The sequence below is a fragment of the Microtus oregoni genome, unplaced genomic scaffold (assembly GCF_018167655.1).
Source record: "Microtus oregoni isolate MIOR12 unplaced genomic scaffold, Mior012 000008F_ref0000371, whole genome shotgun sequence".
Lineage (NCBI taxonomy): Eukaryota > Metazoa > Chordata > Mammalia > Rodentia > Cricetidae > Microtus > Microtus oregoni.
The window spans coordinates 25717072-25789160 of NW_024543067.1; the positions used below are offsets into that span (position 1 = coordinate 25717072).

Genomic DNA, 72089 nt, shown 5'->3' on the forward strand with positions numbered 1-72089 from the left:
AAGAAACTTTGTCCAGAAATCAAAAACAACTTAAAAGTCATTTGGGAGACTCAAGAGAAGGCTTGGCAGTTAAGAACACTTATGGTTCTTCCAGAGGCCTCTAGTTTAGTTCCCAGCTCCCACATCAGTGGCTCACAACTGCCTGTAACCCCACCCCAGGATATCTGGCATCCTCTTCTGGCTCTACAGACATCTGCACACACCTGGCATACACATACACATAAGTAAAAATAAATCTTTAAAAGTCATTTGAGGTCTGGGAGGCAGCTCAGAGGGTAAAGACACTTGGCACCAAGCTGAGTTCAATACCCCAGGATGCAGGCGGGTGTCCTGGGGCACACTGACCGAGGCCAGAAGCCCCACCCACTCTGTGGTGCTGTGCTGTGCTGTAGCTGCAGCCCTGGACTGCTACAGAAACAGAGACCACTAACAAAGCCGCAGCCTGTATTCTTCTCTCTGCTTCCTGGTTGTGAGTGTCCGTGAACGACTGCTTCAAGTTACTGACCTTGACTTCACCTTCACGGTGGATTTTACTTTTGAACGTGGGCCGTAATAAACCCTCTCTCCCTTAAGTGACTCTTGTCAGGGTATCTTATAGCAAAATGGAAAAGAAACTAAGATTATATGTAATAAACACATTCTGCGGTATATAATGTGTGATCTGAGAGCTGGTATTAGTAATTAAGATTGGAATAAACAAAAAGCCTATATTTGCCCTTACAACTGTCTTAGCCACGATTCTGTTCCTGTGAAGGGACACCATGAGCAAGGCAACTCTTAAAAAAGGAAGCATTTAATCGGAGGCCGGCTTACAGCTTCAGCGGCTTAGTCCGTCATCTTCACGGTGGAGAGCACAGCAGCAAGAAAACATGATTGGATGGGTATCTGAGATCTTTACATCCTGGTTCACAGGCAGAGGACAGGGCAGTAAGGTGAGGGAGGGGGGAGGGAGAGGGGGTACTGGGTCTAGAAAGGGCTTTTGAAACCTCAGTGAGTGACACACCTCCTCCTCCAAGGTCACAACTACTCCAATAAGGCCACAGCTCCTAATTCTTCTCTGACAGCTCATCAACTGGGGATTGAGCGTGCAGGTATATGGGACCTCTGGGGCCGGTCCTATTCAAACCACCACACAGCTCTCAACAGAAGGCAGGACTACTTGGCAATTTGCATAATTACACAATAAACACACAAACACACAAGGGGCTGGAAAGAGGGCCAGTGGTTAAGAGCACTGGCTGCTCTTCAGGAGGACCTGGGTTCAATTCCCAGCACCCACACGGCAGCTCATACCTGCCTGTAACTCCAGTTCCAGGAGACCTGACACCTCACACAGACAAACATGCAGGCAAAATACCAATGCACATTAAAAAAAAAAAATGAATAAATTATTTATTTAAAAAAAGAAAAAACACAAGCATGTCTACTTTTCTGACTTGTTTGTGACACTGTTAAGGGAAAAGTTTGGGTTCCAGGAATCTCAACAGGCTAGATTCTGCCACTCATACAGTGAAGAGTGGAGAGAACCTGTGATCAGTGCGGCCGCACTGGGAAGAACAGAGAAACAGTGGCCCCAAGTCTGTCCTCAGCATACTGACATGAGCTGTGGGTTTAAACAGAGGGAGAAAGGTTTGAATATTAAGCTCCCTACTGAAGATATGGTTCCATCCGTCATCAGCTCATCCATCTGCTAAGGAATGCAATAAACTGCCAATTTGTTAACCACTGTTACTATCCAAGGGGATATTCGGACCCCTTACAAGACTGTGACCTCTGATCTTGTGATTATTGTCCTCACCTGAGAAAGGATCTGTTCTTTGCTCTCCCTGGAATCCAGGGGTCTGCAGATTCAGGACAATGGCTTTGTGTTTGTGCTTTCAGCCTTGAACAGGAAAGGTTAGAAGTACTTGAGTGGTTCATATACCCGTGCAGAGTTAGCAGGCCTATGAACAAGGTCAAAAAGACAGGTCCAGAGTCAAAGCGGAGGTGCCAGACATTCATCCTGCTTAATACCTTTGTGGGCCTGAGAGCCAGCGCTTTTCAGCAAAAGTGGCCTCTAAAGCCTGGTTCACTTTACAACCCTCCAAACCCAGCCTGCTTTTTCTCACTGCTCCTTATTTTTCTCTTCTCTCAGTTCAAGCAATATCCACATTGCATTGCTTGTTGATGGTGGACTGGGGAACAGCTGCATCTCTCTCCCTTGATGCATGAAGATGTGAATAAGGATTGCATCTCAGCAGGTGTTGCTGTTGCAGTAGCTCTGGAGATAGCACTTCAGGAGGGATATCAGGGACCTGCTGATTCCCATTCAGGGAACACTATTTCCTGACCAAATAAGTGGAAGCTAGGCTGGGCGGTGGTGGCGCATGCCTTTAATCTCAGCACTCGGGAGGCAGAGGCTCTAAAAGCTACAGAGAAACCCTGTCTCAAAAAACAAAACAAAACAAAACAAAAAAGTGGAAGCTACCACTGGCCTTGGATGGAGACATCACGCATGATCTGCTCCAAGGTGAGAATATTACATATTTTTTGCTTCATTAAGAGTAGATCTAATCACATGGGCAGTAGAAAAAGACAGATCTCCTGAGTAAATTGGGAGCCTGGGGACCATGGGAGAGGGTAGAAGGGGAGACAACAGGAAGAGCTGAGAGTAGAGAAAAATACATCAATAAAACAATTTTTAAAAATGAATAAATGCAAAACAGAAAAAAAAAGAGTTAATCTATCTAAGCTCGGCCAATCCCTTGGCCAGAAGAATATTCCTCAGGAAGAGTGATTCAAATAAAACCATGCTAAGGGGACGGGGAGGAATAATTACCCCCCTTAATGAGATAGTGTTCATAGCCTTCCTATGTAACACTGGCACACAATACCACGGCTCCTGTCACACAGCGCCGGGGCTTTCGTCACACAGGCCATGGCTTCCATCACGCAGTGCTAAGGTCTGTCTACTTTTGAGGGTTACTCAGAAAAGTGTGACTTTTCCCTGTTTCTGCCTCCTTTTGTTTCAGATCCTGACAAAGTCTTGGCATACTTTCCAGAGACTCTTGGCTTTCTCACTTTGCTCTGAAGCCTCCTTCCCCTCTGCCATTCAGATACTTTTCCTCCACCATGAAACTGCCTTTCTTATTTTTTATGGATTTTAATTACGTGTGTGTACACACGGATGCTGGTGCCTGTGGAGGCTAGAAGCATCTAGAGTTGGTGTCACAGGCAAGTGTAGGCTGCTCTATGGGGGAACTAGCAAAACTGGGCCCTCTCTGCAAGAACAGTACATGCTCTTAACCAGAGCCCTCTCCAGCTCCTGCCTGCTTGCCTGCTTTCTTAAGGGTGAGGCTCTCCCTCTTGGTCCCCATCACCCCTGAAAACTGCTGAGCTTCACAGCTTGCCCACCCTGTAGTTTTTCTCTCAGACTCTAAGAAAATTATTCTTAAAGCTTTCTCCTGAGTCCAGTTCTAAGTTAATTTATTGATAAGTCTAGGCACGCAACCTCGATGTCCCCCCAGGACAATACTGCGCATCTCTGTAGGCACTCTTAATGGGGGCTTTATAACAGATCCAGAGATGCCAGAAAAACTGTAAGAAAGGATTCCGGAAGTGTGTCCACATGCACGCACTGGGGCTTTATAACAGATCCAGAAATATCAAAAGGACTGTAAGGATTTCAAAAGTGTGGCTATTTTAGGATATGGGGTCTGAAGTTAACATTGGGATGCCAAGCACAAAGAGGCCTACTTAATTTCTCTTCCTCAGACACCATATCCAAAATTGAATTTACTTTTAATACATACCCTAAACACATTTCTGCCATTTTCTCTACTTCTGTTCTAGTTCAAACCCCCACACATCCTCCTGTGAAGATTCGTTTTCACCATCCTATTGATTGGACTTGGAAGCAAGTGCAACCACTTCTCTTGGCGTGTGTCTGAGGGTGTTTCCAGAGAGGGAAGGCCCACTCTGAATATGGGTTTCACCGTTCCACGAGCTTGGGTACCAGACTGAATTGCTGTATGCCCACATTCCTCTGCCTCTGCTTTCTGACGTGATGCCGTGTGACCACAGCTGGCCATGACTTCCCAGCTGTGGTGATGGCATGCTCAAACTCTGAGCCATGAATCTTTCCTTCATGAAGTTGCTTCAAGGGTTGCATGGGTCTGAGGCCAGCTTGAGCCACACAGAGAGTACCAAACCACCTAGCTATTGAGCCAGACCCTGTAGTTTTTGTTTTGTTTTAAGAAGAATAGAATGAAATAAAACTAAATAATAACAAGTCATAGCTTCACTTACCAATTCTTGAATCACTTGCCATACATTTTTTTGTTTGCTGTCTGATACAAGGTTTCTCTGTGTACCTTGGCTGTCCTGAAACTTGCTCTGTGGACCAGGCCGGCCTTGAATTTATAGAGCTCTGCCTGCCTCAGTCTCCTGTGTGTGCCAGCACTGCCCGGTAGCATTGGGGAACAATGCTGACTAGGCACCAACCACTGGGCCACTCTCCCAGCCCCCATATCATTTTTCTAAATCTTTAAGTTCCTCATGTGAAAATTCCCAAGACCTATGAGCCTTGCTGTCCTTACTCAGACAAGCCCCAGACACGCAGGCTGCTGCTCCGTGCCTCTCCACACAGCCCTCCTGTGGCAGAAGTCCCTAACCATTTCTTCTGAAGTGCCCAATACTTCTCCTACACATCGTGGCTGTTATTTTTAGCATGTGTGGGGGTTATTTGCAGCTGCTCAAACTTCTGTTGATGGAACAAACAGTGAGCCCTGCTCAGTGCTTGTGGCCCAGACAAGAACATGAGATACCGAGCAGGAATGAAGCCTCTGGCAGCTTCATTTCCTCTTTTACAGACTTCACAGTAGCTATTTCATCTCTTTCTGTCATCTGAAACATTTGTTTCTGAAACCCTGCCTGTGAAAAGCATTCCTGTAATGAAGATTGGAGCAGGAAAAAAGAATACGGGACATGAGAAAGAAAACAGGCCCTGACCTAGGAAACAAAGTAAAGCTTCTTAGGGACAGAGAACTCCAGCACAGCTAACAAATGCCCAAGACCTTCTCCATCCTCTATCCCACTGCAGTCCCTAAGACCCTCTCACCAGAAATTCCTGTGCCAGGCCCCTGACCTCACAACTGACTCCCTGCTGAAAGTGCCAATCAGGCTACAAAACTCAGCATGTAGACAGCACCAACAGCCAAAAATAAACAAAGGCCTAAGCCAGCGAAGTCCGCAGCTCTGGGAAAGTCTCTAAATGTACTAAGCTTGCTTTTTGGCTTCTGTAGTTCTACTTTGGCTAACTGTTCTTGTTAACTGATATGTCAACCCAGGACATGGTTTTTTGTGCTTAAAAGCTCACCCTGAGAAGGCTCGGGGCTACAGTGGAATCCCAAACACCAAAGTAAAAAGAGTTCCTGTTGAATTAAACCTGTTTCCAAGTTCTCTGGTAGATATCCCACGACACTGCACTCATGGAGAAAGGACACCTTCTGAACATTTATGCAACACTAGTGGACGCTGGCTTCACCTTGTCAGATTGAAATTCCACCTCAGGCATCTCTGGAGCCACCTCATTTAGTTCACTTATCAAAAGAGATGTAAAAGGGGCCTGGCAATACAACTCAGAGAGCAAAGACTCTCGCTGCTAACCTGATCATCTCCAGGACCCCCATGGTAGGGGGGAAGAAATGACTCCCCTAAGTTCTCTATCTCTGATCTCCACACGTGAGTTGTGGCATGCTCATTCTATGTGTCCACATAGAAATACATATACCACATATACACATAAGTAAACAAAGAATAATAAAATGTTTTAAAAGAGGCAAAATGGGGGAAAGGGTGTTGTAGTAGGCCACTTGTTCCTTTTCTGGCCACCCAACCCCGAAATAATCACACAGAAACTATATTATTTAAATCACTGCTTGGTCTATCAGCTCTAGCTTCTTATTTGCTAACTCTTACATCTTAATTTAACCCATCTCCATTTATCTGTGTATCACCAAGAGGTCCTGGCCCACCAGCAAAGCTTCAGCACATCTGTCTCCAGCAGCAGCTCCATGGCGTCTCCCTGACTCCAGCTCCTTTCTCCTAACATTCTGTTTAGTTTTCCCCACCTACCTCTATTCTCCTATAGCTCTGCTAGAGGCCCAAAGCAGTTTCTTTATTAACCAATAATATTCACAGCATACAAAGGGGACTCCCGCATCTGGCTTGGGAGCCACTAAAATGGACAACGCTGAGACAATTCAGTCTGATTCTCCCTGAGGAGCCAGCACCCACGCTTGTGCACATCTTGCTCTTTTTCTAAGTTCCCTTCCTTCTCCGAGCTTCCATGGAATCCCCGGCTTTCTTCGTCTCACTGACTAGATCTGAAATTCTTTTTATATCGAAGCTGCAAATCCTAGTTTGGCCTGGGATGAGGTAACAGGCCTCCAGGGAAAGTGCAGGCAGCACGAAGCCACCTCTCTGCCTGCCCCTCGCTGACACAATGACACAATGGTTGACTCCACACATGGAGCTGAAGAAACAAGAATCCCTAAGGACAAACTAGATAGCAGATAGAGAACTGAGCTGGACCCTTTTACCTCCTGCACAGAGGAGAAAGGTGGTGGCTAGGGACTTAACAGCAGAAAGTCCCTGGGGCTTTTCCCACAACCACCCAAATCTTGGAAGTCTCTTCCTCTGCTAAGACAACTTCATTTTGACTGGAACACACACTGAAAACACCCCCACAGTGACCTTCCAGGCAGTGAATTCTAGGCATTCAGACAGATTCCCAACATTTTTTTTTCTGTTCTAGTGCCAGAGACCAAATCCAGCGTCTAAATACTGTGGTTAGTGTCCTTGTTAACGTGGCAACCTAAAGACACTAGAGACTGACCTGTGGGCATTCCTGTGGGAGATGATAAATCATGGTGAGAAGTCCCATTTATTTTAAATAGTTACTTTATGCATGTGGGTACTTTGTCTGCATGTATGTCTCTGCACCACCTGCAGGCCTGATGTTCCCTGAGGCATCAGATCCCCTGGGACCAGAGTTACAGACAGTTGTGTATCCGCATACAAGTGATAGAAAGTGAACCCAAGTCCTCTGCCCAGTGCCCTTAACTACCAAACAATCTCTCCAGCCCCAGGAAGGCCCATCTTAATTCTGGGTGGGACAGTTCCCTGGGCTTGGATCCTGGACTGTATAATCATGTAACACGGAGACAGTAACCCAACTGCAAACACTCACTACAGTTGCCTGTACCTGCCAATGTCGGATCCAGGGTCCCAGCCATCTTCAGGGTCACACAGCAAGTGCGCATAACTGCTGAGCCCTACAGAGCCCTTCCATTTTCCTTCATCCCTTTGCTTTCTTGCTTCTTCTATGAAGTGGTGGGTTAGTGGAGCTAAGATCCCCTAAAACACCCCACAGTCCTCCCTTCTTAAGAAGTCATTCCTTAGCTGGGTGGTGGTGGCACACACCTTTAATCCCAGCACTCAGGAGGCAGAGGCAGGTGGATCTCTGTGAGTTTGAGGCCAGCCTGGTCTACAGAGTGAGTTCCAGGACAGCCAGGGCTACAAAGAAAGGAAGGAAGGAAAGAAGAAGGGACGGAAGGAAGGAAGGAAGGAAGGAAAAAAATCATCCCTGTAGAACTTCAATCTACTCAGACCTTTTTTTTTTAACTTATCCATTTTTATGTTTTTGAAATAGAGTCTTGTTAAGTATCCCTGGCTGACCTGGGACTTAACTATATGATCAAACTGGCTTCAGAATTGCAGCCATATTCTTGCATCTGCCTTCTTTGCCCTGGAATTGCAATCAGCACCACTATGTGCAAATCCCAGAATCCTTTGCTGATCTCCGTATTAGAAGTGAGAAGTGCAACTGTGTAGGCTTTTATTATTTGCTTATTTTTTGTTTTGCCTTTGTTTTTATCTTGTTTTATTTCCCCTTTTATTCCTGTTCCTCTAGAAGCTTATACAATGTTGAACACAAAAGATACGCAATTCGTTTTGATTAATTAACTATATCCACATTGGCTGCAATTTTGACTCTGAGGAAGACTAAACTGAAGATGAGGGGAGAGGGGTAAGGAAAGCAGGGATTCTGAGTGCAGAGGGAAGAAATGGGGAACTGGGCCTTCATTGTAAGACTCAGAGTTTATCGTGGCTGTCAGTCTGCTAAAATGACAGGCATGTGGCAGAGACATGGAAATAGGCACAGGTCAATTTAGAGTCTTTGCTAAATCTTTCCACAGCTTTGCATAATCTGTAGTCATCACACTCTCAAAGCCAGATTGACTCTGATTCTTTCATCATGCAAATATTAATTTATCAAAAGGTCATATTGGCTCATAGCTATGTGTAACATAATTTCTAATTGGTCTTAATAATTAAAACCCAGAGTCAGATATTAGAGGGTGAAAGCTGAAAGATCAGAGAAGCAGAACATTCAATCACTAGTTCTTACCTCTATGAAGTCTTCAGACCGAATGGGGTACCCTGTCTCTACAAGTCCTCAAACTGAATGCCCTGAGCTCCTGTCTCCTCCTGCCCTATATTTTTCCCTCTGCCCAGCTATATCTTTTCCTTTCTCCACCTCCCAAGTATTGGGATTAAAGGTGTGAGTCACCACTGCCTGACTCTGTTTCTCTTTGAGACTGGATCAATCTTGTGGAGCCCAGGGTAGCCTTGAACTCACAGAGATCCATCTGCCTTTGCCTCCCCGAGTGCTGGGATTAAAGTGTATGCCACCACTGCCTGGCCTCTATGGCTAACTAGTGGCTTGCTCCAAACTCTGATCCTCAGGCAAGCTTTTATTTGTGATAGCACAATAAAATATCACCACAGCTATGATGCAGATCAGATGGGCCCTTCTGTAGCATCTACTCCATTATCTATCTCTCACGTAGGTGGGTTAGCCCCAAACTACATAGCCAAGGGTAGCTTTTAACATCTACACTTCCTGAGTGCTGTGATCACAGATATGCAGACCCCCAAACCCAGCATCTTTTTAAATAAAACTAACCATGGTGAATTTTTAGGCAAGTATGATGGCTAGTCTTCATTGCCAACTGGACTTAGGCCCCCTTAGGAGGTAGACCTCTAGGCATGTCTTGTGTAGGTGTTTCCTGAGAGGTTTCAAGGAGGGCAGACCCATCCTGAAGGGTAGCACCATCCTTTGGGCTGAGATCCTGGACTGAATCAAAGTTAAAAGGGACGAGAACATGGGCCCTACCAAACTTCGTCTTTCTACTTCCTGACTGAGGACATGCAACCTCCCTTCACAGTAGACCGTGCCCCTCAAACTGTGAACCAAAGTACAGCCTACTTTAAGTTGCTTTCATTCGGTGCTGAGACAGGCAACTAAGACAAGCCTTGCTGAGAAAACATGAAATTTTTGTGTCTTTTGTACAATCGTGGCAAGAGCAGCCTCTGCAGTTCCTATGTGGAAAACACTTCATGTCTGGTCTTTTAAGGATATTTTAGTATTTATTGTGAATTTAAAGTTTTTTATTTATGGCTAGGGGCATGCATATGTAGGTCAGAGGGCAACTTTGTAGACCTGGTTCTTTCCTTCCACGTTTTTATGGAGGATGTTTTTAATCATGATCATCTTGTAGACTTGTACAAAAATTCATCAGAATTAGGAATTTCAGAAAACAAAGATTGACAGTACTAATCTAATATATAATTTGAGTATTAAAATAGCCTCTCTGTGTGTGTGTGTGTGTGTGTGTGTGTGTTATTTCAAGACAGGTTTCTCTATGTAGCCCTGACTATCCTGGAACTCACTCTGTAGACCAAGCTGGCCTCAAACTTGCAGAGATCTGCTTGCCTCTGTCTCCCCAATGCTGAGATTTAAGGCATATGCCACAACTGCTTGGACTCTCTTATACTTAAGTAGAACAAATGACACCCAGTAGCATGCTTAGTGAAAACAATGAAATATTTCACTAGTTAAAACAAATGGAGAAAGTAAATCATATGGAATCATTATTTTTGAGACTCTCCTGTAGCTATAGCCTAAATGTTCACATTTATTCATGATTAATATACTCGACTTTTATGGTAAATAACAATGTAGGTGTGATAGAAATGAATTTACTAGGTTCCCCTTCCGCTTTGTGTGTATATCTAGTTGTACGTGTTTGTGTGCATATGAAAGTGTGTGCACATATATGTTGAGGCCAGATGTTGAGTATCTTCCTCTATCGGTCTCTACTATCTAGTTACTTAGTTATTTTGAGACAGTGTCCTACTGAACCAGAGGTATACCAATTGTCTAGTCTGCAAGCGGGGGAGGGGGAACCACTCGTCTCTGCCCCTGCTAACACTAGGGTTAGAGGCATCTGTAATTATTCCCAGTTTTTACATGAGTGTTCAGCATTTGAATTCAGGTCCTCATGTTTGAATAGACCCTTCAGTGGCTGGACCATCTCCCTAACACCAACTCACTTTTAACCTCCTCATTGGGGTCCATCAGTATCTCTCTTGCCACTAGACTATAAATACCATAAGGTTATAAATCATCATCTGCTAGTCATTCAATACATAGTTTGTAAGCCATCTCATGAAGCCAAAGACTCACAGCATATGTAGTCAGCTGGGAGAAGGAAGAGCTTGTTCAGTGTTGGTGCTCGGGTAGCTCTTGAGATCCTAGAAGGGATGAGAAGAAGGATGGGGCACTGTGTGCTGCCCAGATGGTTGAAGATGGGATGTAAAGGGAATCTAGAGAGAGCAGAGAAAGCTGCATAGAGGAAAAGGTCAGCAGGCATCTTGTGCAAAAGAAATGCCAACCTCTGTTGAAAAGAAGCCATCAAGTCACCGAGGAATAATGATGAGAATAGCATTGCAATGGGAATGCACGTGTCATAGCAAAGTGGGCATATTCAGTGAAGTTGCAACAGGAGGTTTTATCTTTCTGTCTGGTTGGTTGATTGCTTGCTTTATTGAGTTAGAGTTTGATGTAGTACAGGCTGGCCTCAAACTTTCTCTAAAGCTAGAGATGACTCTGGATTCCCAATCCTCCTTCAGCCTCCCAAGTGATGGGACCACAGTACTGTGCCTCCTCCATTCCTGGCTGGTTTGACCGAGACAGGGTCTCACTATACATCCAGTTCAACGTCCCCTGGAACTCACTACGTAGCTCAGATTGGCCTTGAATTCACAGCAATCCTCTCCTGCTTCTGTCTTCTAAACGCTGGGATTCCAGGCATGTGCTACTGCACCAGCTAGGGGACTGCTTAAAGAGGTAAGGATAGATGGCATCATTACTCATGAAACATTCCTCCTCTGCCACGATAGTAAGAGTGGCATCAATCTGGGTGGAAAATCAGACAGACTTGCTTGCCGAAAGCACCTTTTGAATAAGATTCTTAGTGGCTTCTGTGTAAGCTTGTGATCCTGGTAATCTTTTGTGATGGTTTCTATCAAGCAATTCCTTAGTATACATCCTTTTCTTTGTAACTTCTCAGACTTATTTTTTGGTTACCACAACTCTATTTTGATTCTGACAATCTTCACATTTCTATTATAGGAATGTCGGGGGGCAGCCTAGACAAAAATACCTTCTTCCAGAGTGGAGGAGTGGGAATTTAGAAATATAGTAAAGAATACAAAGATGCAAATGAAAATAATAAAACGTAAAAACATGTAGAATAGTATTGAGAGGGAATTTTTCAATGAGTACTGAAAATCTGCGTGTGTTTAATTTCCAACTGGTTAATATACCCCAACATACATACAAACTGAAAGTCACGGGCTATATTCATTCAAGCCCTAGACTCACCTCAGACCAAATACTCTGTTGGCAAACCAATCAAGCCTAATCACAACAAGCCAAATTAAAAACTATCCAGGCTTAATGCTGTCTTGACACTCCTCCGGGGAAGGGTCAAGGCTTAGCGGGCACAGGGATAGGGCCTCCAAAGATGGAGTCCAGAGACAGGGACTTGGAACTTACACTACTGATTTGATGTCTGTTCAGCATCCTTGGTATCATAGACTGTTTTACTGTTTCTTCATAGTAGTGGGAATGGGGGTAGTGGGTGAGTGAGGGTGCATGGAAATTTCCCTCAGGCCACTTTCATGAGGCCCTAATTTCATTGTTTTTTTTTATTAATTCATTTATTTTTTAATGATCTTTTCTCATTTTATATACCTATCCCAGTTCCTATTCCCTCCCCTCCTCCCTCTCCCCCTACCTCCCCATTGTAGGACCCTCACCCCCTTATTCTCAAAGGGGCAAGAAGAAATTTTCTAGCAAAATATTTTCCCAGGGAGATATGGCCTTCCCCTCTCCCACCCGGGAGATTCCGAGCACAAGGTCACTTAGCTCAGCTCAGACAGCCACCTGGTACAGGCTGATAAAGATGGCCTAACTCAAGAACAGTGGTCTTGCTCTAAGAACAAGGAAAAAGCTGACTTAGCAAAATAGGAGGGAGCAAAGGTCCTTGCACCCATGCCAAAGCAGCTTCAAAGAGTCTCTTTGTTGTTATGCCTTTAAAAGCTTACCCCACAGAGGAGATACAACTCCTCTCTACCTCACTACAACGGGGATGGAGATGAGTTCCAAAAATGTTTGTATTATGCTGATTAAACCTTGCTTATTACAGTCTGGGCCTCTCTGGTGGTCGTAATCTGGGCGCAACGCCCAGCCCCCCCCCCCCCATCCACTCCTCAGAAAGAGTAAGGCTCCCACGGGGAGTCAATAAAGTCTGACACATCAATCTGAGGTGGGACCGAGGCCCTCCCCTCTCTTTTTAGACTGAGCAAGGTATCCTTCCAAAAAGAATGAGTTCCAAAAACCAGTTCATGCACTAGGAATAAATCCTGGTTGCGCTGCAAGTGGCCACAAAGACTGCCCCAACCACACATCTGCCACCCACATTCAGAGGGCCTAGTTTGGTCCTATGCTGGTTCCCTCACTGTCAGTCCAGTGTCAGTGAGCTCCCACTAGCTCAGCTCGGTTGTTTCTATGGATTTCCCCATTACGATCTTGAACCCTTTGCTCATATTATCGCTCCTTACTCTCTTGAACTGGACTCCAGAAGCTCAGCCCAGTGCTTAGCTGTGGATCTCTGCATCTACTTCCATCAGTTGCTGGATGAAGGTTCTATGATGAAAATTAAGGTACTCATCAATCTGATTACAGGGGAAGACCAGGTCAGGCACCTTCTCCACCAGTGCTTAGGGCCTTAGCTGGGGTCATCCTTGAGGATTCCTGGGAATTTCCCTGGGGCCAGGTTTTACACACAAGCCCCATAATGGCTCCCACAATCAAGCTGTCTCTTTCCTTGCTCTCTCTCTCTGTCCTTCCCTCATCTCAACCATCCTGTTCTCTCATGTTCTCCTCCTCCTTCCCTCCCCTTCTCTTCTCTCTCTCTCCCCTTCCACTCTCCCTTCTCCCCCTCCACAAACTCTGCTCTCCTGACCTCCCCAATACACCACCTCTGTATGTCACCACTCTGGACACTGAATTTCACCTTTTTGTGGTGGGTGTGGGGACGTTCCTTCCTAGTCTGGAAGCACTTGTTATTCCCAAGGTCAGATTCTTCAATAACAGAACCTCCAAATCCTAAACATACAACTGTATTGTTTGTTCGAGACAGGGTTTCTCTGTTACAGCTCTGGCTGTCCTGGAACTCACTTAGTAGACCAGGCTATTTTTTTTTTTAAGCCTGTGGTAGACGCAGGTATTTTCTGGTTGGCTGATTGCAACCTCGGGTATAAGTCTTGCAAATGAAGAGGAGATCAAGCTAGTTCATCCATGATCAAGACACATCTATTGTTGGGAGCAGTGAACCCCAAGATCCTGAATTTCTTGTAAACAACTTGTTTTCCTCTGCTCTGAGACAGCCTGCAGCTGCTCTGAGAGCACTAGACCCTCGGGAGTTCCTGACAGCAGGGGAATGATTTCTGGTAGGTTTGGCTGGGGCGTGGCTATCCCTATATAAACTGCCCCTGAACACAATAAAGGGGGCATTCCTGTTTCAAGGATGACCCGTGTCTGTCTGTGTGTCTTTGTGTGTTTCAATCTCCAACCCCTTGCCCAGCTCACGAACTGAATGGTATCGTATAGAGCGCAGACGGGCATGGTGCGCTACAATCTATAACTGATAAGCTTTGCTAATGGTCAAAAGTATCTCTCATAACAAGATTGTTAACCTATCTTCAAAGTGCCCTGAATCAGGCCAGGCATGAGACAGCTGCAATGCCCTCGTTGTCTTCGACATTAGTTGAGGAGTCTGCACCAGTTATATATGATTTTAGAGTTCTGGGAGGAATCAAAACAGTCTTTGGGAGCATTGGCTTAAGAGGGATTTTTGCCGAAAAGGTGGATTACAACAAGCTGTCCTGAACCAGGTCGGCGGACTCCATGCAAAGAGGGGCAGGTTGTAGGTGCCAAGTTTCCAACAGTTCTGTGAGCCGAACCACCCACTCTACGAGTTGTTTCTGCACATACGTCGAAAAAAGGAGACGCAACTTAAGTCTGAAGATCGTGATGTTAACTTTTGAACTTCCTACGTAGAATCTGACCTTTCTACACTTCTCTAAGGGGCTTCCTCTGCAGCCGTCCAGCCTGCCACTCGCCGCACGCGCTCCAATCCCCACCCGAAAACTGTACAAAGCCTGTCTTCCGGACGTCGGGAAAGACCACTGGCGGCCAGTGGCTGAGAAGAGGGGCGCCGCGGTCCCAGCATCCAGTCCCGCCCACGCCCGGGCTGGCAGGCCACGCCCTCGCCCGCCTCCGAGCGCCCCGCCCCTTCTTAGCTCGGCCTCATTCGATTCGAAGAGCCACGCCCCTTCTGGTTCGGCCGCTTTTCCCGGCCCCGCCCCCTCTGGACCACGCCCAGGCCCCGCCCCAGCCGGCCCGCGCCGTATTTGGTCATTGGGGGGGACCGGCGGCGGCTGCGGCTGCCGGGGAGCGGTACGCGGCGGAAGGGGGCGCGGAGCGGTCGCGTGCGCGGAGGGCAGCTCTGGGCGCGGTGCGGTTGCGGTTGCTGCGGGCGCTCAGGGGCCCTGGGAACAATGGCGCTGTGCGCGCGGGCCGCGCTGCTGCTGCTGCTGCTGCTGGGCGCGCTGCAGGTGCTGGCGCTGCCGGGGGCCGCGGCGGACGGTGAGGACCCTCAGGGTGAGTCCGCCGGCCGGGAGGAAGCGCGCTGGGGCGGCCTGCTTCTCCACGTCCGGCGTCCGCGTGGAAAGTTCCCGGCTCCGCGGGCGTAGGGGAACTGCGGCTGGGGCGGGTTTCCCCAGTTCCCCGGGGCCACCTGCCGATCGAGACTCTGGCTCTTCCGTGCTTAGGGGCGGCAGGCCCGCGCGGTGCGGGTAACCTGTTGAGTTTCCCTGGGATGGCCCCTCTGCCGAGGTTTCCCTGGAGTTCTGTGACTGGTAGAAAGACCTGTGGATTGAAATATGCCCACTGACTGCTGCAGAAACAAATCCGGCTTTCAAATACCCACACGGCTTCCAGCTGGAGGTCCCCCAGACGCTACAAGTTGGCTTCCAGGGCCAGTGCGGCTGAGTGGGAGCCTCGTGTGTGCACCCCTTGTTCCCCCGCGCAGGTGAGGCTTATGCCGGACCGAGGCCTCTCTAGAGCTGCAAGCCACCTGCGCAGCAACCTCCAGGTCTCTGTTGTCTGGAGCCCACGTCATTAAAGCCATAACAAAATGATGTTGTCAGCCTTCAGTGTAGGGAATTTTGTTTCCCTTCGGGACCTTGACCTTTTAGACACTTTGAGAAGAACTCTGAGTCTGTGAGAATTCTGTTTGCCCTTATCACCTAGAGCCCAGTCGCTATGGTCTAGTCGCTAAGTTCGTAAGTGACCGACCACGGGCTTTGTGTTTTTCAGTTCTGTCCATCTGGTGTGTGTTTCTTAGTCTCATCTATGAAAAGATAACCAGTCAGTTTACTTAAGCAGGTGGTTTGAGCCCAACGCCTGCTTTTGCTGGAATAATCCGGGTGAATTAAGCAACCTTGTTTGTTTGTTGTGCTGAATTTCATTCTGTTTTGTTAAGGCAGGTCTAGTAACACCGTAGCCCTAGCTGGCTTTGAACTCTATTGTGGCTGAAGATAACCTTGAACTGCTGACCTTCTAACTCAGCTTCCCAAATCCGGGCCTTACAGGGTTTCATCACTCTTTTGATCTGTACCTATGAGAAACCGGAGATGCAGACCTAATTCTGAGATGGGTTAAGGAAAGAACGAACAGTAAAATTGGTCGGTGCTCTGTCTTACATCAAATATTATGCTAATGTTTATGGAAGGAGGCCTTCATTTTCTCTAACTGCCTGCTTTGTATGTTTCCTCTCATGTGGTACTGATTAGAGGAAAGTGAGTGCCCTTTTTCTAGCTTTTGCTCTCAGAACACATTTTTGTTGTTCGACTTTCTCACTACGCTCTGTTTATGAATGCCTCACTAGAGAGGTTAGTGCTATTTGGAAAACTTGAAATGCTCTAATGCCCTGGTGTCATGAACTAGTAGAAGCAGTGAGTTCAGTTCTAAGACTGTCACTGTAAATGCTGCTAAAAGTGTCGTCAACAGGACCAGGCCCTCTGGTAGTTCCTGCACTTCAAAGGAATGAGCAAGGCAGGAAGGTTGAGTTTAAGGCCAGCCTGAGCTACAAAGAGAGACCTTATCTCTAAAATTTATAAACAACTCAAAAACAAAACCAAGTTCCTGTTCTAGTCTTTGCATGCCATGTGTGATTAGATAAGCAGCATTACAATACAATTTTTTGCAGCCTTTCTGAAACATGGCTGATATTTGCTAGGTACATTCTCTGTCATATTCCCCACTGCCACCACTATGCTAAATTAAGACCTGTAAATCCCCTAAGGATCCTTATATACCATCTCCATTTTATAGCTGAGAAGTCTGAGACTTCCAGGTAAGCTATCTTATTTACAGTAAAGCCAGTAATTAATGTATGTTTGCCTTCAGATCAGAACCCAGGCTCAGCCATTTCGTCACCAAGCCACATCAGCTGATGGTAGTTTTCATTCCACAGTGCTGTCCAGAATATTGTGGAAGACAGAAAACAATGTCATGGGACTTCTAGTTTTCAAGTATTATTCTGCCTTGCACGGTGGCACACATCTTTAATCCCAGCACTCCAGAAACAAAAACAGGTTGATTTCTGTGGAGTTCCAGGCTGTCTTGTTCTGCATAGTGAGTGCCAAGATGTCCAGTGCTATATAGAGCATCCGTGTAACACCAGGAAGATAAAGGAGAGGAGAGACACAGATTTACGCAGGCTTTGGAAGTAATCAGCCTGATCTACATCCAGACCCACTAAGGACCTGAGCAGCTTTTTCTGGGCCTCAGTCCCTGTCACACTGCAGAGCAGTGCTCCAGCCATCATAGAATTCCCAGGAGGCTGAGGTGAAGGGAACCTACCACCGCCCCGCCCCCCCCACCCCCCCCCAGCACTTACTGTTGTTGGCCACTGCCAGATACTTGCATTGTCTCTGAATTGATCGGGACCTGTCTGAGTTCCTCCTCTCTGGGTGATGGTTCCATCCAGAGGAATGCATAAGAAATGCATTTAACAGTTGGTTAATATTTCAAAGTTGTTGTTGCTGGTTTTTCTTTGTGTTTCTTTGTTGGGAGTGGGTTGTGTGAGAACCATAAATAACGCCTTTGTGTCTCTTTACTTTGTGAGTGCCCCCAGTAGGGCTGGTCTCTGTGCAACAGGAACAACAATGGTATCACCTGAGCTCTCTTCCCTCGTGGGTTGTAGGCTTTACGTGGATTCCAAAGTAAACCACTAAAATGCTGCTTCCCCCGCTCCCCAAATTAAAAGTCCTTCTGAGATCTTCCCTGAAAAATAAGAGATGTTATCTCTGCACCGAGTGGAAGGAGGGGTGCTAGTGGTGAGAAGAATGGAGGCACCCATAAACAAAGAGTCTTTCTAGGGTCCACACCACCAGGGCTTAGCTGACATCACCAGAGGGTGGCACATGGTGAGCACTGTGTGAAGATTTGTTATGGAGAAAGACCCAACAGTGCAGCCTCAAACCCAGCGTTTTCCATAGCAACAGTGTTACAAGCAGAACCTCCCCTCTGCCATGCCTCTGCCATCCTGAGGCCTTGCCCCTCCCCAGCTGTGAGTGCCCCGCCCCTTCATCTGCATACTGCACCCACGCTTACAGACCCAGTATCTGGCTAGATGTGGACTATATGTCTGATGAACACACATGTACTAAATGGCCTCTCATTTTCTTCAAGCTCACAGTTATTTCAAAATGCAAGACCCTCTCCCCTCCCGCTGCAGCCTAGGAAGCAGAGAGAGCCGGACTGTATGTACAATGGACTGCTCATCAACCTGGCGGCATCTGTAAGGGACACATTCCGCACTCCTCCTCAGGGCCCATGATGAAGCATCTCTGACCTCTCACACAAAGACAGTCAGGCAGTTGGCTTCAGTGTGCACCCTCCTTGGAGTCCTAAACCCTTCACTGAAAGGCAGAGGGCTTATGCTGTGTCCCAAGTTGGATGTTGAATATACTTTACTCTCTTTATTTATAGGCTCTCCAAGTGGAAATCACTCTGTGCCTCTGCTGCCCTCCCATGTTAACGTCACAGGTAAGCTTTAAAGATTCAGGCATTCCGTCCATCTAGGCTGTAGCCTGCTAGCCAGGGAGTGTGTTCAAGCTGCTGCAGGACCTGCCTTAACCACAAGCTCCTCTCAAGCGAATCCCTGGAGCCTGTGCAAAGGATTGCCTGTTATAGGCTTTAGCAGGTCATGGTTCACTTGATTGTTGCTGTTAGTCTAGCAAAGGTGTGGGTACTGAAAACATATGGGAAAACTGGGTGCCTGTAATCCTGGCCCTTGAGAGGTGTATGCAGGAAGACTAGGAGTTCGAGGTTATCCTCAGCCACATAGGGACTTCAGGGCAGCCTGGAATATGCGAGAACCCTCTTCTAGCTTGCTTCCAGTTGCTGTGATAAAAGTCCATGGCCAAAAATGACACGGTTTGTTTCATTTCCAGCTCTCAGGTCATACCCCATCACTCAGGGCAGGGGCTCGGGCTGAAGACCTGGAGCAGAGCCCATGGGGGATGCTCTTCAGTGGCTTGTTTCTTGTGGCTTGCTCAGCTTGCTTTCTGATACAGCCCAGGACCACCTGCCCAGGGAGGGCACTGCCAAGAGTGGGCTGTGCCCTCTACATCAGCCATTAATCAAGAAAGTTCCTCACAGGCCAGTCTGATTGAGACAACTTCTCAGCTGAGTTGTGTTGTTGCGTTGTTGTTGTTTATTACTTTATTTAACCATGTCATGCAACGTAGCTTGGGTTTCTCTCAAGTTCACTGTTCTGCCTCCACCTTGTGGGACTGGGATTAGAGACGTACAGCACCCACACCGGACCATGGAGGGTGTCCTGTGGGTCAGCCTCACGCTTTTGTGCTTTGATCTCATTAGTGCTGCCTCTCCTGCTGATGTCTGGGCAATCATAGCTAAGCTTCTGTTCTGATCGTAGTGGTGACTGTGCTGAATTCCAGCATGTGTAGCAAAATCACAGAAAACTTTCCATGGGGGAGAAAAGGACTAGAAAGATGCTCCAAGTCTATTAGTGTTTATCAACTGGGTGATAAATTATCAACAACTGTAGTAGTCATTACCATGGGGAGCTCAGTGTTTTACAGATATGTTGTTATTAGGCTGGTAGGTGGCTGTCTTTTCCTGTTGGCTTATTTTAGGGGGAAGGAAACCGTGTGTGTGTGTGTGTGTGTGTGTGTGTGTTTTCTGCGTGTGCGTGCACAGGTGTTTTTTACCGTTCGCCGGTGTATAGTGTGAAGGCCAATGGTGTGTGTGTGTGTGTGTGTGTGTGTGTGTGTGTTTTCTGCGTGTGCGTGCACAGGTGTTTTCACCATTCGCCAGTGTATAGTGTGAAGGCCAGTGGTTGACCTCTACCTCTTCCTTTGTCACCCTCCATCTGTGTTATTTTTGCTTAATATTTTGTTATGTTTATAGATGATGACTTAGCAGTTAAGAGCTTTTGTTGCTCGTCTCAATGGAGACCCGGAGTTCATTTCCCAACACCCATATCAGGTGACTCACTCACCTGTACACCAAGTCCAGGGAATACAATGCCTTTGGCCTCAGCAGGCACCTGCACTTGTGTGCGCCTGTGCGTATGCACACATACACACGTACACACACACAATTATAACTAAAATGATTTTTTTAAAAAGCAAAACAGAGGAGCTATTAGGGGAGGAAGGAATTATAGCAAGATTCTGTGTGGGAAGGAGTTTTCTAACTGGCGTGCAAAGCCAGTTCAGACTCAGCCTGCTCAACTCTTCACCCTGCTGATCACATTCATGTTGTGTGCTTGCATTTAAGATTGCAATAATGTGTGAGTCCAAAGATTTTCCTCACAGATTGTGGAGTGCAGTAATTGTACATTGTATGCCCACTTGCTGAGCCAGATGGATATTTGGGTTACCCACTCGGCTTGGTGCTGTTTCAGGCACAAGGCATTTAGTAAATGAAACAGATCTGAGTTTGCTGTCGTGAATGTTCCATCAAGGGAGGCGAGGGAATGTAAAGAAGTAAAGAACTATAGATGGTTTTGGATGTTGATAAAAGAGGGTAAAATACATTAACAGACCCTGGCAGTGGTGGCACATGCCTTTAATCCCAGCACTCAGGAGGCAGAGGCAGGCGGAGCTCTGAGTTTGAGGCCAGCCTGGTCTACAGAGCTAGTTCCAGGACAGGCCCCAAAGCTACAGAGAAATTTTGTCTCGAAAAAACAGAAAGCAAAACAAAAATCATAAATAGGCAATATGGTGGAGACTGGCCACAAGGTCTGCTTCAGGTTCTTCAGTGTAAGTAGACCTGTACAGTGGACTGATTTAAGGTGAGATAAGAAGACAGGAGAGAGCCAGTCCTATCCACACCAGGGAAGAGAACCTTCTGGGCAGAAGCAACTAACTAACACAGGCTTTGTGTTGCAGGTATTCTGAGGCAGGAGTGAGCCTCTTCCTCCAAGGAGTATTGGTGGGACGTGGGGGGGGGGGGAGGCATAGGAGGACTTGGGGGGGGGGGGCTTGGAGGGGTGTCTGCGCTTCCGTTGTGCCATTGTGCACAGAAACTGGGGAGAAAACGCTTCCATGTTAGCTGTCAGAAACTAGGAGGCCAGCAGCGGGTCCTGGCAACTCTGTTAACTTCTCAGGTTCTTTTTCTCACAAAGCGAGAGCTCGCTCTTCTGTGGCATCTGTCAGGGAGTCTAGCCCACTGCACTCTCAGGCACCTCAGCAAGAATGATACGACTGCCCGGCTTCCCTCTCCGTGGCTCTGTCTGTAATGCACTGCAGCTGTAATTAGGGCCTGAATTGCACCTGGCATGTTTGAAGCCACCAGAAGTGCTATACACATCGACACTTTAAGCTTTTTTAAGTGGGTTACTTTTTTGTTGTAGCTGGTTTATCTGTGCCTCCCCCCACCCTTTTCCTTTTGTAATTCATGGCTCATGTGGAAATTTTATAAGTTATAGTAAATAGCTAACATCATTACTTGAGGTATTTTAGTTTGTGTGTGTGTGTCCACAGGTTGCAGAGGGCACCGTATAGGAGAGAGTTCTCTCTATCCATCATGAGGGTCCTGGGGATGGAACTCGGGGTGTCAGGCTTGGCAAGCAAGCACCTTTACCAGCTGAGCCATCTTGTCAGCCCAATAACAATGGTTCATACTTGAAAGTTGCTAAAATAATAGATTGTGAGGTCTCATTATAAAAAAAAGTGTGTAAGTTGGGGCATAACTCAGTCAGTCCATGGTAGGTCAAAGCTGTAGCACACCATGAGTAGATACGCGATTTTAAAGGTGCTCTGTTTGGGGTTCAGTTCTTTTCCAGCCGCAATTCGTGGGCATACTGTTTGAGGAATGGGAGCTCCGAGCCGCATGGCCCTGCACTCCTTCCACATTTGCTTACTCGTGGCCCACACAAAATAAACACCTCAAGGAGTGGTGTTGGCTGTTTACTGCATCCTACAACATTTATCTTTCTTTCATTTTTTTTTCTTTCTTTTTTGCAGGGGTGGGGTGTTTCTTTTTACAAAAGAAGCAAAATTACTTTATTCAGAGCAAAAAAAAAAAATAGTACAGGCCAGAGTGGGCTACACAGTCAAGACTGGTGGACAAGAAAGAGTACTTTAGAACCCCGATTGTTGTGAGGCTTCCTTTTCTGGAGCAGAAGCAGAGCTGCTCACTAAGGGGTAGTGTGGGCAGTTCTTTTTGTTGTGCCATTTTTCTCTTGTTGAAAAGTTTTTTCTTGGATATATTCAGATCACACAACCCCTCCTCAACTCTTATTAGTTTATGACCTTTGCTTTGAACAGAGTTTCCTTGCTACCCCCAAGAAAGGGGAGAGAAGGGAGAAGAAGAATGAAAGAAAAAACCCAAACAAAACAGCTGATATGCTGTGTCGGGCGCCTGAGACCAGCCTGAGGACGCTAGGAAATGTTGGCTGTCCCAGAGAGTTGCTACAGTCTCCCTGGAGTTTGAAATTGATTATAATGCAGCCAGAAGCCATGGGAAAGCTCATGTGGGCAATCACATATTTGATTGACATTTCAAGGAGCAGGGTTCATGGTTAGGAACCTGTTGAGTGAGTGCAAATCCTGTGGGCCAGGGCAGGTGGGGAGCCTGCACAGGTGTTCTGCTGATTGTCGGGTACAGAGGGTGGGAGCAGGGATGCAGGCTGGTGCTCTGAGCTCAGATGTCTTATTGTTTGGGTCAGTGGTGAGATGCTTCACTTCCGCATTTGCAGATCATTTCAAAGGGTGAGCTTAAAGTTGAACACTGGGAGTTCACAACAGACTAGAGAGGAAAGAGACTCCTCTTACTGTACTCCACTATCTGGGAGAAGCAGAGGTGACTGGGCAGTGGCAGTTTCCACTTCCCCAGTGAGCACTCACTAAAAAGGGTTCATGTGGATCTGTGGCCCTTTGACTCCTGGACAGTTAGATTACCCAATCTGTCAGTCAGACCACCCATCACTCTCTAGCTTTAACATAAACTTCACAACTTGCTGCAGTCTTTACTTACTTACTTATGTGTCTATGTGACTGCACACATGACTGCAGTTATCCATGGAGGCCAGAAAGGGAGTCACATTCTCTGGATTTAGGAACTGAACTTAGGTCGTCTCAAAGAGCAGTAAGCTCTTGTTTCAGTCACCACTTTATTGCTGTTCAGAGACACTGAGGCAGCTCGTGTAAAAGAAAGCATTTACTGGGGGCTTGCTTACAGTGTCAGAGGCTTAGTCCATTATGAGCATGGCAAAGAGCATAGCAGTAGGCAGGTGTGGTGTTGGAGAACTAGCTGAGAGCAGAGAGAGAGAGACACAAGCATGCAGAGCCAGGTGTGAGCTAGCTTCCAAAACCTCCAAGGCCACCCCCAATGACACACTTCTTCCATCAAGGCCATGCCTCCTAATCCTTCTTAAATAGTGCCACTCCCTGATAACTAAGCATTCAAATATATGAGCCTTTGAAGGTCATTCTCTTTTTCTTTTTAAGTGCAGTGTCTTTTTTAATTTTTAAAATTTTTTAATTAAAATTTTTAATTAATTTTCTTGAGCTATACATTTTTCTCTGCTCCTCCCTACCTCTCCCATGGTCCCCATGCTCCCAATTTACTGAGGAGATCTTGTCTTTTTCTATCTATTTCCCATGTAGACTAGATCCATATATGTCTCTCTTAGGGTCTTCTTCGTTGTCTAGGTTCTCTGAAATTGTGAATTGTAGGCTGGTTTTTCTTTGCTTTATGTCTAAAAGCCACTTATAAGTGAGTACATATGATATTTGTCTTTCTGGGTCTAGGTTAACTCACTCAATATGTTGTTTTCTAAATCCATCCATTTGCCTACAAATTTCAAGATGTCATTTTTTTCTGCTGTGTAGTACTCCATTGTGTAAATGTACCATGTTTTTCTTACCCATTCTTCGGTCAAGGGGCTTTTAGGTTGTTTACAGGTTCTGGCTATGATAAATAATGCTATGAACATAGTTGAGCACATGTCCTTTGGCATGATTGAGCATCCTTTGGTGGTGTGGGAGAATTGTCTGTATTCTGTCAATCATGTTTTAAATAAACGCTGATTGGCCATGCAGGAAGTATAGGCGGGAAGACCAGACGGGAAGAAGAAATGATGCAATGAGAACAGGAGAATTCTGGGAAGGAGGAATTTGATTCCTCCCACTCCTACCCAGATCACCGAAGCAGCAGGATGTGATCTGCCCCACTGAAAAAAGGTACTGAGCCACATGGCTAACATAGATCAGGAAAATGGGTTAATCAAGATGTGAGAGTTAGCCAGTGAGAGGTTAGAGCTAATGGGCCAATCAACTTATAATTTATGGATTTCTTTGGTGCTAAACAGTTGTGGGATACCGGGCGGGACAAAAACCCCAACAACATGCAGGCCCCCCTCCATGTTACACTTTGGGTATATACCCAAAAGTGATATTGCTGGGTCTTTAGGAAAGTTGTTTCCTAATTTTTTGAGAAATTGCCATACTGATATCCAAGGGGGCTATACCAATTTGCACTCCCACCAACAATGCTGGAGTGTTCCCTTTACCCCACAACCTCTGCAACATAAGTTGTCATCAGTGTTTTTGATCCAGGTCATTCTTACAGGTGTAAGATGGAATCTTACATTTGATTTGCATTTCTCTGATGGCTAAGGATGTTGAGCATTTCCTTAAGTGTATTTCAACCATTTTAGATTTTTGAGGGTCATTTATTGAAGCACCACAGCAGTCTTGACTCTTGAGCCTTCTCTTCAGCCCATATCGTGTTACCAGCTTCAGAGTAGGGGCTCTCAATCTCGCTGAAAGTTGTTAGAAAGACTGATCCTGGTGCCAGTTGGGGCCCGTGAAATCTGAGCGAGAGAGAGCATAACACTGAAACACTCCACTGTGGAGCTGAAGTGGAGAAGCACTGCCCCCAGCAGTGACTGAGGGGCCTCCTCCTCCTCAGTGGTCTCTGCATAAGTATATGCTCAGTGTGGCCATCATAACTGGAGGGTGAAGGAAGTACAGCTGACAGTATTTGGTAAGCAGGGATTTGTTTCCTTGCTGGGTTTTAGAGAACGTTGCCTGGTGGTGGCCACTGCATTGAAGCCTCTGAAACAGACCTGACACCCCACCTAAGAGGCATGAGAGCAGTAAGAGCAGCTGCACCAATATTTTACATTACTGGCTAACTTGTTCGGTCTGATGTCAAGAGAATACGGGGAACGTTGGTAGGAAGGTAAGGTGTCCTTGGAGTTTCAGAACTGAAACTGGGAAGTTAGAGAGAATACAGAGAGGTTGGCTCCTGTTCAGGGCGAGCCATGAAATGTTGTGAAATGTCAAGTCTAACCTTTGCAAAGCTAGCTCATCCCCATTAGTACTTTTGTGACAGAATAAGGAGAGAGAGGGAGAAAACAAATATGACTTTGAATTATTTGGAACTTGTTCTAGGGTAAACATAATTAGCACCAGGATCAGTAATTCTAACAACTTCCGGCCAAGCTTAAGAGCACCTGCTCTGAAGCTGGTAACATGATAGGGGCTGGAAAGAAGGCTCGTGAAGACTTTCAAAACTGTAACACTAATGCCATTTTCATACTTTAAGAAAAAAAGTAATTTTAGATGACTGTTCAATGATTGCTTAAAGCACAATTAATAAAAAACTCTTGGTCAGAAATTGGGGTTTAACCTGAAGATCCAAAAAGCAAAACAGCCAGCCACTGGCTCTTACCTCCACCTCAATTTGAAATGGTGATCCTGTGTCCTGGAATCTCAGAAAGAGACTGCGTCTGAGAGCTGTGTCCCCCCGCCCCCCCAGTCTTATCTTCCTTTCTAGGGCTGGGATTAAAGGTGTGCATCACTGGGATCAAAGGCACACACCACTCGATTTCTATGGCAACTAGTGTGGCTACTGGGGTTAAGGTATATGTTACCATAATCTGGTCTGTAAGGCAACTAGAGAGGCTCTTTTACTCTCAGATCTTTAGGAAGTCTTTATTTATTAAAATATAATTTAAATGCCACTACAGTTGCTCTTTGAAAAAAATTATCATAAACATACTCTGCAAAAAAAGAAAGAAAAACTAGACAAGCCCTTTCTTTACCCACTGAGTCTCCCTGCTGACCAGTTCTCCTTTCCTTTCTCTCCATGGGCGAGCTCCAGTGAAACCAGCAAACTCTGGCTCCTTGCATGTGTCTTAGTGCCCTCCACTTTCCAAGAACCCTTCCATCCTCATGTCAGGGACCACAGAATCGACATTTGAAAAAGTCACTTTATTTTTAGTTATGTGTTTACTGCAAGTGCAGGTGCCCATGGAGCCCGGAAGGGAGTGCCGGATCCCTTGAGCTGGAGTTGGTGGTTGTGGGCTACCCCAGTAGGTGCTCTGAAATGAAATCCAGTCATTTTCAAGAGCAGTAACCTTTGTTTTGTTTTGCTTTTTGTCTTTTTGTTCCGAAGTCTGCCTGTTTTTCCAGATTGTGGTCTCATGTGGCCTACCATACCATAATCTCTAGAGTGGCTGGGACTTCTAGTGCTCATTACCACACTTGAACTTTAAGACCAAACTTTAGATTCCACGTACGTGTGCTTGTGCGTCTGTCTGCCTGCCTGCGTGCGTGCGTGCGTGCACGGGTACGCGTTCAACGGTGCTTCTCTCTCAGTTTCTGATTTATTTCACTAAACGTGCTCCTCGGTCCATCCGTGTCAGGATGGTCAGGATGTCTTATGTTGGATGGCCTTTTGTTTTGAGTACACAGCACATTGTCATCAGCAGCTGTGCAGCTGAGTGCTTCGCATTACTGAATAGCTACAGTAAAGACGGGCATGCAGCTACCTCTTTGACGTTCTTGCTTTTTTTCCCCTGGGTTGAGACCCAGACACTAGTGTCCTGTCTGTCTCTGACAGTGGAGTGCTAAAGTTGTCAACTAAGGTTGAAATTTTATCTCCACAGGGCCTCCTGATATATCCCTTTGGTATCGGGAAGCTCCAGTGTGGAGTGCATGTGTATTCAGTCTGTTAATTCCTCTTGCTGGACCGAATCGCCCATCCTTGTATAGTGGCCATATTTATTTGTACTGCTTTTGTTGTAGCATATTCTGCCCACAATGCTACCCACTGCTTTAGATGCCGTTTTCATGGGATGCTGTATACTGTTGTTTTATATGTGCCCAAACAGTTGAAATTAGTTTTTTGTTAAAAAAAAAAAATGATAGAGATTTGGGGTTCTGCTCAAATTTAATCATTGTCTTTTAATTCTAATTTAATTTAATGCATTTACATGCAAGGTTACTATTGCTACGTAGGATCTGAGTCTAGCTGTTTTACAACTGGTTTTCTAGTGTTGTGTTTCCTGTTTCTCTTACAGTCATTGTGGTAGTATGTTTTGGTGCCTTGTGTACTACTTTTGGGGTTTTACCTACTAGTCTTGATTTGTGATTTTTGGGTTTTTTTCCCCACAAAGCTTGAAAGAAATACGCCTTGATTATAATTAGCTGTTTCAAAACTAATGCCCCGATTTCCTTAGCACGAAGACACAGGGATAGCTGTTCACTGTGAGAGCGGGGGAGACAGACTCCCACTCAGCTGCCGTCTCCCTGGGAAGAACTTTTTTTAAACATTATGCAACAAGCTTTCTTTATTCTTCCTTTTCTATTGAAAAGGGGGAGGGGCTCTCAGTGTTGTTTAGCAACAATAAGTACAGCACCAGCATTTGCACATGGTGATTATAAATTTTCCTTCTCATAAAGAATATAGCCAGACTGGAAGAGGTATATAGAGTAGGTGGAGTCAGAAGGACGCCACGTAGCTGTTGAAGGAGAAAGCCACCAGCCAAAACCTTACTGGTAAGCCACAGTAACCATAGAAATGGGTTAATTTAAGAGTTAGCTACAAATATGTCTAAGCTATTGGTCAAACTGAGTTGTAATTAATACAGTTTCTGTGCTGTTATTCACATCTGGGTGGCTGGGAAACGAATGAGCAGTTTCTGATTACAAAATGTCCCGCCAATGTGCGCCAACTACATCCAAAGTAGCTTCTTTATTAACCAATGGTAATAAAACATATTCGTGGCATACAGAGGGAAGTCCCACATACAGATTTTCATGCACTGACTACTTTTCTTAGGTGTGACCAATTAAGCTAGAGGTTTGTGATTAATCGTTATAAAGAAGTGCGGCAGTGCTGTTGTACTTTTTGAGCACCATTTCTTTCTTGGAGGCTGGGAACACGGCGTTCTGGTAACCATAGTAACTAGTGCAGGCAGTGGGAGGAAGGCAAAAGTGCTTGATTTGTTTTGGGCTTCTTGCTGGTTGTATTAAAAGGAATTTTTGTAGCATGATTAATAATTTTAAAGTACAAATGAAATATCACTACAAATGTTTTAGAGACTTTGCTTCCAGCCCCAGTGGGGTGCCTGCTGGAAGAAATTTCTTTCTCTTTTTCTGTATCTCTGTGTAAAGGCATAAGCAGTTAATCTCCTGGGCTGTGATCTTGTTAATGGAAACAAGGTGAAGGGTAAATACAGAACATACACTAAATAACCCTGTCTAAAAGTCTAAAGTCTCTTTGGAGACTCATGGCAATCTCTTGACTGTAAAATCAAAAAGCACATCGCGTACTTCCAATATATAATGGCACAGCATATGCATTACCATTCAAAACAGGAAAATACTAACCAAAGCAAGACTAAAACCTCTTGGGTAAACCCCAAACTCTGCAGCTCCTTGTCTGATGTCAGCTTTTTTCAGCTTTGTTGACTACAACTTCTCTCTCTTAGGTGGTTCCACTCCCAGTTAGCAGTTTTCCTCTGCAGGTATCCTGTGACTCTGGCATCTCTGATATCTTGGGGTCTCCAAGGCAATCCAGGCTTCACCTTCATGGCTTCACACAATGGCCTCTCAGGGCCTCCACTCATGGACACTCTGACACATGCCTGGCCTCAGCTACTTTCCTTAGTCATGGAGGGAGATTCCATAGCCTGTTTCTTGTATCCTTGACTATAAACTCAGAACCACTTGGCCAAAGCTGCCAAGTTCTGCTGGGACTGGATCATGACTCCCTTGTTCAAATACATCTTCCTCTTTTCAATGGTTTCCTTCACTTAGTGTGGGAAATCCTTCTGTATATGTGTTCCTTTTATTGGTTAATAAAGAAGCTGTTTTCCACCAATGGCTTAACAGAATATAGCCAGGTTGGAAGATAGGTAGATAGATAGATAGATAGATAGATAGATAGATAGTAGGCGGAGTCAGGGAGCCACCATGGAGCTGCCAGAGGGAATGCCTACTGGTAGGCCACGCCTCGTAGTAAAATACAAGATAATAGAAATGGGTTAACCAAAGATATAAGAGCTAGCTTAATGAGCTTAGGTGAGTGGCCAAGCAGTGATTTAAATAATACAGTTTCTGTGTGTTTATTTTTGGGAGTCTGTGCGGCTGGGAGATGAATAACTTGCTCTATAACCAGCTGCTAATTCAGAGCCCTTCACTTTAGCAGGCAGACTCTTTGGCCAGGGCAGAAAGCAGCCATGTTCTTCCCCAAAATATACAAGAACAGTCTCTAGGCCCCATACTAACATTCTTCTCTGAAATCTCTTGAGCCAGGCCCCACAGTTCAGATCAGCCTCAGAACCACTGTCCTCCATGATCCTACTAGTATTGCCTGTTAAGGGCCACTTAAAAGGATTCAGCTGCTTTTCTAATTAAGTCATAGAGTCCACATTCCACACGAACATGCTCTGACCTCTTCCAGCAATACCCCAGTTCCTGCACCAACGCTGTTTCCGTTAGGATTTCTGTTGCTTGAAGAGACACCATGACCACACAATTCTTTAAAAGGAAAACATTTAACTGGAGCTGGCTTACAGTTCAGAGGTTTAGTTATCATGGCAGGGAGTGTGGCAGCACACAGGCAGAAGGTGCTGGAGAGGAGCTGAGAGCTCTGCATCTGGATCCACAGACAGCAGGAAGAGACAGGGAGCCACTGGGCCTGACCTGAGCTTCTAAAACCTCAAGGCCACCCCCAGTGATGCACTTCCTCCACCAAGGCCACACCTGCCACAGGTGCCTCCTAATGGACTTAATTGGCATTTTTATTCAAATTACCACAGGGGGTCAGGTATCCAGTCCAGGTGCTCTGCCCCTGAGCTTTGTGCCCAGACGTTTGTTTTTAAAATAGCTTATTACTAAGCTTTGGCAGCCCAGTACTTAGCTGAAGAGCCCTGGCCTCAGCCAGTGAGACAGTGGGCCCAGAGGCTTTTGCTGGTCTTGTTAGATAACTAAAACTTGACAGTCCGGGTAGCGAAGTTGCTCATAGAGTCTTTAGATCCTTTCCGTTGCTGTGAGGCAGTGCCCCAGCAAATGCAGCTAAAGGGAGAAAGGGCTTGTTCTGGCCCACAGTCCCAGAGTGGTGGAAACTGCAGCAGCATGGAACTAGCCTGGCAGTCAGGAAACAGACCAGTCGCATTTTATTTGCACACAGTGGACCAGGCCGTACACCCTCAGAGCCTGACCTAGTGACAGACTTGCTTCTGTCTCCTCAAGTACAAAAGCCTGTGGGGACATTTCTCACTCAGGTCCCCACAGCTGTAGCTGGCAGAACCGTAAGAAGTGAGCATCCATGCGTGAGGTGGAGAGCAGACTATGAGCAGATTCTGACCTCAGGGCTTTTGTCAAGTTCACAGAGGAAGAACATCTGGATGGCTGTAAGCTGCAGGTAGTGTTTGAAGCATTAATCAATTCCCTTTGGTTCTTGTAGTTCCTAAGCTTTCCCACCCTCCACCCCCACCCCCGTGGAGAGAGTGGAAGCCAGGCTTCACACTGCTAAACAAGGCCTCCACCATGGAGTAGCACTTTTACTTGTGTTATTAGGAGGGAAGTTATTGCATGACTGTAGGGTCTCTGCCTCAGTTTCCTTCTAGTACTGCTTCATGAGGTTACAGGGATTAGAGTCAGTATAGGCAGAATGCTTGGAACAGCAGCTGGCATGTGCCGGCGCTCTGTGCCTGTGCCAGCACTGTGAGAACTGAGGCCAGCGTTCAGGAGTGAAGAAGCCAAGATTCTAGCTAGGATACCATCGTCAAACTCCAGCTGCCTTCCTGATGTGTGCTAACAATTCTGCTGTTGTACTGGATATTCCTTTGTCATAGGCTCTCAACAGATGTTCATTTGTGTGCCCCAAATGATGTAGGACAATATGGCAGGTACCAGAAGGTATGGAGACTTAATCAGACTTCCACAGCACCTGTAAGGATGTTTCAGCCAAGTTGGAAGGTTGTAAGAACAAGAAGTCATCATAACAAATATAAATGTAGTAAGAAAGATACAGGTAAGCAGATGAGCGCCCAAAAGAAGAGATGACTTTCAAGAAAGAAAATCTTGGAGCTTGAAAGATAGCTCAGCAGTTAAAGAGTACTTGTTTTTTGCTGAGGCCCCAGGTTCAATTCCCAGCACCTACATGGTGGTTCCCAACCACTAGTCCAACACCTTCTCCGGCAGCCAAGTGCACCAGTCACGCACACGGTGCACTTGTATACGTCCAAGCAAAAAACGTATTCCTAAAAATAAACACATCTTTACATTTTTTAAAAGAGAAAACCAGAAGAAAACCTTAGAGGAACTCATCCTTGAACTCGTCCTTGAACAGGGCTGGAGGGAAGCTACACAGTCTTTGGAGGATAAGAGCCAATCAGGCTGTGCTCCCAGGGTCCAAGCTGTTCTTACCTGTGTGTTTCCTCTGCAGTGAGAAAGGTGTGTGTGGAGGGGGGAGGATGCAGCAAACCAGGCTGCCAGACATGACACAAGTCTTTTTTCATTCAACAGAAAGCGCAAAAGTTAATTAAGGATCATGTGCCTAACTTTAGATCCAAAGAAGACGTACACAGAAAATGTGCCAGGACTAAGGCTCAGTTCCTTCCTTCCTTCCTTCCTTCCTGTTCATCTATTTATTCTACATCTTGGCCACAGCACCCTCCTCCTCCCCTCCCAGTCCCTCTCCCCCACCCCCCTCACCCTACAATTTCCTCCTTTTCCATCTTGATTCAGGAATGGGCAGTTCTCTATGAGTATTAATAAACCACGGCATATTGAGTTGCAGTAAGATGGCTGGGTGAAGTGACCCAGCATGAGAAGTCAGGCCCCACAAGCCAGTAAAAGATCCAGAGACAGCCCTGTTCCCACTCTTAGGAGTCCTACAAGAGGACCAAGCTACACAACTGTAACATCTGTGCAGAGGGCCTAGGTCAGTCCCATGCAGGCTTCCTGGTTGTCGGGTCAGTCTCTGTGAGCTCCTATGAGCCCAGGTTAGTTGATTATGCGAGCCTTCCTGTGGTGTCCTTGACCCCTCTGGCTCCTACACTCCTTTCTCCTCCTGCTCCACAGGATTCCCAAACTATGCTGGTCTCTGCCTCTGCCTCCATTAGTTATTGGATGTCACCTCTCTAATGAGTGTGGTCACAGGAGATGGCCAGTTCAAGCTACTTATCCACTATTGCTAGGAGTCTAAACTGGGGTGTCCCCCCCACATAGATTCCTGGGAGCTTCCCCTGAACCAGGCTTCTGCCCAACCCCGAATTATCTCCCACCAGCAGGCCCCTTCTGCACCTCCCCCTCTGTGCCCCTCCAACCTGTGCCCATGCCCACCCATCCTCAGTCCACTCACAAAGTCTCTTCTATTTCCCCTTTCCAGGAAGATCTGGGTGTCCCCCATGAACTCTCCTTGTTACCTAGTCTCTCCGGGTCTAGATTGTAGCATAGTTATCTTTTATTTTACAGCTAATATCCACTTATGAGTGAGTACATACCATGTTTGTCTTTATGGTCTGGTTTACCTCACTTAGATGATTTTTCTAGTTCATCCATTTGAGGCTCAGTGTGTTTCTAACTGTCTGGCCTTGGAGACTTTCACTTGGCTTACTGGTACACAAAGACTCTATATCCTGCCATTCTTGAGCAAGAAAACGGATACAAACTAGCAACGTTCTTCATTTCCTCTTGACGGTTTTACAAAGATGGGCGTTCTCCTTGGTATTTGTCAACACTGATGACAAACATGACCTTCTCCTTGAAAGACTGTTTCTGAAAAAGCTGCCTGGTGAGCGTGAGGTTGATGTTCAGGTAAACCTCGCTCTCCCTGGTATCTTGAGGACCCTCTTCAAACTTTACAAAGTCAGGGAACTAGGAATGTCTCCATAAATCAAGTTTGCGTCCTGCTCCACCCACTTCCCACATTCACTTCAGTACAGTCTGCTCCAGGTTTCCTATAGACAGAGTCGGGTGTGGGCTGCTTCCTAAGCAGTTATCTCCTCGCTGTTCGCAGGCACAGCCAGGCTTCCAGATTCTCAGGGCACTTTGTCCCCACATTCTAGAAGCTTCAGATAGCTTGGGTTAGGGTAGCTTTGTCTTCTTTCTCTGACAGACTGCTATCTGTCTGTCTTGTACCAGCATCACGCGTCCCTCTCAATGCCCTCCACCCTCAGTTTGCTCAGTCAGCTTCAGCCAGGGCCCTGTTCGCAGTGTGTCTGAAATTAAAGTAACTTTGTTCTTTCCTTTACAAGAGTTGAGATTCAGTTGTTTTAGGAATGCATGACCCCAGGGACAGACCTGTCTGGGATAGAGCAAAAGAAAGAGACAGAGGACCCAAAGCTGGGGTTGGTGGTCTGGATTCCCAGTGGAGTGCGTTCAGCCCTGGAAGAGGGGCCTTCATTGCAGAGTTGCATACCACTGGACATGTAGGCGGGCTTAGCCAATCTTAGTAGCAATAGTCTCCAGGGTTGGGGGAGGCATCTTCAGGCCATAAATATGGGGAGAGGGAGAAAGCTAGAGTGGACATTTGCAGACATTGTCAACACTTGGTCCCAAGAAAAGCTTGCCATTCTTTGGAGTCTGAGCTGTGAGGTCGTTGACATGGTTCACTTTGAACTTCGCTCACTCAGAGCGCCCTCTGCTCCCTGCTGGGTGTGTCTGGTTATAAATCTTCCCAGGCCTCTGGGCAGCTGCGGTCATTAGCGTGGATGCTTTAGTCTTTGAGGTGATGCTTTAGCATCTAAAGCCAAAGCTTGGAAGTGTCCTGGCCCCCACCCTCCTTCCAGGAACTCCTACACAGTCACTGTTCACTGTGAGTAACAGAAAGACATGCCTGTTGGTTTTGTCTCTTGTGGCAGCTGCAGGGTCAGAGCTCGGAGCTTAGCGGGGTTTTAAGGTATCCTCTTATGTGGGGTCCACGCCTGTAATAACTCAGTAGGGCTGATCTCATGCTGCGGTCATTACCGGCGTGAACGAGTAGAATGCAGCTCTCGGGTGGCTGGCATGGCCAGCTTATGGACAAGAGGGCTCCGTTCTTCCCCACAAGGCAGGTAGCTTCCTGACAGCCTCTTCCTGAAGAGAGCTGTGGATGCTGATTCTCTTTCTCAGAAGAAAATCACAAGACAAGGGATGTAAAATCAGACCTCAACTTTTGGAAGGGAGCACAGCAAACTATTTGTAGACAGACTTTGGGGTAAGGACATAGGCACACACAGCATATGTGTGGATGCCAGAGAACAAGCTGCAGGACTCACTGCTCCCTTAGTACCCTGTGAGTTTCAGGGATGGAGCCCAGGTCATCAGACTTGACAGCAAGCACCTGTACCCACTGAACTGTATTCTGGCTCTGTAAACACAATTTTAAATGCTCCTTATTTTGTGTACCATGGTAGAGGTTTGGATAGTTTCCTTAGCCACACCCCATTAGTGTATATTTTATTCTCCTAAGTAGTTTTGCAGTGATCTTACATATACATCATTAGCAGCTTGAGCTGGGATCTAGATTCCTAGATGTAGGATTTGGGGGGTCAGTAGTGTTGTTAGATTCTAAGGACCTTAAGGAATAACAACAACAACAAAAAAAACCTGAATATGTCCAGACCTCTGTGTGACAGTACAGCTCTTAGGAAAAGGGTTTGACTATTTTAAGAAACTGGTTACACTGAACGCAGAGCAAATGTCAGAAATGCAGTTACGTAAAATTGAAAGCACTGAGAGCAGCGTTATATGGTGTAGAAACCCTACCAAGTGAAATAGTGTAAAGAAGCGCTCAGTTTAGAGCAGAAGCAGGTAAGGGGCACTTGCGCCTTGGGGGCTCCTTTACTGATAGACCTTCTTAGTTGGGGTTGCATCTGCTGTGATGAACCCCATGAGGAAAGCAGCTTGGGGAGGAAAGGGTTTATGTGGTTTGCACACTGCAGCCCATCACTGTAGGAAGTCTGGACAGGATTTCAAACAGGGCAGGAATTCAAACCCAAGGCAGTAGCTGATGCCATGGAGGGCTGCTGGTTACTGGATTGCTCGTCATGGCTCGCTCAGCCTGCTTTCTTACAGACTAGAACCAGAACCAGCCCAGGAATGGCCCTACCCACAGTGGGCTGGGCCCTTCCCCGTCAATCACTGGTTAAGAAAATGCCCTACAGGCTTGCCTACAGCCCATCTTTTGAAAGCACAATTGAGGTTCCCTCCTCTCAGATGACTCTAGCTTGTGTCATTGACATAGAACTATCTACTACATAGACTTATGAGAACACGTGTTTCTGTGTTTCTGTTGTTGGCACCTTTTTGTATGTTTCAATACTGGTAAGTGGGGAGGGAGATAAGTGTCCATGTGTGTCTGCCAATACTGCCTGCCTGTAGCGCTTTGGGGACTGTCAAGTGGTGTAGGAGGCTCTTCTGTTCATGTGTTGCTTTCATTGGCTAATGAATAAAGAAACTGCTTTGGGCCTGATAGGGCAGAACTTAGGCAGGCGGAGAGGACAGGACTGAATGCTGGGAAGAAGCAGAGTGAAAGAGAAACCATGGAGACGCCATGGACAGACAAGCCGAATCTTTCCTGCTAGGCCACGAACTTGTGGTGATATACAGATTAATAGAAATGGGTTAAGTCAAGATGTGAGAATTAGCCAATAAGAGGCTAGAGATAATGGGCCAAGCAGTGTTTTAATTTCTGTGTAGTTATTCCAGGTGTAAGCTAGCCGGGACAAACAAGGGGCCCCCTCCTGTAACTGTCCAGGGAAACCCATATCTGAGCGAGCATTTGGCATGGCAGAGTGGAATCAGGTGGCTCTTGCTGCCGAACTAGGCGTTGAGATGGCAGCGCTGCAGTATGGGCCCTGTTGTTTGCCCTGCTCCGAGTCCCTGACAGAGACCACACCTGAAAGCCTGAGGACCACCTGGCATGGCATCTGGCTCACACAGGCTGCTGCTGTCTGAAATCCAGTGTTTCTAGAAAACATTGAGCATGTGTGTATTTTAGTGCCTCAAGGTTTCATTTTTCCTTTGTCTTTCAGGGAAAATATTGGGCATTAAGTATTAAACTTTCTAATACCGGCATCAGCCTGGGTGGCTTATAACCCATACTTCACAAGGCTGAGGCAGGAGGATTGCCAAGAGTTCAAGGCTACCCTGGACATAGTGTTTCAGTTCAGTCTTGACTACAGAGTGAGGTTCCTATCTTTAAAACAGCAATTATTAACATCAGTATTGGGCATGGGAACCACAACTCAGCCTGGGCTACACAGCAAGTTCCGGGCCAACGTTAACTACATAGCAAGACCCTGTCTCAAAAAAAAAAAAAAAAAAAAAAACTTGGTACATTTCCACAGTGAACTGAAATCATTTGCCAGGATGCTCCAGTGTGCAGTTGTTGCCCCCAGGGGCTTTGCTGGCATTTGAACAGACGCTGTTTTGCTGACTGCCACTCTCTCTGTTGTGGTGCTCTGAGCTTGTTGATAGCCACATTCTTTCGTGGCAGCTGCGTATTGTGCACGCTTGTTCTGTGTTTAGGCCGTAAATCTGCGGTAACCGAGTGGCAGCACCATCTGCCCTAGGAAATTGCCAGTGCAGCTTGAATACTGTTGTCCTAGGCATAACTTCCTCCTCTTAGCCCTGCAGAGATAGTGCAGACACACGGGTATGAGAGAGGTCACTGTCAGTGCCCTGTGTGGGCTCCCTAATGGAGACAAGTGTTTCTTAAATGTTTGGTGCCTACCTAGCTGAAATTGATACTTGAAGTAATTCTGAACATGTTTGTGTTGTAATTTTTTTCAACCTTTTTTCTTTTTATGTGAACTGGTCTTTTGCCTGCATGTATTTCTGTATGAGGGTGTTGGAACCCCTGAAACTGGAGTTACAGTTTTGAGCTACCATGTGGGTGCTGGGAATTAAACCCAGGTCCTCTGAAAGAACAGTCAGTGCTCTTAGCCACTCTACAGCCATCTCTACAGCCCCCTCAACCTAAATTTTATCATTCCAGCCAGTAGCATGTTAAAGGTTACCATGGGCAACGGGATACCTCTTCGCCCATTCCGGCCAAGGCTTTGTGACTGTGTGGCATTGCTGTGACTAACTTCATGTCATGGCTTCCATACTTGTGACCTCTGTGTGGCTTTGTTTAATCTGTAAATGGGGCTAACATCTGCCTCAGGAACTTAGGGGAATTACAGGTGTTTATAAATGTGGGACAGTCTTTGGCATAGAATGTGAGCTAGGTCTTCACCAGGGAACACTGGGCCAGAGCTTTACCAGCTCAATGAAAGATACTGGCCTTTCAGGAAGGAGGGCTCCGTTGCGCCAGCAGCGAGACGCTCTCTGTGGTCAAACACAGGTTCCCCGAGAGCACACAGCAGTCCCAGTAGCACTTCTCAGGGCCAGAGCAACGGGAACAGGGTGGGTCTTGAGTCACATTTATATACAATGTGCATATTTATGCCAGTTTCTATGGAAGACTCTTTCCCATTGTCTCAGAGTATGTTTTTTTAATTTTGTACAGAAAGAAACTTGGATTCAGCTTGTAAAATGAAAAGTAGAAACTCCTTAAAACATACTCCCAGCATTAGAATGAAATGCCTAAGAAAAGGGAGACACCATATCCTGCCTAGCTGATCTAGAAAAGCCATTGCCAGCATGGTAGAAAAACATTATCTAGTTATATTTGTATGTGTGTGTGTGCGTGTGTGTTGGGTACATGCACCCTCATGCTGATGCCAAGAAACATTAATTTCTAAAGTAATAATAATAGAATGCAATTAAGAACTATAAAGATTAAACCAGACATTTGATTTTTTTTAAAAAAAGAAAGGAGATAGAAGTGTCCAGGAAGGAGCGAAAGGCTAGCCTACCCTGCCTGACTTGTTTCTTGTCTGTCAAGTCCAGAGCGAGCCCACTGCAGTAGGTGCCTCTGTACCAGCGGGGCCTCTAAGCATCATGTGTATAGTGTGAGGTGACAATTACACTCTCAGAGAGCAGCAGCTGAGGCCTGATCCGCTGTGTCAGGTGGTGTAAGAGATCAGAATGGGCCAGGTGTGGCGGGGCCACACCTTTAATCCCAGCTTTCAACTGGGTGTGGTGGGCACACCTTTAATCCCAGCTCTTGGGAGGCAGAGGCAGGCGGATCTCCCAGTTATTCCAGGACAGCCAGGGCTACACAGAGAAGGGAGGGGAGAGAGGCCTGGAGGACAGTAATGCCAGTCTCGCACCCTTCTTCTCACTGACTTCACCTTCTGTAACTACCTGACTCTCTAACTGTGGGTGTGGTGTGGTTGTGCAATGGAATGGGCAGTGTTGACAAAGGGACCTGGCTGAATGAGTCTTCTGGGCAGGGCAGCCAGACCACTGAATTTCCCATCTAGCTGTGTGGGAAGGAGTGGCTCTCTTGCAGATGGAATTCCTCAGCATACTAGAAAGGTTTGTTCTGGGGCTTTAGATGAAACAAACACCCTGTTTATCCGAGTTGGATCCATAAGACATTTGACATCCTTGTTATGGTGGGCCTCTTAAAAGGCCCAGTTTTCACCTACACCCATTTTTGGCACATATTTGTCTAGAGTTTTTTTTTTTGTTTTTTTGTTTTTTTTTTTTAGTCAGATTTTCATTTTTCTGTTCTCACTGCCAAGTAATTTGAGTTTAGAAGGATTTCTAGAATGAGCCTGTAGACTCGCAGTAAGGAAAAAAAAAAAACCTTTGGCTTGTGTCTGGGCTTGCCTGCAACTTCTTGGCAGGGAAAGGGCATGCTGAAGATTGGTTCTTTTTTTTTTTTAATTCTAGGAACTCAACATTTTAATTTTATTCAAGTTTTCAAACTACAAGCAATGCTTATAATCAGCTCCTCAAAATAACACTTGGGCACCGGACGTTCTGGTTGTGCTGGGAACAGCGCCATGTTTTTAGCTAGTGTGATAGATGGAGGACTACTACACATTAAAATAATTGAGTTTTGGGTAGGCAGAATTAACATAGTAAAAATGGCAATCTTACCAAAACAATCTACAGATTCAACACAATGCCCATCAAAATCCCAGCAAAATTCTTCAAAGACCTCGAAAGAATGGTATTCAACTTCATGTGGAAAAGCAAAAAACCCAGGATAGCCAAAACAATCCCGTACAATAAAAGAACTTCTGGAGGCATTACAATCCCTGACTTCAAACACTACTATAGAGCTACAGTACTGAAAACAGCCTGGTACTGGCATAGGAACAGATAGGAGGACCAATGGAACCGCATAGAAGACCTGGATACAATCCACATCTTTAAACACCTGATTTTTTACAAAGAAGCAAAAAATATCAAATAGAAAAAGAAAGCATATTTAACAAATGGTGCTGTCATAACTGGATATCAACATGTAGAAGAATGAAAATAGACCCATATCTTTCACCATGCACAAAACTCAAATCCAAATGGATCAAAGACCTCCACATAAAGCCAGCCACACTGGACCTTATAGAAGAGAAAGTGGGAAGTACACTTGAACGCATTGGCACTAGAGACCACTTCCTAAATATAACCCGAGTAGCACAGACACTGAGAAAAACAATTAATAAATGGGACTTCCTGAAACTGAAAAGCTTCTGTAAAGCAAAGGACAAGGTCAATAAGACAAAAAGACAGCCTATAGAATGGGAAAAGATCTTCACTAACCCCACATCAGACAGAGGTCTGATCTCCAAAATATACAAAAACCTCAAGAAATTGGTCACCATAATCCAATTAAAAAAATGGAGTACAGATCTAAACAGAGAACTCTCAACAGAGGAATCTAAAATGGCTGAGAGACACATCCTTAGTCATCAGAGAAATGCAAATCAAAATAACTCTGAGATTTCATCTTACACCTGTAAAAATGGCCAAGATCAAAAACACTGATGACAACTTATGCTGGAGAGGTTGTGGGGGAAAGGGAACACTTCTGCATTGCTGGTGGGACTGCAAGCTGGGACAAACCCTTTGGATGTCAGTGTAGCTATTTCTCAGAAAATTTGGAAACAACCTTCCTCAAGACCCAGGAATACCACTTTTGGGTATATATCCAAAGGATGCTCAATCATACCACAAGGACGTGTGCCCAACTATGTTCAATAGCAGCTTTGTTTGTCATAGCCAGAACCTGGAAACAACCTAAATGCCCCTCCACCGAAGAATGGATAAGGAAAATGTGGTACATTTACACAATGGAGTACTACACAGCAGAAAAAAATAATGACATCTTGAATTTTGGAGCTAGAAAACATTATTTTGAGTGAGGTAACCCAGACACAGAAAGACAATTATCACATGTACTCACTCATAGGTGGGTTTTAAACATAAAGCAAAGAAAACCAGCCTACAAACCACAATCCCAGACAACAGTGAGGATACTAAGAGAGACTTACATAGATTTAATCTATGGGAAGTAGAAAGTAGAAAAAGACAAGATCTCCTGAGTAAATTGGGACCATGGAGACCTTGGGGGAGGGCTGAAGGGGGCGGGGAGAGGCAGGGAGGGGAGCAGAGAAAAATGTAGAACTCAATAAAAATCAGTTTTAAAAATAAAATAATTGAGTTTTTAAAAACTGCATGCGAATTTAAGTGGGCATTTGTTGCCCTGAGGAAAACAAATTGTTCCTCTTCAGTCTTCTGGGACTTGGTTTCTGGGCCCTCGCAGCAGCTACCCTGCATTGAGGCAGCTGGAGCTATCCAGGGTTAGCGTGGGGGGAGACTGCTTCACAGAACATCACTGGCTCTGTCAGACAGTGGCTATTTGCTTCTTCCGTGGCTAGAACTTGTCATAGCAGATAACGGCCACCATTGGAAATAGGAGACTGGCCATTTGCTTCACGGAGGGAACTTTGCGGGTCAGTTGGTCAGTGTGGTCAGTTATAGGCTTGGTGAGCTAACATTACCTCAGCTAAAGCTCCCAACCCTGGGTTCAGCACTTCACAGGCACAGATGGTGGCTCTCAGAGACATTAATGAGTGTGTGCCCTTCCTCCTTTACACCGCCTCTGCTGAAGGAATATGGGGCCATCACTGGACTGCTTCCTTCCCTTTTCCTGTGGTTACGTTCAGTGAAGGCAGAAGACCGTGGATCTCACGTTTTGACTCGGTTCATCTCCCTGTGACCTTAGAGATCTGTAGAAGCAATGGGCTGAGGACAGCCACTGGTGCCAGTTGCACAGCTGCAGGGACAGTTTCACTGCCACCAGATGAGGCTCTGAAGCCAAGCACATAGCTCGCTAATACTGCCTAAAGCAGCATTGAGAATGGAGGGAAGATGAGCATGTCACAAGACCGAGATGCTCTGGTCACAAGACCCTGGGCGCTCTGGTAGTCTGCTGGCAGCAGTCAGGAGTCTCTTGGCTATCAGAAGTGTAAGCAGTCTCAGGGCAAAAGTGTCTTCTCTGGGAGTCACAGAGACAAGGGGTGGTCACCCATCCCACCATGTTTAAAGTGTTAGAAGTGTTAGAGGGAGACAGACCTGCTGGCTGCATCAGGAGGATGCATCAGACAAGGTCTGGTGGCCCCAGCCTCATCTTTGGAGTACAGCCCGTGCTTCATGGCTCATTACAGAAGGAGCTGGGGTGGGAGAGAACAGTCTTGGTCAAGATGAGGTCTGGTTGATCTTTGATGGGGGGGGGGGCACTCAGAAAAGTTCCTGCTGTCACCCCTGAGAGAATGTCTGGTTCTCATGAGATGATCATGCCTGCTTGGGGTACAACCTTGCCAGGAGAGGTAACAGCCTCTTTGGGCACAGTCCGCCCTGCTAGGCTCAGCGTTGCTTGTGGGTCCTTTGTCACAGCATTTACAGATGAACCCTTTTCCTGACATCTGAGATGTCTGTGAACAGAGGCAAATGCATAATCAGGGAGGAATGAGTTCATGGAGTGACGGGGCCAGTGGCTGGAGTCCTTCTGCAGCACCCTTGTGCTTGTGTGGCGGTCTTCCATCTGTGGAAGATACCACAGTGATTTGCATCCCACATCAACAACTGAATTCGATAATCTCTGTAAAGACCCTGTGTATCAAGGTTGCATCCTGACACTGAGTTTGGACCACATATGAATTTCCGCCACAACTCAAGCCTTAACATTGAGTGTAGGCAACCCTTTCCTGATGCCACCCCGCCCCCACCCCAGCACTAGCTCTGATGTCATAGGTGCATAGTGCAGATTACTGAGTAAAAATAGTGGGTGCGGTTTCTGTAGAGCATGATTTCCAAATGCAGAAACTCCACAGCGATTCCACACTGGACCTTGGACTTGCCGGCACAGGCCTGCTCCACACTTAGCTGTGTTCCTTGAGAAGCTGATCCTATTGGCCACTCTCCTCCCTCTACTTGTTTCCCTTACAGGGTTAGGCCAGTCAGCTGCATGATGGTTGTCACCCTCCGGAAGACCCTCCTATTTCTCTGGGAGGTTCTGGCAGATTGTCCTGCTGAGGCCTCCCCTCCTCTGTAAACCTCAGCACCCTGCAGGCTGCCTCATGCCAGGTCTCTTTTTAGGTTCTGTGATTGACTCGTGCAAACCACTGGGCTATCAGTAAAGGTAACATCCTAAATTTTGCTGATATATACATAAAGAAACAAACTAACAAACCATGTGTGGAGCAACCTCTCTTCTTGGCCTGTCTCAGGGAGGAAAGTTGCCTGACTTTTCTGATAGTTTCTTTGGGCCTCCCTGTCTCCCTGTCTTGATGAGGAGTGCCGTTCTCTTCCTTTCTCCCCATGGGTCAGGGTGGGAGCAGATACCTCTCCTAACCTGCCTTTTCAGCCTCAGCTTACAGCAGCAGCTCTGGGCCTGTGAGGTCAGACAACGCTTTCACAGGGGTTGCAGATCAAATAGCTTGCATATCAGATATTTACATTACAATTCATAACAGTAAAATTACAATTATGAAATAGCAGTGAAATAATTTTTTGTTTGGAGGATCACAGCAACACGAGGAACTTCTTAAAGGGTTACAGTATTAGGAAGGTTGAGAATCACTGCCTTAGAGACTAGAGGAGAGCAATGGCGCTAAGCTGGGTGGATGACAGAGTGTAAACGGCCAAACAGTCCTGTAGCGCCCGTGCCACTACAAGACAATATGTGAGCCCGGAACTGAGCTGGAGACTTAAAAACATACAGAGAGAGACGCGGACATGGGCCATCCTTGATACAAGAATGCCAAACTTAATTGTGCTTGGGGCAGCTTATATAGGGATTCTTGGCCATGCCCAGCTCTTGGGGTCTTTCAGCTGCAGACTCATCAGGCTTAGAGCAGCTGCAGGCACAGCTGTTTTACTCAGTTCACCCCATCAGGCAAAGGGTCTGAAGCAAGCGAAGAAAGTTAAGTATAACATGGGGGGGGGGGGCCTGCTCACTGGCTAACTCTCACATCTTGATTAACCCATTTTTCTGATCTGTGTTAGCCATGTGGCTCAGTACCTTTTTTCAGTGGGGGCAGATCACATCCTGCTGCTTCAGTGGTCTGGGCAGGAGTGGGAGGAATCAACTTCCTCCCTTCCTCCTTCCCAGAATCTCCTGTTCTCATTGTATTACTTCTATTTCCTGTCTGGTTTTCCCGCCTATACTTCCTGCCTGGCCAATCAGTGTTTATTTAAAACATGATTGACAGATTACAGACAATTCTCCCACACCACTTCCCCCTTTTTTTTAAAAAAAAAAGGAAAATATCCATCATTTTTTGGGAATGTGGGCGTAGTATTCCAGGCTACTTCCAGCTGGTTGGGGGTGCTGATAATCTTATGGGTACCTAAAGAAAATTTAGAGTTATGATCAAGTCTTGACTGAAGTATCCTGTGAGTCTTGATCATATCAGGCAGCAGTCTTGAACTTGTTTTGGATGAAGAACTCAGACATCTGGGCCGTCTATTTCTGCCAGAGGTTTCTCAGATGACCTTCCTTGATCAAAGCTTATTTTTCTTAACTGAGTAAATCCACAGCCTCTCATTTTCTGTGGAAACAAAAGCAAAATCTCTTCTCCAACGTAACATACCTTTTGACTTCAATTTTGAAGCCAAGGTAATTTCAAAATACCTACCTTGGATTAATTCTGCAGCATTTATAAGCAATTATCTTTTAGCAGCTGTTGCTCCTTCCTCAGCATTCAAACAATTTAAAGAGAGCATAATAGCATACAGTATCAAGATTCTCTGTGTATTTTCCATCTTTACATGGCTTTATTTTAACCTCTGTTTCTTTTATTTTTACTTTTAACTTTTGGTTTTCTGAGACAGGTTCTCTGTATATCTTCGTCCTGGAATTCCCTCTGTAAACCAGGCTATCCTTGAACTCACAGAGATCCATCTGTCTCTGCCTCCCAGGCTACTCTATTTCTTTTCTTTTCTTTTTTTTTTTTTTTTGAGAACTTTAATCTTTAGCCTGTATATATTTTTAACAGACTATAAACTATTTAGAGGTTTTCTTCCTCGTTGAATCTCTCTTTACTGTATATCTTTTTCTGACCACATGGGTCTTTAATTTGCTAAGGAATATGGAGAATTTTTTTGTCACAACTCTATGGTGTTTCAAGGTCCTTGCCAGGAAGCAAACTGCAACAGTGTGTAAACAACACTGAAAAGCTCCTATGGCATTTCAAGATCTTTGCCAGGAAGCAGGCTGTAACATTGTGTCCATAGCTCCATAGTCTGGACCTCCTGCTTGAAAGAGTCAGAGTTTTCCCTGGCAGGAAGGCCCAGAAAGCCTGCACTTTAAAGCGCAGCTTTTTTTCCTGCAATGGCTGAAAACCAAAATGCTTTACTCTAGTCTTTCCCAAGCTTTCTCAGGTTTTCTGTGAATGCAGTTATTCACGTGGGCGCCATTCTGTAACATGAGCAGGGACCTGCTTGCTGTTGGGGTTTTTGTCCTGCCCGGTATCCCCAGCTGTTTAGGCCCAAAGAAAATCACACATAGGTCTCCATTAATTATAAGCTGATTGGCCCATTAGCTCTAGCCTCTTACTGGCTAACTCTCACATCTTGATAACCCATTTTTCTGATCTATGTTAGCCATGTGGCTCAGTACCTTTTTTCAGTGGGGCAGATCACATCCTGCTGCTTTGGTGGTTTGGGCAGGAGTGGGAGGAATCAACTTTCTTTTTTCCAGAATTCTCCTGTTCTCATTGTGTCATTGCTACTTCCTGTCTGGTTTTCCTGCCTATACTTCCTGCCTGGCCAATCAGCGTTTATTTAAAACATGATTGACAGATTACAGACGATTCTCCCGCACCAGTCAAGGGGCCTAGGGGTCTACAGCTACCAACAGCAAAGTTTCTCCCTAACAATGCCAGCTGGCTGGCCAGCTTGTTGTCCTGACATTGCTGTACACATAATGACTTTGTTAACTGATTTAGATACTCATCAGTCCCTGAATGTTGAAAAGAGGGAGAACATCAGGCTTTATGTGGTTATCATTTATATAAAATATTTTATTAAATTTATTCATTGTGAGTATACGAACACGCGCATACGCACATGTACACCATAGCACACGTGTGAAGGTGGGGAAAGTTTGAGAGTATTCTCCTCTTGTCATGAGGGTCCCAGGGATCAAACTGAGCTCCTCGCCCTGGCGGCCAGCACCTTTACCCACTGAAGCCATCTCCCGAGCGTAGTTACCTGTTGTTTTTGTTCTTTGAGACAGGATCTTGCCTTGTAACCCTGGCTGGCTCTAAGCTTGCGACTCCCTGCTTCAGCCTCCTGAGAACTGCTTACCAGGTGTGTCCTCCTTGCCCAGACTGACAGTCATTCACAAAGGAAATGCATAACCTTCAATTATATTTCAGGAGAGGGGAGCTGAGTCACCAGGCATGAACTCTGACCTTAAGGAGAGCATCCTTCCATCCCAGCTCTTATGTCTGAACCTTAATAGCAGGTCACCCTTTGGAGTATTTTACTAGTTTTAGAAACTTCCAGCCACTTAGTTTTTCCTCATGTTTCTAATGTGTTTCAGCACATTAGACTTTCCGAGCAGGGAACTAATGCTCTCCTGTCCTGTTTTTGCCCATGTGGCTTTACAGGTCTGAAGAGTGGCTGGGAAGCAGCGTTGTTGGTTGTTTTGTTCCTTAGACACCACTCTGTTAACACCAGGACAAGAAGACTGCCGTTCACTGTTTGGTCACAGTAGAATTCATGCAGCAGTGTAGAATGTGATTGGACAGTATAGTGTTCAGGACTGAATAGTAAAGGTTGGTTCAAGTGAGGCACCTACAAAACAACAACAACAAAAATCATGAATAACCCTGGGAGAGAACACAGTAGAGGAGCAAGGTTGTGAGCGGCTAGATACACCCAGGATTTAAGTGTCTGGGTGTGGAGGAGCAATGCCCGTAAAACCAGCCTGTACAGTTAAGCTTGAAATTCTCTAGTCTTCAGAATGGTTGTGGAGGACAGGAGGGTGGTGTGTGGAGTCGTGATGGCTACCACCAGCAGAAGGAATGGCGACCTTGGTGCTGCCAGGGCAAGAAGGTGGGCCCCGTGATTAGCTTCTTCGTCTTTGCTGTTTGTGAGGGGAAATGGGCAGCAAGGGAAACCAGTAAGCTTTTCTATCTCCAAGAGATGGAAAGCCAACACAGAAACAAACACCACCATCTTCTGGAGTCAAAGGCTCTTTCCGGGCCTCCACCCCACACGTGTGAGGACTGTCAGCAGCTGCAGAGCTGCAGAGTGCTACCCTGTGGACTGCCACTGTAGAATGGCTTGTCTGCTCACACGGAGGGTTTATGCTCCCTCAAGGGAAATGCCTACTGAGTAAGACTTAAAGGAGACATTTTGTGTTGGGAGTTTACCTTAAGGAGACTGATGTCTCTGTCCCTTTTTCACGCACACAATATTTCATACCAAAAAAATATGACCTGGCATGGGCTGAGGCATTGGTACTGCCAACCAGCACTGCGGAAGTGTCTTTGCAGCTTTCAGAAACACATCCTTCCACCTGGGGACCCCATCACCGCACAGAATGGCCACCTGACTGCGGGCGTTCCTGCGGGGACTCTGGGAATGGAAGTTGTTTCCCCTTGTAAAGAATACCTCTGCTTGCACACCTGCAGCTACTGCTGTCCTCAGTGGTCCTGAAACAATGCGGCAGAGAACCTTACACTTCAAGGCCTTCTCGCTTTCCCCTTCAGGGTTTACTCCTCTAGACCAGAAATGATTCATTACATGTGGGAAGGGGCCTGTAATCACAGCACCCAGGCTGCAGTGTGACTGTCACAAGCCGAGGCCACCCTGGGCTGCATAGCAAGACCCTGACTCCAAAAACCAAACAAAACAGTATGGTTTAAAAGTTGAAAATATGGGGGGGGGGGGGCGTGGCACACTCCTTTAATTCCAGCATTTAAGAGGCAGAGGCAGGCAGGTCTCTGAGTTCTAGGCCATCCTGGAGAAAAACAAAAAACCCTAAACTGTGATAGAAAGCATGGTATAGCTCTGTAGACGTGGGCCTGGTCTGTTGACAGTCGGTGCTGTTGTTGGTGCAGCTCCCCTGCTCCTGCCCTTGTTAGACTCTGTGTGGGGCCATGGCAAGTGGCAGTGGGTGGGATCTTTTACTCTAGATCTTAGCAAGTTTTCCTCTTGGCATTTTTTTTTTTTCCAGAAAATACCACTGTGCATATGGCTTCCAACCAGACCAGTAAAGTTAACAACAGCACTTTGAAGCCATTAGTAACTTCAGGACTGCCAAGAAATGTCACAACTGTCACTGTGAAACCTGCAACTATTGCTAAAACATCAACACCAAGGGTCTCATCACACGTGACTTCTACTGCCTCAAAGTCTACACCCAAAGCAAGTGCTTCCCCAAAATCAACCCAGACGGCAGCATCCATGATGACCACAGGCCACAACAGCTTAAAGACATCTATAACGAGTACGTATTAAAATTACTTCTATTCCTGTGCTGTAAATTAGTTGTTAAATGCCACATTAAAGCAGCATTTCATTCTGCAAAAATACAGAAACTTTTATGTGCCAAATTTTCTCCTGTTCCCACATCCATTTCTTCCTAGAGATCCAGGCTTCAGAACATGCAGTGTTTAAAGCGCAGGTATCTGTTGTGTTTCCTTCTAGTCACAGCGACTGTCCATTCTGACAAGAGCAAAGGATCAAAGTTCGACACCGGCAGCTTTGTTGGAGGAATAGTGTTAACTCTGGGAGTCCTGTCTATTCTCTACATTGGATGCAAAGTGTATTATTCAAGGAGAGGCATTCGGTATCGAAGCATGTAAGTTTGGCTGTTCTACATAGCTTTCTCATGACCAGGAGCAGAGTCAGACCAGCATCCTCTTGAGAGACCTCTGCTATGCTCGTGTGCAGATGTGTGCTCATAAAGGAAAACACATCTGTAAGCATACTGGTTTCCCTCGGATCAAACACTGCTTACCAGCATTTACCACACTCCTTTTGTTGACTTTTACCACGCATCATAAGAAATGGCATACCAGGTTTCATCAACTTAGTCCACATGCCCTGTATATGTCAGTGGTACCAAAGAGGTTTTTTGGTTAAAAACATGGTTTTTGCTTTTTGTGATAAAAGACATAGACACAGAGGAAATTCTTCTGCTTAATTTTCCTGGTGATAGTAGTTACTTAAGGTACTAACTCCGTAAACCAGGTATGGTGTCCATGGCTTATAATCCTAGCCTTTACAGTTGGCTGACTTCCGAATTTTGCCCTTCATGGGGTAAGTTTTCCCTCGTGTACATGACCAGGTAACGGCATGCCCCCCATGAAAAGTCTCAGGGATTTGACTTTGGGCCTGTTTGGCAATCTTAACCACTGCAATATTCTGGGTATGCACAAAACTTAGAGCTATGCTGAGGAGCAATAATTAATTTTGATTGTAGAAATAGAGATTATTCTAAAGTTACCTTCCTTACAAATAATAATTTTACAGTGATTTAAATTTTCTATATTTTACAGTGATGAACATGATGCCATCATTTAAATTACTCCACTGGCCAAGGAAAGAAGAGAGACTGCAGCCCTATCAAATAGTTTGGTTTATATTAGCCTGAAATATTATTTTCTTGGAAATAGTATAAGCAAGTCATATATAAAATGAACAATGTGTTCCATGAATATCTGAAAATCCCTTATTATTAAAGGTAAAGGGTGTAGTCTGGGCAGTTCATTGATTTTGGAGCTAACAGGTAATTTATCCAGTGATTAAGTTTACTTTAGAAAGTCATAGCAAGACAAGTCCTATCCTTCAGAGGATGCCATGACACTGGTTGTCACCGAGGGGCAGGATCCCACAGAATTGCAGAGCCTATTGCAGCGGTGTCTGGTTGGTCACATAACAAACCTAAGTGCCATTCAGTGCTGGGGTGTGTCCTGATTTACACCTTGGGTTCCACAGCTCAGCTAACCAGCAAACCTTAGGAAGCCCCCGCATTTTAGGGTTTCTAGTCAGGGTTGACCTGGCGAGAACTTGCGCTCCGATGCATCCCTCACAGCACTGTGGAGCCTGGCCTTCACTAACCACCTTTTCTCAGCTCTCCGTCTCTGCTTCTTCCTTTCGGCATGAATTGCAGCATGCTGCCGCACTTGCCATGCTTCTCAACTGCAGCAGGCCTGGCAATCTAGGAGAACAAGTGGACTGCCGCTGTGGGCACCTGTCACACCGCTGGAAACCGCTGTGCACACGCGCTTGTCAATTAAGTTTTAGTGAATGCTTTTCAGGCAATGTAGAGCTGCTCTCCATATTCAGAAATTTTATATGACACCCAAATCAGTGTTTAGAAATCTATATTGGCAGCAAAATGCTGTTTGGTAAACCAGGGATCATGACCCCTACCCCGCCCCAGGTCAATAAACCTACAGGGTGGAGATGCTGTATTTTTTACACTATCAACTTACTCAGTTTTGAGAAAATTACTTTTTTATACTAAGCTGTATTTTGGAGTAAATTCCAACTTCCTTATCCCCAGGCCCATTCCTTGCCCTGGAAAGGGAGCTACATCTGGTCCCCCCAGCAGCTACATCTGGTCCCCCAGCAGCTACATCTGGTCCCCAGCAGCAGCATCTCTGCATTGAGTTCTATAGTTTATTCCAAGTCAAACTCAGGGTCAAGTTTAACAGAGGAGGTGTTTAGTGTCAAAATACTAATATAATATTTCTATTGCAGAGGGCCAGAATAAATTACAGGAATTTCTGAAAGTGTAGCAATAAGCCAAAAATGTCCTAATGAGTGCTCACCTGTTACAGCTAAAAATCTAAGCGTAACTTTTGTAATCTGCTGCTGGTTTTCAAAAAACTAAAACTACCAGGAAATTTTTATATAAATTAGAATCATTTCTACTTGCTGTATATAAGGGCCAACCAATGTGTTAAAACATTGACTCCTCAAATCTACATTAATCCAGAGAGAAAGGAGGAAATGTTAGGAAATGGGGCACGGGCTTAGGCTGGTCTCAAGTGTGGGCTGACGGGAAATTGGTGCTTTCCTCTCTTCAGGATGAGGTTGAAGATGCTGTAGAGGTGAGGGTCTTGTTTGCTGCGTCCCTGATACTGCAGTCCTGGCTAATGAGCTCCTTGAAGACTTGTTTCTTCAGCACTTTGAAGACAGAACCACTTTCTTAAAGTGCTGTCTTAGAAACTTTAGAAGCTTGCCCTACTTTCCTCTGATTTGGGGATTAAAAAGTAAAGGTACATTTTTTTTTTAATTTGTTACTTTCAAATACCAGGACTTTTATTGAAGGGATTTCTTTTTAATCTGCCAAAATGGAGCCCATTTCCTAGGCATAAGTCTGTCTTCCAAGACCGGCTTCAGCAAACGCTCGCCCTTCCTGGCTTCCCTAGAGAGTATGTTAGGATAAAACAGTCCTAGATGGTCATTGTACACCAGGCAAGGCTACTCTGGCTTTAAATTTTACTTCAGAAATTCTATGAAAGGGATAATTCTAAGGTAGAGAAATTAGAGTTGGTAACATATTTTATGATGCCATAATTTTGTATCTTCTGGGAACATTGGCAAACTCTTGTTACTGTTTGTCTATAATGACCAGTTTTGGTATCTCCTTGTTACTAAGATCTATTTTTAGAATAAAATCTGTTCTCCATTCAAAGTTTTTAGTGTTTGGTTGAATATGTCCAGAAGCTCCTGTTTTATTTACCCAGTATAGGATCCTGTTGCATGCACAGCAAAGGCTGCTTTACATCGGAGCCGGGCCTTGGATGGTTTATCTCACAGCAAAAATGTCCTTTCCCTGACACAGGCTTTTAAAGTTTGCAGTGGGGTCTCTCATTTCTTCTGTCTTCTTGGGTTCGGTTTCTTTTGCACAGATTAGCAACCATCCATTTTCACCAGAGGCTGCCACCCCACAAACACATCACTCACCACACGGCAGGCCCTTCCTTAGTCCTGAATCAGAGATGCCATCTCTCCCGACCCTGCACAAACTCAGAACACTCCAGACTTACGTTCTAAGGTTGCACCATACCTTCCTATGCGTCCATCGTGGGAGACATCCCAGATCAAGCTTGTTTGGACATGGACCCTCAAGCCACGCCTACATTTAAATAACAGCTTGGCTCCAGGCCTGGACGTCCAACCAACATCAGTGCTTAAAAGGCTTGTCTCTGGGCCCCCAGCACCACTGTGTAATGTGCCAATTTATTAATACTGGCTCCTGCAGTCACCATAGAGAACGCAGACCTCACGTTCACCCTGCAGCCACTGTAGCCATGTGCATGCTACAAAACCCTGAGCTACTCAACAGTACAGAGCTCTGGGGACCCTGCGGTGTCTGCCAAACCTGCCTCAGCTGCCAGCTGTCCCTCGGTTGTGCCTTTTCATCCACAAGTGTGAGTGCTCTGTCCCAAAGCCATCCTAAAAGTGACAGTGCCTCTGAAGGCACAGAAACCAACAAGAAATATGAAGTCAAGCAGACATGGATACCAGTCAGCCGCTTCCAGGAGCTCGGGATCTCCAAACTACTAATATGCAATAATTCAGGGTAATCATTTTAAGGGAGAGTAACCATCGGAAGATAACAAACACAGTTCAACATAATCACACACATGACAGTGGAGATTGAGGCACGGTGAGGTGTTAAGTCTACATACCTGTAAGGAAACAGCATGATACTCGGCCTATAAAAAATGTTTCTTGCCTATGTGCGGGGGAGGGGTGTTTATCCATGATTGGTTGGCTACTTGCTTTTGCGTTCATCCATGGTGGCGCAGAGTATTATGGGAAGAGATATCAAGATAACAGAGGAAGCTCTTTCTGTGGTATCTGCAAGTGACTGGACCCAGGACTTCAAAAGATACCAAAATCCACTTAAAATTATCACTAGTGTACTTACAGTATATACCTAGTACATGGAAAACACTATATAACTAGTGTACTTACAGTATATACCTAGTACATGGAAAACACTGTATAACTAGTGTACTTACAGTATATGCCTAGTACATGGAAAACACTGTATAACTAGTGTACTTACAGTATATACCTAGTACATGGAAAACACTATATAACTAGAGTACTTACAGTATATACCTAGTATATGGAAAACACTATATAATAGAGTACTTACAGTATATACTTAGTACATGGAAAACACTATATAACTAGAGTACTTACAGATTATACCTAGTACATGGAAAACACTATATAACTAGAGTACTTACAGTATATGCCTAGTACATGGAAAACACTATATAACTAGAGTACTTACAGTATATACCTAGTACATGGAAAACACTGTATAACTAGTGTACTTACAGTATATGCCTAGTACATGGAAAACACTATATAACTAGAGTACTTACAGTATATACCTAGTACATGGAAAACACTATATAACTAGAGTACTTACAGTATATATCTAGTACATGGAAAACACTATATAACTAGAGTACTTACAGTATATATCTAGTACATGGAAAACACTATATAACTAGAGTACTTACAGTATATACCTAGTACATGGAAAACACTATAACTAGAGTACTTACAGTATATATCTAGTACATGGAAAACACTATATAACTAGTGTACTTACAGTATATACCTAGTACATGGAAAACACTATATAACTAGTGTACTTACAGGATATACTTAGTACATGGAAAACACTATATAACTAGAGTACTTACAGGATATACCTAGTACATGGAAAACACTGTATAACTAGTGTACTTACAGTATATACCTAGTACATGGAAAACACTATATAACTAGTGTACTTACAGTATATACTTAGTACATGGAAAACACTATATAACTAGAGTACTTACAGTATATACCTAGTACATGGAAAACACTGTATAACTAGAGTACTTACAGTATATATCTAGTACATGGAAAACACTATATAACTAGAGTACTTACAGTATATACCTAGTACATGGAAAACACTATATAATAGAGTACTTACAGTATATACCTAGTACATGGAAAACACTATATAACTAGAGTACTTACAGTATATACCTAGTACATGGAAACACTATATAACTAGTGGTCTAAGCCACAGATGTGGATGACAAAGTATACGGTCATCTGAGAAAAAAAGGTGTGAAGAAATGAGACCTACAGCCTATGAACTAGCAGCACAGCTGAAAATGCTGAACACAGTATTAAAGAAAAATCACGTAGCTAAAAATGCCCCAATTTCTGGGGGAAATTTTTTTTAAATCCAGGTATGGAAAGATTCAAAGTCACAAATCATATTTGATTCAAAATGGATTACACTGTGACATTACAACCAAATTGCCAAACACTGGTAGAATCCGGAACTCAACAAAAAGATGTGCCACCCCACACAAAAGGCTTCAACTTTACCATCAAGATCTCAGTGCAAACCTGGCATGCTGGAAGAGTGGGGGGAAACAAAGACCCAACTAAATGGGGCTGTCTATCCGACACAGTGATAGAGACTTGCCAAAACAAGTGTGCTTGGTGGTCCATTATTACTCCTAGAGGAGAGAGCCTTCCAGAGTGCTTGTGTGCGTTTGCAGGGACAGCAGCTCTACTGCTGGTGGGCATATGACGTGAAAGGATAAGTTCTTACTACTTGTGTATTAAAAAAGTGAGAATAATCAACTTTGAATATATTTAATAAATTCCTTAAATCTAAATGAACTAAAACCTCTAGTCAGAACCATTTTCTGAGCTGGAAGATGCTCGGTGGGTACAGTGATCATTGTGTAAGTACCAGGAGTTTGGATTCCCAGCACCCACATAAGAGCTAGGGGTGGCAATGCATACCCATAAACCCAGTGGTGGGTAGCAGAGACACCAACAGACCCCTGGGGCTTGTTGGCCAGCCAGTCTGTCCAAAAAGGTGAGCTCTAGGTTCAGTGAGAGACTCTGTCTCAAAAAAGAAAAAAAGAGATGGAAGTAGAGGAAGATGCAAAGTAGAGGGATGTAAATCGTGAAGTCATCCTCTGACCTCTGCATACACATGTGCAGATGAACACACGCTCACCACATCCTGAAGTCACCCTCTGACCTCTGCATACACATGCGCAGATGAACACACGCTCACCACATCTAGTCACCCTCTGACCTCTGCATACACATGCACAGATGAACACACGCTCACCACATCCTGAAGTCACCCTCTGACCTCTGCATACACATGCGCAGATGAACACACGCTCACCACATCCGGAAGTCACCTTCTGACCTCTGCATACACATGTGCAGATGAACACACGCTCACCACATCCTGAAGTCACCCTCTGACCTCTGCATACACATGTGCAGATGAACACACGCTCACCACATCCTGAAGTCACCCTCTGACCTCTGCATACACATGTGCAGATGAACACACGCTCACCACATCCTGAAGTCACCCTCTGACCTCTGCATACACATGTGCAGATGAACACACGCTCACCACATCCTGAAGTCACCCTCTGACCTCTGCATACACATGCGCAGATGAACACATGCTCACCACATCCTGGTCACCCTCTGACCTCTGCATACACATGTGCAGATGAACACACGCTCACTACATCCCGAAGTCACCCTCTGACCTCTGCATACACATGTGCAGATGAACACACGCTCACCACATCTAGTCACCCTCTGACCTCTGCATACACATGTGCAGATGAACACACGCTCACCACATCCTGAAGTCACCCTCTGACCTCTGCATACACATGTGCAGATGAACACACGCTCACCACATCCTGAAGTCACCCTCTGACCTCTGCATACACATGTGCAGATGAACACACGCTCACCACATCCTGGTCACCCTCTGACCTCTGCATACACATGTGCAGATGAACACACGCTCACCACATCCTGAAGTCACCCTCTGACCTCTGCATACACATGTGCAGATGAACACACGCTCACCACATCCTGAAGTCACCCTCTGACCTCTGCATACACATGCGCAGATGAACACACGCTCACCACATCTAGTCACCCTCTGACCTCTGCATACACATGTGCAGATGAACACACGCTCACCACATCTAGTCACCCTCTGACCTCTGCATACACATGTGCAGATGAACACACAAGCACACCACTGAATAGGTTTAATAAACAATACTCAACTTCATGCTCCTTGTGAGAAATTCACCTTGCTTTTAAAGACAAAGTTGAAAAGTGTGGAGATGGAAAAAGATATTTGTATATGAAAAAAGCAAAGTCTACATTTAGATGTATCAACTAAGTTAAAAACTGAAAGAAGGTTAGTATATGATAGGTCAGTCTGTCAAGGGGATCTGTGTAAAACACTTAGCTGTGCTGTATGCATAAGAGAGATCCTCAATACCACAGTCAGTGATAAGCATCATACAGAAAGTCAGCAGGCTTATACTACATAGAACAAAAAGGTTTAAATCATAGGAATAAAGCAGACCTAAAAGGCTATAGTAGTGCCTATATATAAAATAAATCAGAGCTAATATAATAACACTCCAAAATAGGAAAAAAGTGTGCAAATCATACATGTGATATGGGTTAACATTTAATTTTATAAGGACCTCAACGGTAAAAAAGTATATATATTAAAAATGGGCAAAGTACCTGGAACATTTTTTAAAGAATGTATACAAATGCCCAAAGTGTTCATGAAAAAATCTGATGCACATAATTAACCGTCAGAGACATGCAAATTAAAGTCACAGTGAAATCTCACCTGACCTGTTCCATGGCCATCAAAGGGGAGGGGGGCAGGGTAAAGGTTGAGAGAGGCTAGAGGAGCAGCCATTGCACAGCTGTTACCAGCAAAGTATGTTGGCACAGCTGCCGTCATGGAAAACAGCAGAGAAGTACCTCCAAAAGTTGGACACAAGAACTGTGCACGCTGTCATTCTTACTACTGGGTCAACACCCGAAGAGACGGGTCAGTGTGGTAAGATCTGCATGGATAATGTGTCAGGACACACAACTGTAGCCACAAACCCCTAGTCCTGCTGGGAAGCGTGTGCGCAGGTGTTAAAAGGGGGTCTGGGAACTCTGGACGTCCCACTTCATTAAGCATCACACCTAAAGCTGCCGAGGTCCTCTGAAGGAACGGGTTTCTTGGACTGGCTTGCAGGGTGTGATCTGCAGAGTCTAACAATGGCTGTCTCAGCCGGTGGTTGTTCAGTCCACAGGGCTGCATGTCTCAACAGTCCCAGTCTGATACTGAAGGCCTGGAGGACCTGGTTTGCAGAGGACAGTGAAATTCTGAAGAAGTTGCTTCTAATATCAGTGAAGGAATGCTACAGCAACGAAACACATTAACTTACCGCCAGAAGGAGGGAAAGCAGGCGAAAAGCAGTTTCTTCCTTTACCTTTTCATGCAGGCTGCTGTAATGGTTTAAGTAAAATGCTGCAGTTCCCCGAGCGGTGGCAGTGGGCGGTGGGCCATGAGACCACACTGAAGGACCCTGAGCAGTGGGCAGCTGGTCCTGAGACCACGATGGGCCATGAAGGCAGCCAGTCCCAGGCAGGGAGCAAGCCCCAGGCAAGGAGGCACATGGTGGGTGGGAGACTGAGATGGATAGACACAACACAAGACCATGTCACAGCTCTCTGGTGGCAGCGGGTCCCGGGCAGGGAGCCACGCCCCGGGTGAGACACAGAGACGTGGACAGGCACACCAAGCTGAGTGAGGTTGGATATTTAGTGGGTTATGGAAGGAAAGGAGAGAAGGGGGAAGAACAGAGAGAGAGAAACAGGAGGGAAGGGGAGAAGTGGGGAGAAGGGAGAGACAGAAACTGCCTCTTTGAGAGAGAAGGAAGAGAAAAAAGCTCAGGCTGGAAGTTTGCCTCAGAAGATGGGGGGGGGGGGGAGTAGGTGTGGCTTTTCTCTTAAAGGCACAGGGCAGACCATTACATTCCCATATCTTTTTGTATAATAAAAAAATAAAAAAAAAAAGGCGAGAGGTTAGGCACAACAGGTTAAAGGAATTGGGGTAGTGGATTCTCAAGACTGCTTCCTGCTTATTTGTGGATGTTGTCTTGGGGGGAAAACCTGAGAATGATGGGTACTGGTCACGTCCTGGGGTAGCTGGTCTGTTTGTTCCTGTCCAATGTTTGTGGTATGGAAATGTCTGATGTCTCTTATACCTGTTTAAGGTACTGGCAGAACGGAGGACAAAGTTAAATTTAGGAGAAAAAATTTTAGGACCAGAAAATTGAGAGGGGTGTATCTGACCTGTTTAAGGTGGATCCTTCAATTCAGTTCCCTGGAACTCACAAGAATTTTTTGGGTTGTGGAAACAGAAGTTTTAGACATAAACATTGTATAAACAATAGCATATTTATGTCAGAATGACTGTGACAGATATTTTTGCACAATGAAAAGTATTTTTAAGACTATGGAAGGCAACGTGAGAGAGAAATTTACCTTTATAACTTGCAGGTACACACCTTAATAATTTGTGTTTATATTTTACTGAAATTTGTTTGGTGGGGTTGTTCTTTTTTTTCTTTTTTTTTATCAATAACAATAACTTTTATTTTCTAACGGGTAATTTTCCTGCTGCTTCAGCATTTTTCTCTCAGAAAACCCAAGTTTTAGAACTGGATCACTTGGCCCTTTCTCTTCTTGTCTCCTCCCAGTTCAAAATGCTTGCATCTCTTAATGGCCAGCATCCTCTTGGACCTGCAGTTGGGCTCCACACACTCAAGCCTGAGCACGATCTTCTTTGTGGTTTTGGCCTTCTTCCGGAAAATTGGCTTTGTCTGCCCACCATAACCACTCTGCTTCCGATCGTAGCACCGCTTCCCTTGGGCGTACAGGGAATCCTTGCCCTTCTTATACTGGGTCACTTTGTAAGGCTGATGCTTGCCACATTTCTTACAGAAAGTCCTTCGAGTTTTGGGTACGTTGACCATCTTTGCAGTAGAGCATCTACCAGATGGAAACGAGAGAGCCAGCATCTGAAACCGCCGCCACCGCCGCCACCACCGCACGAGCCGGACGGGAAAGGGCCAGGGTGAGCGGAAGTCGGAACTGGGTCTCTGAGGTTGTTCTTTTAAACAACAAAATCTCTCAGCTGTCAAACTGTATCAGAGATCTTTGAGAAGTATAAAATTTTACTTGAGTTATTGATTACAAAACAATAGAACTTATTTGGTTGGCACCTAAAGCTACTCCTCAGGGTCCTCCATGGTGCTGAGGTTTGTATTTGCCTTTTGCTGTTTAGCGCAGGGCCTGCCAGGCTCCAGAAGATCCTGTGGGCTAAGAAATCTGTAGGAAGCCAAGCCTACCTTGTCAATTCCAATGATTCTGTTCACTGTCTGGTGATCTTCAGTTTAAATGAAAGGCAGTTTGCCTAGTGGTCAGTGCTTGGCAGTTGAAATGAAGCACGGATGGACATCGTTTTGTGCACATTTGTCTTCTGTCTTCTTTGGAGGAAGTAGAGTACTGCTGCTAGAAGCCAACCTGTCTTTTTTTTGTTATGAAAAGTCTTTTAATAATTAAATATTTAAATGCCATATTCCCCAGATCACTGAGCAGCTGAGGGCTGCTTATCAAGTACAGCTACAGTATAGAATCTGCCTGGAAAACTGGGTCTAAGCTTGACTGTACTGGCTCTCAACTTAACAGTTAAAGCAGGGTTGGATTAAATATAAAGTATTTTTAGAAGAGACTTAAAAGTACATAAAAGCTTAAAACATGAGATTTATTGTTTTTGTAGTCTGAAATGAGATGCAATGAACAGACAATTATAACATTTAACAGTAAACATAGGTACATTTAAGGTACATGTATGAACAAACATACAGAGTGAACAGGAGTTAGGTGAAGTGGATGCTCTTGGTGGGCCCTACCAAAGGCATGCCACTGCACAAAACACACATGCAATAAAGTCAACAAGAGGAATTTAGAGACAAAAACATAAGTAAGCCAGGACCAGTCAGAGAATACCTCAGTAAAGATGGTGGTACTTGGTCACCTGACCTGGCTCTCAGTTAAGATGGTGGTGAAGTCACCTGATCTCAGTTAAGATGGTGGTAAGGTCACCAGGCCTCAGTTAAAATGGCAGTGGTCACACGATGTATGGAAGAAAGATCTAGAGGTGTGATCCGCCCTCTTTCTGAGCCACTATGCCATAAGCCATGGCAGGAAGCCAAAGGCTGGAATTGAAAACAGCTGCCTCGTGGATCCAACCAATTTTGTTGGCAGCAGTAGCGGTATCAGGGACATTTTGAGGAAAAGTGGAGCCAGCGGGATACCGGCAGAGTAAGGGTTTATATCATAGCCAAAAACATGAAAACCCGCAAAAACAGCAACACCACAAGACTTATAGGGGGACAGCTCCCTCTATAGGTGAGGTGTGAAACGGCAAACACTGCAGGGCATGTAGAGGAGCGTCCTCTATTTACAGGTGGGGTGTTAAAGCCTGACTGGCTCTGGTCCAGATGTCTCGAAAACCAGAGAGGCTAGAGGCCACTCTGAGCAGTCTCTCACAGTAGGGACCACTGACAAGTGGTCCAAAAGAAAAGAAAAAAGGAGAAAAAAATCTGAGGGACCCTGAACCCCCAGTCGAATGTACCGCATAGCCAGCGTGAGAGGACTGACCCCAGGTCATTTGGCATGTTTTTAGCTATGGAAAACAGCAAAGGCATGGAGGCTGTGCTTGGGGGCTAGAAGGGGAAAACACACCACCGAAGCTGCTGGTGTGCATAGAGGTCGGTGCTCAGGCAGATGGAACACATGGTTGTTGCGGGGAAAGTACCTGGTTCCAGACCCCAAGATTGGGAGAGGGGCAGGAGGGCCTACTGAGGCCAACAGCACCAATGTAATGGTTTAAGTAAATGCTCAGGTTTCCAAGTGGTGGCAGTGGGCCATGAGACCATGGTGGGCCATGAAGGCAGCTGGGTCCCAGGCAGGAAGCTGCACGGCAGGTAAGAGACCGAGACAGGCACACCATGCAGAGTGAAGTTGGATATTTATTTAGTGGGTTATGGAAGGGAAGGGGAGAAGGGGGAAGAGCAGAGAGACAGGCAAAGAGAGAGAAATAGAGAGGGGGAAGGGGAGAAGTGGGGAGAAGTGAGAAACAGAAGCTGCCTGTTTGAGAGAGAGAGATGGAAAAGAAAAGGCTCAGGCTGGAAGTTGAAGATCAACTTGCCTCAGTGGACTGGGGGTCAGAGTGGATGTGGCTTGTCTCTTAAAGGGACAGGACACTGCCACCAGAAAGAGAAGCTAGAATTTAGGCCTTTCTGCTTCAAATAATGTAACTGAGAAAAACCCTTCAGGAGTACCCAGTAGCTTATGTTTCAGTTGTCAACTGTACAATCAAAATCAGCTACCACAGCTCTTCAAAAAGTTTTACTGTATCTACTTAAAAGGGTCGTTGCGGGGGGGGGGGGGGTTGAACCCAAGTTCAATTCCCAGCCAAAACTGTAGTGGTATTATATTTGTATTTTAATAAATAAATCTTGCCTGAACAACAGAGGCAAAGCTAAAGCCACTAGAGGTCAGGTAGTGATGACACATACCTTTAATCCCAGGATTTGGGAGACAGAGGCAGATGGATCTCTGTGAGTTCAAGGCCACCCTGGGCTACACAAGATCAATGCTGAAACAAATGCAGGTGGTGATGGCTCACTCCTTTAATCCCAGTACTAGGGAGTCATCCCTTAATGCCAGCACTAGAGGGAATATAGAGTGGGAGGAGAGAGAGGCTTAGTCTGTTTAGTTTGCAATCACCCAGCCTTGGTAGAGGTAAGACTCGCTGCTTTGCTTTTCTATTTCTCAGGTTGAACCCCAATTTCTGTCTCTGGGTTTTTATTATTCATGCTACACACAACCTACTGTAAACTCAGTTACAGGAGATCCAACAGCTCTGGCCCCTTGAGCACCTCTGGACTGGCATGCACATACCCACACATAAGACACAAAAGGATTAAATAAATCCTTTCAAAGAAAGTCACTGAGCTTTGGGGGATAGACTGGAGTGGAGACAGCCCTGAGATGTGGTCATTTTACTCCTCCCCAGAGTCATGCCAGGCAAGGCCAGCATGGACAGTCACCAGGGCCTCCAGGAGCTGTAGTCTGGAAACTGCCACTTGACATTGCTCCCATATGTATGTGGTTAAATGTTCCAGACACTGAGATGTGAAATGCTCCGTTTGCCATCTGAGAACGTAGCTTGGTAAAGGAGAACTTGAGATACTCTGAGCTCTCTGTAATTCTGACTTGTCCTCTGCTTCCCTGTTTGAGGGTATGAAAACAAAACTGCCATTAATATAGTCAGTGGCCTGGGTCACCAATTCTTGCAGCCCTCCTGACCTGACTCTTGACTCTTTCATTATCTCTTTACTTATTTTTCATCCCCAGTCCTCCCTTTTGAGATGCGGTCCAAAACCCTGATACAACTGAGGGGCCAATGGAGTGGCTCATCAGGTAAAGGCATCTGCCACACAGCCTGATCTGAGTTTGAGCCCTGGAATGCTAGTGAAAATGAAAGAGGGGAACAGCTCCATAAAGCTGTCATCTGATCTCCATTCATGTGCCCTTGACACACACACACACCATAAATTAAAAATATTAATATTAGCCGGGCGGTGGTGGCGCACGCTTTTAATCCCAGCACTCGGGAGGCAGAGGCAGGCCGATCTCTGTGAGTTCGAGGCCAGCCTGGTCTACAAGAGCTAGTTCCAGGACAGGAACCAAAAAAGCTACAGAGAAACCCTGTCTCGAAAATAAAAAAAAAAAACAAAAACAAAAACAAAATATTAATATTAGTGTTTTTTATTTCATGTTCTCACTGCCCTTAAGAAACGGCCACCTGTCAGAGGTCTGGGAGAACATGAATACCCTCCAATTGTACAGCAGCCTACCTTTTCCATGTGTGCACTTCAGGGGCTCAACTGTCTTTCTGCTGCCACCAAAGAGAACCCTGAGCAGTGCTGTTCAAACAGGCAGGAATAAGGCTGTGTCTTAAGGCAGACAAAGCTTTGTTAAATAGGAGCTACCACTCCTAAGTCTTCTTTCTTAAAAAGCATATCTAATGGTGCTATTGATTCCGTGAATTGATACTTAAATTCTTGTTTTACTTTCCAAGGGAATTTCAGAATATTCAACCAATGTTTTTAAATACTTACTGGGGAACAGGGGTGTGTGCACCACAGCACCAGTGGAGGACAGAAGACAGCTTGTGGGCATTGGTTCTCTTTTCCCACCATGTGGGTTGCAGAGACTGAACCCAAGACACCGAGCTTGACGGCAGTGCCTTTAGCTATTGAGCTATCTTGTAGACTCTAAAGAGAGTTTTTTTTTCTTTCTTTCTTTCTATTTCTTTGGATTCTTCAATAATTTTTAGGGTCATAAAAGCCTGGCATGGTGGCATTTAGACCCAGTACTAAGGAGGCAGAGGTGGACAGATCTCTGTGAGTTCAAGGCCAGCCTGATCTATAGAGCAAGTTCCAGAAAAACCCTGTCTCAAAATAAATAAATAAATAAATAAATAAATAAATAAATAAAGCCTGAGTCTGGAGCCTCAGAGAGAGGAGGCCTGAGCCAGGACCTCTGTCAGTTTGGGCATTGGTCTGGGATGTCAAAGGGAATAGGTCCGAGCATGAGTCTGGGACCTCTGAAGAAGTAAGCAGGTCCTCTGCAGATCCGGGCCCACTCGAGCCTGGGACCTCGGAGGCAGTAGACCTTAATCAGAAACCTTTCCAGGTTCAACTTCAACCCAAGGACTTCTGCAGGAGGGAATCCACACCAGGATTTACAGATACAGGTCAAAGCCAGTAAGCTAGGCCAAAGTTGGCTGAGGCAAGGGACTCCACCTTGGGCAACAAATTCCACAGGAGTGGAACTGAAGGAGACTACTAGGACAGAGAGGGTCTGAGGAAACAAGCTCCACCAGGAGCAGAAGCCAGGAGCAAATCCAGTTCTGGGAGCTAACCCAGTCCCAGAACACTGGTGGATCGGGACTGAGCTAGCCACCAGCTCCAGAGTCAGCAATCTCCACTAGAACAGATCCAACTCCAAGCCAGGGACTTCTGCAGGAGGGGATCCAGACCAGGATTTACAGAAACAGATCAAAGCCAGCACCTAGGCCAAAGTAGGCCTAAGACAGTAAACTCCAAGGGAGTAGAGAAAAGCACAGGAGCGCTGAACTATCTCCAGGAACAGGAGTAACCAATGGGGTAACTAGAAGAAGGAGAAGTTCAACTCAAAGGCGCAGAAAATTTATTTAACAAAATCATAGAAGAAAACTTTCCATACCTAAAGAAAGATATGCTTATGAAGATACAAGAAGCTTACAGAAAACCAAATAGACTGGATCCAAAAAAAAAAAAGTCCTCTTGCTACATAATAATCAAAACACTAAACATACAGAGTAAAGAAAGAATATTAAGAGCTGCAAAGGAAAAGGCTAAGTAACATATAAAGGTAGACCCATCAGAATTTCACCTGACTTCTCAATGGAGACAATGAAAGCCAGAAGTTCATGGTCAAGCATTATGCAGATGTTAAGAGACCACGGATGCCAGCCTAGACTACTATACCAAGCAAAACTGTCAATCACCATAGAAGGACAAAACAAGATATTCCATGACAAATCTTGATTTCACCAATACCTAGCCACAAACACAGTCCTACACAAAATACTAGAAGAAAAACTCCAACCCAAGGAAGAGGGCTACACCAACAAAAACGAAGAATTGATGTGATGATCTTATAACAGCAAATTCCAAAGAAGAAAAAATTCACAAATTAACATCACCAATGATGAAAACTAAATTAACAAGAGATAGAAACCACTGGTCATTAATATCCCTTAATGTAAATGGACTCAACTTTCCTATAAAAAGGCACAGGCTAACAGATTGGATACAAAAAGAAAATCCATCCCTCTGCTGCATACAAGAAACACATCTCAACCTCAAATAAAGACATCACCTTAGAGTAAAGAGTTGGGAAAAATATACCAATCAAATGAACCTAAGAAACAAGCAGGTGTGGCTATCCTAATATCCAACCAAATAGACTTCAAGCTAATATCAGTCAAAAGAGACAAATAAGGTCATTTCATATTACTCATAGGAAAAATCCATCAAGAAAAAATTTCAATACTGGACATCTATGCCCCAAATACAAGGGCACCCTCATATGGCAAAGAAACACTTCTAAAGCTTATAACATACATTAAACCCCACACACGAATAGTGGCAGACTTCAACACTCCACTCTCACCACTGAACAGGTCAATCAGACAAAAAATGAACAGAGAAATAAGAGAACCAACAGATGTTATGACTCAAATGGACTTAACAGACATATATAGAATATTTCACCCAAATAGAAAAGAATATACATTCTTCCCAGCACCTCATGGTACCTTCTCAAAAATTGACCACATACTTGATAACAAAACACACCTCAACGAATACAAAAAAATTGGAATAACCCAATGTACCTTATCAGATCACCACGGTTTAAAACTAGAAGTCAACAGCAACACTAATTTCAGAAAACCCACAAACACATGAAAATTAAACAAAACTCACCTGAATCATCAATAGGTCAAGGAAGAAATAAAGGGGGAAATTAAAGACTTCCTAAAATTCAAAGAAAATGACCACACAACCTACCTAAATTTATGAGACACAATGAAAGCAGTGTTAAGAGGCAAGTTCATAGCACTAAACGCCTACATAAAGAAGCTGGAAAAACCCTACACTAAGTGAATTAACAGAACATTTGAGAACTTTAGAATAAAAAGAAGCAAACTCACCCAAGAGAACTAGATAACAGGAAATAACCAAATTAAGAGCTGAAATCAACAAAATAGAAACAAAGAAAACAATACAAAGAATCAATGAGACAAAGAGTTGGTTCTTTGAGAAATCAACAAAATAGACAAACCTTTATCCAAAATAGCCAAAAGGCAGAGAGAGAATATCCAAATTAACAAAATCAGAAATTAAAAGGGGGGCATAACAACAGACACGGAGGAAATAAAGAGAATCATCAGGTCATATTTTGAAAACCTGTAGTCCACAAAATCGGAAAACTTAAAGTAAATGGACATCTTTCTGGATAAATACCACTTAACAAATTTAAATCAAGACCAGATAAGCAAATTAAACAAACCTATAACTGATAAAGAAATAGAAATAGTCATCAAAAGCCTCCCAACCAAAAAAGGTCCAGGACCAGATGGTTTCAATTCAGAATTCTGCAAGACTTTCAAAGAAGAACTAATACCAATACTCCTTAAATTATTCCACACAATAGAAACAGAGGGAACATTGCCAAACACTTTTTATGAGGCTACAATTACCCTGATACCAAAACCACAGAAAGACATTACTAAGAATGAGAATTACAGACCAATCTCACTCATGAACACTGATGCAGAAATACTCAATAAAATACTGGCAAATCGAATCTGAGAACATACCAGAACCATCATCCACCATGATCAAGTCAGCTTCATCCCACAGATGCAGGGAGGTTCAACATACAAAAATCTGTCAACATAATCCACCATATAAACAAGCTGAAAAATAAAAACCACATGATCATCTCATTAGATGCTAAAAAAGCTTTTGACAAAATACAACATCCTTTCATGATAAAGGTCTTGGAGAGAGCAGGAATACAAGGAACATACCTAAGTATAATAAATGCAATATACAGCAAGCCAACAGCCGACATCAAACTAAATGGAAAGAAACTTCCAGCACTTCCAATGAAATCAGGAACAAGAACAAGGTTGTCCACTCTCTCCATATTTATTCAATATAGTTTTTGAGGTCCTAGGTAGAGCAATAAGACACCAAAAGGAGATCAAGGGGATACAAATGGGAAAAGAAGAAGTCATACTCTCACTGTCTGCTGATATGATAGTTTACGTAAGCAATCCCAAAAATTCTACTAAGGAACTTCTACAACTCATAAACACTTTCAGTAATGTAGCGGGATACAAGATTAACTCAAAAAAATCAGTAGCTCTCCTGTACACAGATGATAAAAGGGCTGAGGGATAAAATCAGAGCATCAACACCCTTCACAATAGCCACAAATAGCATAACATACCTCAGAGTAGCTCTAGCCAAACAAGTTGAAGACTTCTACAAGAACTTTAAATCTTTGAAGAAAGAAATTGAAGAAGACACCAGAAGGTGGAAAGGTCTCTCATGCTCTTGGGTAGGCAGAATTAACATAGTAAAAATGGCAATTTTACCAAAAGCAATCTACAGATTCAATGCAATGCCCATCAAAATCCCAGCAAAATTCTTCAAAGACCTTGAAAGAATTGTACTCAAATTCATATGAAAAAGCAAAAATCCCAGGATAGCCAAAACAATCCTGTACAATAAAAGAACTTCTGGAGGCATCACAATCCCTGACTTCAAACTCTACGACAGAGCTACAGTACTGAAAACAGTCTGGTAATGGCATAAGAACAGACAGGAGGACCAATGGAACTGAACAGAAGACCTAGATATCAATCCACACATATTCGAACACCTGATCGCTGACAAGGAAGCAAAAAAAATCAAATGGAAAAAAGAAAGCATATTTAACAAGTGGTGCTGGCATAACTGGAATCAACATGTAAAAGAATGAAAATAGACCCATATCTATCACCATGCACAAAACTCAAGTCCAAATAGACCAAAAACCTCAACATAAAGCCAGCCACACTGAACCTTATAGAAGAGAAAGTGGAAAGTACACTTGAACGCATTGGCACTGGAGACCACTTCTTCAATATAACTCCAGTAGCACAGACACTGAAACAATTAATAAATGGGACCTCCTAAAGTTGAAAAGCTTCTGTAAAGCAAAGGACATGGTTAACAAGACAAAACAACAGCTTACAGAATGGGAAAAGATCTTCACTAACCCCACATCAGACAGAGGTCTGATCTCCAAAACATACAAAGAACTCAAGAAATTGGTCACCAAAAGCACACATAATCCAATAAAAAAAAATTATGGAGTACAGACCTAAACAGAGAACTCTCAACAGAGGAATCTAAAATGACTGAAAGACACTTAAGGAAATGCTCAACATCCTTAGTCACCAGAGATACGCAAATCAAAACAACTCTGAGATTCCATCCTACACCTGTAAGAATGGCCAAGATCAAAAACACTGATGACAGTTTATGCTGGAGAGGTTGTGGGGAAAAGGGAACATTCCTGCATTGCTGGTGGGAATGCAAGCTGGTACAGTCCCTTTAGATGTCAGTGTGGTGATTTCTCAGAAAATTAGGAAACAACCTTCCTCAAGACCCAGCAATACCACTTTTGGTTATATATCCAAAGGATGCTCAATTGTGCCACAAGGACATGTGTTCAACTATGTTCATAGCAGCTTTGTTTGTCATAGCCAGAACCTGGAAACAACCTAAATGCCCCTCAACCGAAGAATGTGTAAATGGTACATTTACACAATGGAGTACTACACAGCAGAAAAAATGAGATTTTGAATTTTGCAGGAAAATGGACGGAGTTAGAAAACATTATTTTGAGGTAACCCAGATACAGAAAGACAATTATCACATGTACTCACTCATAGGTGGTTTTTAAATATAAAGCAAAGTAACCCAGCCTACAAACCATAATCCCAGAGAACTTAGACAACAATGAGGACACAAAGAGAGACTTACATAGATCCAATCTACATGGTAAGTAGAAAAAGACAAGATCTCCTGAGTAAATTGGAAGCATGGGGACCTTGGAGGAGGGTTGAAGGGGGGGGGGGGTGGGGAGAGGCAGGGAGAGGAGCAGAGAAAAATGTAGAGCTCAATAAAAATAAATTTAAACAAAGAAAAGAAAAGAAAAAGCTGGAAAAAAAATACCTGTGGTGTAGGAGGTCTGTTTTAATAACTTAGGGCTTTTCATGACAATGAGACACGTCTGCTCCTGGTAACACCAATCTACTTCAAGAGGAAGATGGGCATTGAAGAGCCTTCTTATGGAGTTGGTTAGCCATTTGGGCAGGAAACTGCTCTTGCCTAGAGTAATGCATAAACTAGATATGAAGAACCCACAGAGAGATGATTGCTGAACTTGCCTAAAGGTAAGATGATCCTTCGCGGTTCCTGTTTCATAAAAGAGTCTACGAGACATTCTGCAGGACACAGAAGAAAGTGACTGAACTCTCTTTCAAATTTCCTGCTTCATGGAAAAGACTGTTGGATACTATGGGCCTGTAGGCTCAAGATGGATGCCCCAGTGGTACAAAAGAACTTTGGGTGACTGTACAGGCAGCAAGATGTCTCTGTCATTTCTAGAGTTTTGGAAGTTGCTAACTTCTTGTTTACTTAGGTAATATATCCTTCTGTAGTCTTTGATGGAGTTGAAGAACAGATAGTTATATTTATAGTTTTCCTTTGTTATGATAAAAGATAAAATATATATAAATGTTAACTGTAATTCTTGCTTGATACCTGATATATGTAATTTCACTATGTTTATGTGAAAGCCTTTCTTTTTTGTTTAAACAGGAAAGGGGAAATGGTATAGGAGGTCCTTTTGTTTATGTGTTGCTTTCATTGGTTGAATAAAGAAACTGCCTTGGATCCTCCTGAATATTAACCTTCATCAGGTAATGAAAGGAGACAGAGACAGAGACCCACATTGGAGCATCGGACTGAAATCTCAAGGTCCAAATCAGGAGCAGAAGGAGAGAGAGCACGAGCAAGGAACTCAGGACCACGAGGGGTGCACCCACACACTGAGACAATGGGAATGTTCTATTGGGAACCCACTAAGGCCAGCTGGCCTGGGTCTGAAAAAGCATGGGATAAAACCGGACTTGCTGAACATAGCGGACAATGAGGACTACTGAGAACTCAAGATCAATGGCAAAGGGTTTTTGATCCTACTGCGCGTACTGGCTTTGGGGGAGCCTAGGCAGTTTGGATGCTCACCTTACTAGACCTGGATGGAGGTGGGTGGTCCTTGGACTTCCCACAGGGCAGGGAACCCTGATTGCTCTTCGAGCTGATGAGGAAGGGGGACTTGATCGGGGGAGGGGGAGGGAAATGGGAGGCGGTGGCGGGGAGGAGGCAGAAATCTTTAATAAATAAATAAATTTAAAAAAAAGAAAAAGAAAAACCCTGTCTCAAAACACCAGAAAACAAACAAACAAAAAAAAAAAAGAAACTGCATTGGCCTTTTGTTAGGGCATAACTTAGGTAGGCGGAATAGACAGAATTGAATGCTGGAAAGAAGGGAAGAGTAAGAGACGCCATGGTTTTTATGCCTGAGATTGATGCTGGTTAGAATCTTGCCGGTAAGCCACAGTCAAGTGGCAATACACATTAATGGAGATGGGTTAAACTAATATGTAAGTTAGCCAACAAGAAGTTAGAGCTAATGGGCCAGGCAGTGTTTAAAGGAATAGTGTCTGTGTGATTATTTCGGGTGTAAGCTAGCCAGGCAGCCGGGACAGAACAAAGGGTCTACTCTCCATGTATCTTATTTGATGCTACCTAAGGGTTTTCAGTCAGCCATAGCAGCTGCCCAGGCTCCCAAAGCCAGGAACATCTGGGTTCCCGTTTGAGATGTGGTGAGGGGGTCAATGGGCCTGGGTCTGTCTGAACCCTCACAAACTATTCTGACTATGCCCATGGTGCTATCAAGATGGACACTGGACTGCTGGCTATCCTCATGTCCTTTGCAGTGTAGAGACATCAAGCTCAGATAACCCTCCAGCATCTGACCTAGATCTGGCTGGCCATGGAGGATGGAGGGAGGATGGAGGGGCCCAGGCTCCCTCGTTCTGACCACCACCATCTCTGACAGGGAGTCTTGGGTGGTCATCACCATGGTACAGCAACCCATCTCCTTCCTTCTGATCACCAGTGCCACTTTTTTGGTACTGATGGAGTTTTAGGACCTACCTCTCCTTCTTGTTTCCCTATTGTCAAAGTAGTAGGACAGCCTTACCAGCATCACCAGACCCCACCACTTAGCTGTATTCTAGGGATATTCCCTTACCTACTCCTTCCTATGGTACCAACCTGTCCTGTCCTGTTGCTGGGAAGGGATCTCCTCACTAAGGTAGGAGCCCCTATATCTTTTGCTCCCCCATCCTCTTGACCCCAGGCTCATCAGCTGTATCCCTCCTCCTCCAAACCACACAATCTGAAACACCTTTGTTCTTTTCTTACCGGCTTCCTAGGTGGATCCCTGGGTATGGGACACCCAAAACCCCTCTATAGCCAAACGTTGCTCCCTTCTCATTCAATTACAAAATCCTTTCACTCCCATCCAGGGCAGCTGCCTGCCCGGTTCTGGTTGTTTGGAAAGTTTTGTCTGTCTGTTTTCCGTGCACATTGGGTCTATGTTTTTTGGTGTATCTGTATGCTTCATTCATGGGAGCCAAGATGGAAATGGGTCAGGCTCAACTGAATGTCTGAATGATAGTGGCCACTGCATGCTTTGTTTCTGACTGAATTTTAGGGTGAGATTTCTGTGTTCTCCGCTGCTCCAGCTGACAGCCACCACTGCTAACACGGACTGCTATGGCTGCTTTGAAGGCCAGAGCTCAGAATTTACCTCTGCGCTTTCCGGTCACAGTTTATGAAAGATAGGACTTGAAAACAATTCCCATTTAATAAGGGATCAAAGCTCCACCTCCATGACCTCCATGCTTTCACACGAGACTGCACCTCTCGCTGCAGCCCAACTTCTTACACACAAATCGGCAGTTTCCCTTAGGGTCACCTCAGGGGTCTCCTTCTCCCTCAACTCTTACCCCATCTTCTAACATACAAGGCTGTGGTGAGCCCACAAGTATGCAGTAAACGGACAGCTGACAGAGCTATTGGACTCTCCAAGGGAAGTGTGTACGTACACTCCACCTGGAGAACCCGCTTTTGCAGAGCTACAGGAACGCCTGTCCTTTAGATAAGTCATTGTTGATTCTGTAGAAATCCTGTAAAACCATGGCATTTCTCCCTTCTGTAGTATCCCAGCAGTGTATAAACCTGACTTTTCCTGTGGGGCAACCAGACACCTCCCCCCACACCATGAAGCCATGGTGTGAAAAGGATTCAGCCAAGTCCTTGTTTTCACAGCCAAAATCTACACTGAAAGAGTCCCTCACAAACTTTCTTTATTGCAGTAAACATTGATAAGAGAGGAGTCTCACACAGGAAGAGATAGTCTGCTCTAAAAGCAGACTCAGGAAGGTGTGATCTGCTTCTGCTCTGACCTAACAGGCTACTAATACTCTATATTACCCTTCACCTTGGGTTCAACCAACATAAGATCATAGCCCAGGAATTAGCTCTTTATACAGGAAAAAGGCCTGAGATGCTAAAACTAGCTTCAGAGAGAAAAATTCTCACCTGGGCACCCTTCTAGAGTAAAAAGCAAGGTCCCCCCCCCCCCCCCAA

At 45.0% G+C, this 72089-nt stretch overlaps 2 protein-coding genes across 2 annotated transcripts; one reads left to right on the forward strand and one right to left on the reverse strand.

Annotated features, from left to right (window-relative positions):
- The first annotated feature begins 14867 nt into the window (after window positions 1-14867).
- Window positions 14868-51355, forward strand: Tmem123 (transmembrane protein 123). The gene is made up of 5 exons (XM_041657823.1): window positions 14868-15118; window positions 18515-18571; window positions 47882-48154; window positions 48355-48508; window positions 49209-51355. The coding sequence occupies exons 1-5, from the start codon at window positions 15016-15018 to the stop codon at window positions 49231-49233; spliced, it is 612 nt and encodes a 203-aa protein (XP_041513757.1). The 5' UTR covers window positions 14868-15015; the 3' UTR covers window positions 49234-51355.
- A 6843-nt stretch (window positions 51356-58198) lies between these two features.
- Window positions 58199-58637, reverse strand: LOC121451909 (60S ribosomal protein L36a-like). The gene has a single exon (XM_041657718.1). The coding sequence runs from the start codon at window positions 58596-58598 to the stop codon at window positions 58278-58280; it is 321 nt and encodes a 106-aa protein (XP_041513652.1). The 5' UTR covers window positions 58599-58637; the 3' UTR covers window positions 58199-58277.
- Between the last annotated feature and the right edge of the window lie 13452 nt (window positions 58638-72089).

Bases quoted from the DNA above. Each gene is read 5' to 3' on its own strand.
- Tmem123 (XM_041657823.1), top strand. From the start codon at position 15,016: ATGGCGCTGTGCGCGCGGGCCGCGCTGCTGCTGCTGCTGCTGCTGGGC. The intron at 15,119-18,514 runs GTGAGTCCGCCG...CTTTATTTATAG, and splicing joins GGACGGTGAGGACCCTCAGG to GCTCTCCAAGTGGAAATCAC. The intron at 48,155-48,354 runs GTACGTATTAAA...GTTTCCTTCTAG, and splicing joins CTTAAAGACATCTATAACGA to TCACAGCGACTGTCCATTCT.
- LOC121451909 (XM_041657718.1), bottom strand. From the start codon at position 58,598: ATGGTCAACGTACCCAAAACTCGAAGGACTTTCTGTAAGAAATGTGGC.